General features: G+C 39.2%; 1 protein-coding gene across 1 annotated transcript; it reads right to left on the reverse strand.

The window, feature by feature from the left end:
* Nucleotides 1-21,946: 21,946 nt before the first annotated feature.
* Nucleotides 21,947-60,705, reverse strand: LOC126484175 (DNA replication complex GINS protein PSF3). The gene is made up of 4 exons (XM_050107584.1): nucleotides 60,521-60,705; nucleotides 59,527-59,671; nucleotides 48,418-48,547; nucleotides 21,947-22,887 (listed from the first exon to the last, which is right to left on the reverse strand). Exons 1-4 carry the CDS (start codon nucleotides 60,624-60,626, stop codon nucleotides 22,660-22,662), a joined length of 609 nt encoding a protein of 202 aa, XP_049963541.1. The 5' UTR covers nucleotides 60,627-60,705; the 3' UTR covers nucleotides 21,947-22,659.
* Between the last annotated feature and the right edge of the window lie 8,724 nt (nucleotides 60,706-69,429).

A 69,429-nucleotide genomic window follows, 5' to 3' on the forward strand; every position in this document is an offset into this window, starting at 1 on the left:
TGAGGAAAGCAAGATGCTACATGTGCCCAAGAAATGTGGACAAGAAAACCAAAATAGTGTGTGAAAAATGCTCCAAACATGTTTGCCCCAACCACAGATTTTCAGTGTGACAAAATTGTTTGTAATCATATCTCAAATATGTAAAAATGTTTATAATATTCAGTGATAAAAGTGCAATTCAAAATAAAATTTCCTTAAATTATAGTTTCGTTTTTCTTATTGGGGTACTCTGAGACCCCACTAGAGTATTAGTGTATGAGCATTTCACTAGAGTAGTTAAGGGTTAAAATATCTGGTAGTCCTTGGTAAGCTACAACCCACAGTATAGTTGAGTACCAGTATTGTTGTTTTGCATGAACATTGTAGAATGTTCGATTTATTTATTACAACAATCAATATTTCAAAATCATTTGTTCTAGTCAACAAAAAGAAGTGATGTTTTTCTGTGTGCACAATTGTAGCCATGAGGTCTCAAGGACAATGTTTTACGTAACATTGAGTATCTTGTGTTTTCTTCACATGAAGTGCTTGTTGGAACAGTTTCTTTTTATCCTGACGATTGTATGATATTTGATTGGGATTTATTCAAAACATATGAAGTATGTTGTATTACTAGGTATTGTTATGAGCAACAATTAGGAAAATAGACATAGCATTGAAGCTACAGTTGATGACAATGTCATTAGGTCTACCATAAATTATTATTTTAGGGAAATACTACTACTGCTATTATTATTTGTGAATATTTCAGTTCTGTTCATCATGTCAAAGAAACAGTATTTCAACATTGAGCGAGATGTAGATGCCATTTTAGAGATGCTGCTCAATGGAGAGGTGGCAGATTTCGATTTATCATCTGATGAAGAATCAGTTCCTGATGTAGAATCCTACTGTACTTCAAGAGAAAAGGAAGTGAGGGTGGGGGCTGGGAAAAAAAAAACAGGGGAGAAACCAATGATGAGTCAACTGCAAATAATGGAAGTGGTGTCTGCAGTGACAATGATAACAACGATAGTGATATTCAAGACAGTGATTCACTTACCAACAGTGAGCTCAGTGATGTAAAATACATTTTGTCAGAAAAAAAGGATCAAGTGGCGTCATCGTCCTCTCTCTATACTGGATTCATATTACGAATGGTAACAATGTATTGAAGAACAGGAAATACTTTCTCCTTCAACTTATTTCAGCAAGTACATTACCAATGATCTGTTCACTACTATGGCTGATATGACAAACCTATATGCCTTGCAGAGTGGAATAATTAGCAATTTCAAACAAACTACACCAGCGAAACTCCAAAACTTGTTTGGGCTCCATATAATTATGGGAACTCTAAAATTTCCTAGAGTCTGAATGTATTGGGACACAACATTGACAATGCAATTATTCTTGGACAGTATGCCCAGAAATAGAGCCTTCCAACTCAGAACAAATTTACATCTTGTTAACAACATGGCTATACCAGCAGACAATAAAGACAAGTTCTATAAAGTTCGGCCTATATATACTGCCATCCATAACAGATGTATGGAGTTATCTGTGGAGGAAGAGCTTGCTGTTGAAGAGGCAATGATCCCATTCACAGGGAAGTTGTCAGTAAAACAGTATGTGAAGGGAAAGCCTTCTCCGTGGGGTATCAAAATGTACATGTTATGTGGTAAGAGAGGACAAGCCTATGATTTTATTCTTTATCAGGGAGCATCGACTGAATTTCAGTCATCTTTGTTGAAGGAATTTGGCCAAGGTCCAACAGTAGTTTTACAATTAGGCCAGAGAATAAAAAACCAAATGGGGCATAAGTTATATATTTTCACAATTTCTTTTCTTCACACAAGCTTTTCCAAGCGTTGAAACAAGAAAAAATTTGTGCTGATGGAACTGTCAGAGTTAACCATTTTGCAATCCTCCTCTAATACCAGATAAGGAGGCAATGAAGAAGGAAGGAGGATTTTCAGAAGAAATTTGTAGCGCAGATGACATAACACTGGTAAAATGGGTTAACCACAAAACAGTTGTTCTAGGCTCTAATTTTATTGTAAAAGGAGAAATTGACAAAGTTGATCACTGGGACAAAAAAGAAAGTAAACATGTTACTATCGATCAACCAGATTGTAAAATGCTACAACCATGGCATGGGCGGAGTTGATCTTTTTGATCAATTGATGTCATACTACAGAATTTTTATAAAGTCAAAGAAATGGACACTCAGAGCTATTTTCCATGCCATAGATTTTGCTGTGGTAGAGAGCTGACTCGAATACAGGAAAAATGCCAATGCAGTTGGTCTACCAACGAAGAAAATAATGGATCTCCTACACTTCTGTATGAAGCTGGCTGATGTTCTAGTGTTAAGTGGGATGGATACCTCGAATAGAAAGCGAGGCCGACCATCTGCCACACCTCCAGATACATCTGTTCAAAGACAACGAGGAGAAACTAGGCCTCCTAAAGAGATTCAGTATGACGGAACACAACACTTGCCTCTTCATGAAAGTGGTGCACTGCCTACCAGGTGCAAATTTCCAGGATGCAAGGGACGTTCACAAATAAAATGTGAAAAATGTAATGTACATCTTTGTTTGTCAAAGGAAAAAAACTGTTTCCATTAATTTCATGTCAATTAGAACCACATAATAAACATAATTCCTGACTCATTTAATTTTTAATTAAAACTACGGTGAATTTTGCATGTATTTTGTGTGTAAATGATTTCAAATTTATGTGTAACGTTTAAATAAATGAGTTTTATCTGCTATGATTTCAGTGTTGATTGAGACCCAGGGTACACAAATGTGTACAAAATTGTTTTCAAAAAGGGTAACATATCCTTTTATAAATGTTGCTTCCTTCCTCCAGAAAAAAATCGGGTCTGAAAGGGTTAACTACTAAGCTTATGACTCGAGCAAAACTACTGTAGCTGTATCTTCATCCATTTGACCTAAAGTGTGTCTCATGTTACAATGGACCAACTTTGTTTCGATTTGGAGGTGCAGTCTAAAACTTTTATCTCCCCTTGAATCTTGAATCTCAAATTTCAGGTGCAGCTTAGATTCGAATAAATACGGTAAGTGCTTCTCGTGGGTTTTAATTTAGCAAAAACATGAAGGACAGGAACAGGCTTCAGGACAGTGAAAAATAATGTTGTAGACACAGTTTATGTAAGTACCTTATGTATATGCCTATTCTACTCCATATAACAATATTTACTAAGCCAGTGTAATTTTGAATCCCTGTTTAGATTGCCTGAGGATGCACCTAAGTTGATGTAAAACCAGTTGTGGTTTTACAGAAAGCTTTTAGTAATTCACTAATGGAGAGATGCTAAAGGAATGACATTCGTAAAAGTAATCATTAAAGGGAAAAAGGACTATAGCTAATATAACTTACATAAAAATTTATCATGGAGTCTGCTTCCCAGAGAGAGAGAGAGAGAGAGAGAGAGAGAGAGAGAGAGAGAGAGAGCCCCAAACGGTTTTTCAGTGTCTTTTCTTTACTGGTGTAGCTGAGCACACAACAGTGAAGTCATGGGAAGAAATATTGGCTACCAGTGATGTATCAAAGGAAGAACGGCTGTGGAAACCAGCACCAAACTTGGAAATAATAAAGTAAGTGCATCAAATAGTTATAATGACAAACGTGATTCCACAAACAATGTCATTTAGAAACATATGAGTCCAGTAATAATTACAAACAACAACAGCTGTGCACTGTAAATTTTTGGGCGCGTCGCATCCTAAACAAAGAAATGTGATTAAAAAATCAGTCGATTGGCCTCGAGTGTGCAAAAACGAACAAAAAGTGTCAATTTTTGCCGATAATCATGGACACCAGATTGCAGAAAAGGTAGCAGATACACAAACTAAAGCAAATATCCAAGCCTTTGTCAGACCAGAAGCAGGCATAGCAGAAGTGACAAAAACAGTGGTAAAATCGTGTGAAAACCTTAACCCAAGAGACTGTGTCGTAATTTGTGCAGGTGCAAATGATGTTGCCAGAGATAAAGGTAGTGAACTCATCACTGTTCTTGAAAGTGTGCTACCCAAATTAGGCAACACAAATGTAGCTGTTGTAAATCAACCACACGTATATTACCTACCTCCTTGGTCATGTGTTAATAATTTAATAGAAAGAGTAAACAGAGAGATAGATGCTGTATGCAAAAAGTTTCTGTATGTGAACTTGATAAATGTAAGCACATTAGACAGGTCCATGCACACCAGCCATGGCCTTCATTTAAATCACAGTGGGAAACTATTTTTGGTTGAAGAAATCTGTAGTCTAGCAAATTTGAGTCGCAATAGGCATAATATAGAAGCAGTCCAAAGTACTTTGGAGAAATGGGTCATAAAGAAAGATGCAATGTCTTATAAAAAGGGTGAAAGACATTTTTTAGGGAAGTAGACTGTATCACAAAAAATGTGATGCAGAATTAAACTGCAAATACACACTGAAGATTGTACACCAGAATGTACAATCACTAACAAACAAGTTGATGAAATAAATTTACTCCTCAATAGTGAATGGAAATATGTTTTAATGGAAATATGTTTCAGTATTATGTTTTTGTGAGCATTGGTTACAAAATGAGTATTTTCAGTACTTCAAAATATTGCATTTTAACCTTGCAAACTGCTGTTGTAGAATGGAGTCAAAACATGGGGAACTTGTATATATGTAAAAGAAAATGTAGATTATAAGAGTATAGCATCTGTTTGCAAACTTGGTTGTGAAAGAGACTTTGAAATCTTAGCTGTTGAGTTAATGTCTGAAAAAACTATTATTTTATGTGTGTATAGATCTCCTGTTAGCAATGTGTTTTTTTTTCTTTTTTTTTTTCCCAAAATAATTGGACCTTGCTTTAGGCAAACTTAAGACAACTGGGAAAACAGTGGTACTATGTGGTGATTTAAATACTGACTTTCTGAGCCATAGCCCTCACAGGGAAACATTTTTAAATATTATAAAAGCCTACAATCTTTTTCTGACTATTAGCTCTCCAACACATGTAACAAAAACTAGTATCACTCTCCTTGACCAGGTATGTGTAAACATAGCCAAGTGTACATCAGAAAACTTTGATACTGGGTATAGTGACCACCTTTTGCAATTACTGACCATACTTATAAATCACATTTTGACCAGTATAGAAAATGTTATCCATAAAAGGATTTATAGTAGGAAAAATATTGAATACTTCCAGTCCTAGTCAGCGTACAAACTTGGAGAGAAGTATATGATACCTCTATTACCAACGAAAAGATGGAAAATTTTTTGAACATTTTCAAGCATAACTTTGAAATAGCTTTTACACAAAGGAAAGTGATTTCCAAAAGCACGAATAGATTCAAAAACTGGATTACATCAGGCATTAGAGTATCTTATAAAAGGAAGTGGGAACTTTTTCTGCAGTCAGAAACTCACAGCAGTCCAGAATTGATTAATTATTTCAAAAAATACAAGCTAGTTTAGAAACATGTCATAAAAGAGGCAAAAATTAAGGAAAATGACAAATATATTATGAAGTCATCCCATAAAATTAAGTCCATGTGGAAAGCGGTGCAGGATCTTGTGGGGAAGAACACAACTCACAAAAATATTGTGATATCACATGATGGCAGGAATGTCACTGACCCTAGGGCAGTTACAAAGTTTCAATTCTTACTATGCAACTGTTGCTGGAAAATTAGTCAAGGAAAAAATTGGAAAACCACCTAATACAACATGGAAAGAACTTCCATCTATTGAAATAAATGATATATCTATGTTCCTCAGTCCAGTAAGCCCCAACAGAGTGTAACTACGACTTTGTCCTATTATACATATAAATAATATTTTTTCCATCTGATTTTTCGATAAACTTGTGTAATTGATGTTCTGATTTCATTTCTTTTTTTGTTTCATGTCATTATGATAAGAAAACTGTAAATAAGTTTCAATGTGAATATTAATGTTTATGTCAAATGTCAAGCAATAATAATAGAATTGAAATGTAACAAATGTTGAAACTATTGTAAGATGTTTAAAATAGTAACTGTGCATCTGGTCCATACGTAGGCAATGTGATAAGATAGGTAGAATGCAAAACCTCGGGTGAATACCCGGTCTGTCAGGGAGCGGTAAAAGGTGGATGGCAGGCGGGCGCGGGAAAATGCGGACGGGCACTGCACGGCACAACTGGCACAGTAGTTGTTGGAGCTTGGCATTGGTTTGAGCAACACCATCTGGAGCGAGGAGGCTCTCCTGGAAGACATAGCTTCACTGAGCCTCGGGTATGCCGTTCCAACACCCACACAGCATGGCAAAATTCCATAGGCACTAAATGGAAAAGTATTGCTACGCTAAGAAGAATTAAAGTGCCGATACGTCAAGAGCCATAGCTGTGGTTGTATGTGTGCTCTGTGCCTCGTCATCTCGCTGCCCGCCAACCGCCGCATCGATATTAGCAGGTTGAAACTTTTAGTAGTGTATTCGTATGGATCCGAGAGTGAAATGTGCAATAATAACCTACATTTTACCAGAACTTTCCCATCATTTAATTATCCTCACAACTAACCTAGACAGGGTCCTTTCCAAATGTTGTGAAATCCGAGTGTCCCAAAACGAAAATTAAAATGTGTGTTAATAATAATTATTTGCAGAACTAGCTATGTTAGAATGGTGTTTAAAGAAATGTGTTGTTAATTAACCAGTAAATGAATAACGAAAGTCTAACGAAGTTGAAAGATAACTTTAATATTGATAGAGTAATGAAGTTTATAATTTCGAGACAGATATAAAGGTATTTAAATGAGCAGTAAATAAGGTGAAAAGAGTAATAACTTATATACTGGAAACCTTGAACGCATAATAAATTCAGTAATCATTTTTTTAATACAGTGATCATAACAGTTTCAGGGTCTCCCCCCCCCCCCCTTTATTCATTTGAATTCTGAAGTGTTCTAAATTGGTTTGACCAGCAAAAGTTAAAGTCAATATAAAAGTCAAAATTTATCAGTGTTTTATCTTTATCAAAATTGACATTTTGTGTGTGGCACGAAAGTGATATTTCTAGGGTAACCTATGCCCGATTTTAATCAGATTAATAGACAGTATAAAGTTTCGCAGTATACATTATAGTGTAGTGTTATGTATTCATGGTTTTTCCATATCAATACAGAACGTAAAACTATCAGTTCAATAGATTTTCTGGTTATAAAATTCTACTATATTATGCAGTGATTCTACTTGTTGTTTTGCATGAATATATTCCAACTTGTACAGGGAAGAAACTCGGTTAATGCCTAATTAGGCTGGCGACCGTATTATTAACAAATTGGTAACATCTTCAGGGCCGCTTTTGGTCCATCTTGATGTGTAATTGCATTTCGAACTTACTTGACAGATCATTGTTATTACAGAGTGGATGTAAGTCTGATTTGCCACCATTCAGGTACATGCGGTCGATAACAATACGAAAATCCTTTCTCATAAGGTGAATCCCGCTCACTTACCATAGCACAGGCTTTAACGAGTAGTGTGTCGCACGCACACATTACAACTGGTTTCCCGGTGACAGGACATGCAGTTGTTGTCGGTCACAAATTAACGTGGATACCGAACAGTGGATGTTCAGTGGCATGAATTGCAATAATATTTAGTGAAGTAAATAACAGTGAATGTCAAGTACGGTAGTGAGGTGTAATTTGCATTCAGTATGGACAAGAACGTAGACACAGTAGATGTGCCGAGCGTAATGGAAGATGCGGCTGGCAATGACAGGAGTTTACGTGGCCAGATAACAGATGGCATTAGCGGAAGACAATTGGCGTACGTACAATACCATGAATATGTTAACGAACAGATTGAAATGTTGAGATCGCCTCGAACACAGCAAGGAATAAAACAGGAAGTAGAGGATGACTTTGTAGATGATAGTGGGTATGTAAACGAATCCACTGACATTTTTGATTCACCACAGATAAAGAAAGAACCGAAAGAGAACAAAACAGTGTGAAAATTTTAAGCATGAACGACTTATTTGAACGATTAACCAAACAAATTGCAGGACAGAATGATCAGCTTCAAACACACGTTGACGAGCAGCTTATAACACACGTTGATCAGCTCAGAACATATGTCGATGTTCAACTCAAAACACAGAATGGTCAGCTTAAAACACACGTTGACGAGCAGCTTAAAAAACAAAGTAATCAGCTCAGAACACACGTTGGTCAGCTTAAAGCACAGGTCGAAGAACAAGGAATTAAAATTAGTAAACAAATCGAACAGGTAGTACAAAAAGTGGGTAATTTAAGTTCAGCAATAAATACTATGAAATCTGAAATTGACACAATTAATAAAAATATGAATACTATGCAGGGGGAAATTGATGACATTAACAGTAGGTTTGATGTTGAAATTCTCAACATCCAAGAGAAGGTAGAGCCTCTAGTTGAAACAAAAGTAGACGAAAAAGTTTTCGGTCTTAAAACTGAGATAACAAACGAATGCCAACATGGAATATCACAGTTGAAAAAGGCAGTTTCAGATACTGAAAGAAATTTAGGCAAAAAAGTTACCGGATGTGTACAAAAGTGTGAACAAAATACATCGAAAATTCAAGGCAAAACTTTCCATCTCGAGAGTAAAATCAAAGATAGGCCTGGTGTTGCTTGTAATGGCACGCCACTTACGAAGCTGTTGGCATCCGTTGGATTTCATCAAAAATTGTGAGAGGATGTTTGCTGAACACTTGTCTGGTCAGGAGGAGATAAACGTAGTAATTAGCACCTTAGCAGGTGACGCTAAGTGCTGGGGAATTAACTTGAATACTGAACTAATGACGTTCGAAGAATTTAAACAAAAGTTTACGGAAGAATACTGGTCCAAACAAAAACAGGATCATTTGTGGCGCTAGTTTATCATGGCCAAACTTCTTGATAACAGGGGCAGGAATTCTTTGAAAGAATTCTACGAATATTGGTACCGAAAGTTGACACATTTAAGAGGGAGAAGATCCGATTCTGAAATCGTATGGGAGCTATAAAAAAAAGCTTCCAGAAGATTTGAAGAGATATGTGGGAAGCAATCATCGCAGCTTCCAAGCGTTTCTCGAAAGGGTCGAAGACGAAGACCACTGACGCGAAAGTCGTGCCAATTATCAGAATTTTAGTAACAGGAATAACCGCAATAATGACAAGAGGAATGACTGTGATGGTTTTTGCGTCAACATAATACAGAGAGGTAGAGGTAGAGGGGGTTATCCAGATCGCGGTAGAGGATACACCGCGCAAAATAATAACGACGCGGGAAACTGATTTCCGCGAACATTGCGGGCCAAACGGAAGCGGACAGAACATACTGGCCCCGATTTAAGAAACATTACCGGACTGACAGTAAATTTATGAGATAGCTTAGGGACAGGCGTGGAACGAAGCAGCGTGTTTCTCCTGTACATTCAATACTGAAGTACAGAATCATTTTCTGAGGAAATGTACACCAGACCAAAACAGATTTCAGGAAACAAAAGGCAATTATAAGAATAATGAAACAAGTGAGCAACAAGAAACCATGCAAGCCTTTCTTTAAAGATCTAAAGATCCTACTCCTTCCCTCCATTTACATACTGGAAGTGGTCATGAATGTCAAAAAAATTCATTCTCGCCATTTACTTCATTGCTAACACTGCTAACTGCACCTCTCTGTGTATCCACTGTTCCATGTACTATTTCCTTCGCCACAGAATTACCACTCGTAATGTATTCGCCAGCTCTTACGGCAATGTTCGTACCTAATTCTGCCGCCTTGCTAGCGGCTTCTCTCTGAACAGCTGATCTGCTAGGGTGGGCCGTTGCCCTCTGATGCTCCACTTGCCTGTTAACATGTAGCGCTCTACGCGGCGAAGATGAATCATCTGCGCACGCACCTGATGCGATATTGTACCTACTGGTAACGAAGTTTCAAAACAAAACCCAAATGTTGAGACTGAACACAGACAGAAAGAGCCACCTGATGACTCGGTGTAAGTTAAGACTTTGAACTCCAGAAACCTAGAAAGCGACCAGATATAAATGGTTCACAGGTCAGGAACGTATCTTGGGACGATGTCAGTTGACCAAGGTGCGTTGTGGAAAAAACAGGAAGGGGCATGATTTAGAGTCTGAGGCAGATTTATATCAGACTTTGAGAATGTCATGAACACCTTACATCATGAGTCTACTGGGTTCCCATCGGAATAAATTTTGTTAGGCAGCAGAAGTAAAAGTTTAATTGAGGAAAAATTAGAGTTTCCACCTTGTACAAGCTTGGGGTTGAGTCAAAAGAAAGAATTAGTCACAAAAAGGGCAAAGCAAAAATCTGAATCTAGGTCTAAAAGACATGATAAAAACCTGAAAGATTCAAAATTTAAAATTGGGGATTATGTTCTTTTAAAAACCCACGAAAAATCTAGTGAACTGAACCATGAAATTTCCAAATTTAAATATATTTATAATGGACCGTATATAATACAGAACATTCCACACGATAATGCTTACTACCTGATCTACCAAAAATCCATGAGACCTTTAGGTGTAAGAAACGTTGTGGACCTGAAACTGTGTGTTCCTAGGAGTGAGTGACCTAAGTACACTCAGAAAGCGATCTGCAGTAAATGTGCTGTATCTAACTATGAAATTATTTTATTCTAAATGTAACAAGTATTTGTAAATGTATGTATACCATTGTCAGTGTGCTTATGTACTTATGTAAGTTTCAGATTACCAAATGTATTATAAATGTAAAGGTGTATGGAAAAAAGGGCTGAAAAGAAAAAGCAAATGCCTCAAGCCAAATAAAAGATGGGACTGCCAAAAATCAAAGTGGGCAGTACATGAGTCGTGATATAAAGGGCTACCAATCACCAAAGAGGTCAGATAAACAGTCCAAGGAGAATTCTAAGTGTGGTACGGTGATGGGATAAAATGATGCGAAATGGACTGCCCAAATCTGAATGATAGGCAGCAAATATGTGTAGTGATTTTTCTAAATAGTATTGTGTGTTTATTAGTAAAAAAGGAAATGGACTGCCATTCAATGCAAGCAGCAACAAATGGTTTTATAGTGTATATAGGTATTCGTATATGCTTTGTATTTAAGTGTTTGTGTTCCAGATTTTGATTTTATTTCTCTGAGAAATTTAATAATGATAAGTAATTTGCTATTTAAATCATGTTGTGATAGGAGGTTGAACTGTGCCAAAGGCACTTAAGTAAATGATAGGTAAATGTTCTCAATATATTAAAAAGTATAGACCTATATATTGTGAGTGAAAGGAAGTTTTGTGATATAAAATTTTATGATGGTACATTCACACAAAGATTCAGAACCCTTGTATAAATATAAAGTTCAGTGTTCCCATCAAATTTGCACACAGAGGCATGTGTAACAACAACGACTCTGTCCTATTGTACATTTAAATAATATTTTTTCCATCTGATTATTCGATAAACTTGTGTAATTGATGTTCCGATTTCATTTCTTTTTTTGTTTCATGTCATTATGTTAAGCAAACTGTAAATAAGTTTCAATGTGAATATTAATGTTTAAGCAATAGTAATAGAATTGAAATGTAACTAATGTTGAAACTGTTGTAAGATGTTAAACATTGTAACTGTGTGTCTGGTCCATACGTAGATAGGTAGAATGCAAAACCTCGGGTGAATACCCGGTCTGTCAGGGAGCGGTAAAAGGTGGACGGCAGGCGGGCGTGGGAAAATGCGGACAGGCACTGCACGGCACAACGGGCACAGTAGTTGTTGGAGCTTGGCATTGGTTTGAGCAACACCATCTGGAGCGAGGAGGCTCTCCTGGAAGACATAGCTTCACTGAGCCTCGGGTATGCCGTTCCAACGCCCACACAGCATGGCAAAATTCCATAGGCACTAAATGGAAAAGTATTGCTACGCTAAGAAGAATTAAAGTGCCGATACGTCAAGAGCCATAGCTGTGGTTGTATGTGTGCTCTGTGCCTCGTCGTCTCGCTGCCCGCCAACCGCCGCATCGATATTAGCAGGTTGAAACTTTTAGTAGTGTATTCGTATGGATCCGAGAGTGAAATGTGCAATAATAACCTACATTTTACCAGAACTTTCCCATCATTTAATTATCCTCACAACTAACCTAGACAGGGTCCTTTCCAAATGTTGTGAAATCCGAGTGTCCCAAAACGAAAATTAAAATGTGTGTTAATAATAATTATTTGCAGAACTAGCTATGTTAGAATGGTGTTTAAAGAAATGTTTTGTTAATTAACCAGTAAATGAATAACGAAAGTCTAACGAAGTTGAAAGATAACTTTAATATTGATAGAGTAATGAAGTTTATAATTTCGAGACAGATATAAAGGTATTTAAATGAGCAGTAAATAAGATGAAAAGAGTAATAACTTATATACTGGAAACCTTGAACGCATAATAAATTCAGTAATCATTTTTTTAATACAGTGATCATAACAGTTTCAAGGTCTCCCCCCCCCCCCCCCCCCCCTTTATTCATTTGAATTCTGAAGTGTTCTAAATTGGTTTGACCAGCAAAAGTTAAAGTCAATATAAAAGTCAAAATTTATCTGTGTTTTATCTTTATCAAAATTGACATTTTGTGTGTGGCACGAAAGTGATATTTCTAGGGTAACCTATGCCCGATTTTAATCAGATTAATAGACAGTATAAGGTTTTGCAGTATACATTATAGTGTAGTGTTATGTATTCATGGTTTTTCCATATCAATACAGAACGTAAAACTGTCAGTTCAATAGATTTTCTGGTTATAAAATTATACTATATTATGCAGTGATTCTACTTGTTGTTTTGCATGAATATATTCCAACTTGTACAGGGAAGAAACTCGGTTAATGCCTAAGTAGGCTGGCGACCGTATTATTAACAAATTGGTAAATCTTCAGGGCTGCTTTTCGTCCATCTTGACTTGTAATTGCATTTCGAACTTACTTGATGGATCATTGTTATTACAGAGTGGGTGTAAGTCTGATTTGCCACCATTTAGGTACACGCGGTTGATAACTATACGAAAATCCTTTCTAATAAGGTGAACCTTGCTCGCTCACCATAGCACAGGCTTTAACGAGTCTTGTGTGTCACGTGGAGGTTACAAGAGCTCCTAAATACCATTAATTCACTGAAGAGTAAGTATTCAACTGGTATTGATGATATTCCAGATTATATTATAAAAATTACAGCAAGAGAAATATTTTCCCCTTTACTGGATATATGCAATTCATCCTTAGGTGGTGTCTTCCCTCAGCAACTGAAAATGGCAAAAGTAATACCCCTATACAACAAAGGTTATCATCAATGTTTAGGTAACCATAGGCCTGTGTCTCTATTGTCAGGGGTTTCGAAAATTATTGACAAAGTGTTCCTTTCAAAACTAATTACATTTTTCAACAAGAATAATAATATTTCTGGATGTCAACATGGCTTCAGACCACAGCGATCAATTGAAACAGCCACTTTCAATCTGATAAACCATGTCTTAAATGCAGTGGACAACCACAGAAATATCTCAGGTTTATTCTTGGACTTAACAAAAGCTTCTGATGTGATTGATCATTCTATACCCCTGGGGAAGCTTGAACAGTATGGTGTATGAGGTGTGCCAAATCATTGGATTAAATCATATTTGGAATATCACTCTCAGGTAACTGAAATTAAGTACATGGAAGGAAATGAACTCCAGGTACAGCTTTCAGAACCATGTGGACTAAGTCATGGTGTTCCACAGCGCTCGATTTTAGGTCCCTTTCTTTTTTTGGTCTACATTAATGATTTCCCATCAGACATTAGGGATTCTGAACCAGTACTGTTGGCAGATGACACCACTCTATTGATTGAAGGGAATAAAGAAGAAAATCTTACTGCACCTGCAAAAGATATTACAAAAGGAGTGTCTAAATGGTTTACCAGAAACAGGCTAATAGTTAGCCCCCTAAAAACAGTACTCATGAATTTCTACACTGATCAAAATAAAAATCCGGCTCAACATGTAATATGTATAGATAACCAAAATATTAGTGCTGTCAATGAAACTAAATTTCTTGAGATTTATATCCAGGAAAATCTTAAATGGAGCACTCATATCACATCCCTAAATTCAAAACTAGCAAAAATGAGCTATGTAGTAAGAATTCTCTGCAACAATACTAGTGCAGAAACAGTTTGGACTGTATATTTTTCTCCTGTACATTCAATACTGAAGTACAGAATCATTTTCTGGGGAAATATACACCAGATCGAAACAGATTTCAGGAAACAAAAGGCAATTATAAGAATAATGAAACAAGTGAGCAACAAGAAACCATGCAAGCCTTTCTTTAAAGATCTAAAGATCCTACTCCTTCCCTCCATTTACATACTGGAAGTGGTCGTGAATGTCAAAAAAAAAAAAAAGCGTACTGAGAAAATAAAACCTTTTTCCTCAAAACAAAAGTGTCCATGATTACAGTACCAGGTCAGACAGTGACAAACATGTTAATCATTGTAACACCACATTACGCCAAAAATGTGTATATCAGGCAGGAACAAAACTTTACAACAGATTACCAAAACATATAAAATCTCTTCCTGAACTACAAAGCTTTAAAAAGTCTGTGACAGCCTGCCTTCTGAAAAACTGCTATTATTCAATCTCACAGTATCTTATGCAAGACAAAATGTAATTTGTCTCTTTAATTGTTGAAATAAGTTATAAATATACAATATTTCAAAAATTTGTAATTATTAACTGTATAGATCCAATTTGTCATAAAAATTTAAATAATGTATGTTTGATGTTTGAAAAACCAATAGTTAGAAAGATTTTCCGTCCAATATCGTGTGTACAATGTATGTACTGAAAAAGAGATTTATATGGACAAATAAAAAAATAAATTAAGGTTGCATGTGCATAAGTCTGAGGTGATGGCTACCATGGAGAAGATTGGCAATGAGTCTGATGTGCAATCTGTGAATCTGACCAACACAGCTATTTCATACCAAATATTTGAAACAATATTGAAAATACAAGGAAGGCCTACTACCACAAATATGCATGGCAATAATGTAACTCACATACCTGGCATCGTCATTTAACTATCTTGTTGGAAACATAACTGTGGTTACACAAGCAATGTCCAATGACTCTGCTGTGCTAGCTAGCATTGTCAAAGTCTTTGGTCTTAACCAATGGAAAGACATTGTGCCTAAATGACATAAAGAGTGGCAACCCACTGATCCTTTGTGTGCAGTCTCATGTTGCTTCTGCTACAAATCCAATGTATGGATTTCATCCAAGGTAGCACACCACCACATTACGAACACACAGCGCATATTTTGACAAAACATTTAACAGTAGACGGATCGATCATGGTGGACCATTGCGATGGCTGTGCACTTATGGACTTTGACATCCAGTAATTTCTGGTTGTGGGAAAGTGTAGTGTGTGTACAACAGGAAAATTAACATCAGCAACACGAAGGATCAAATATGAGAAGTGATACCATCCATTACTTGTGAAATGTGTGTGTATGGTATTTACATGCTACTGTTAACTATTGGTCTGTGTGTGTTAAATATGATGCTGAACAAGTAGAGGCCACTATGTAAATTCCAAATTATGCCAACTTTCATTTAAACACACATTTCATGTGATGTAAGTAAGATATATTGGAATACATCTGGTAAATAATTGAGAACATATGTTGCAAGTGCTACTTTGAGATGAAAATGTTTATACAGGAGAATAATTGTTGGCAGCCCACAGCAAATCAGTCTCAGAAGAATAATGACACACACACACACACACACACACACACAAAATCACCACCACTCCCAGACAAAAATGACTGCAAGTGCAGAAGTGTGTGATTCTAACTTGAGAAATAGTTATGCGGTTAAGAAGGGAGTTTGTAAGAATTGTAACGCTGAAATAACAACACTAAAAGAACGAATTGCAAGCTTACAATTCATAGTCAGTGCTTTAAGAAGCGATATTGATTCACTCAAGAAAGAAAATTGGGATCTACGATTGAAGCCAACACCAAATGAAGTGATGCAAGTCAAAAGTAATAAATCGTCCGAGTGGATAAAAGTGTTGCATAAATATAGTTTTCCAACTGTAAAAAGAACAACAAACTCTGCTAAAACTATCACATTTTCTGATAAAAACAAATATCATATTTTGCAAATAAGTGACAGTGATAACGACTCTCCAAATGATCGTGAACTTGTAAAAATCAAATGAATTGTGTTTATGCAAAAAAATGCAAGCAACACACACAGATCATTAGGGAAGAAGTGTAATGTACTATTACTAACAGACAGTCATGTCAGAAATCTATCCAGCATGCTCCATGAGAAAAGTCGCGACATAGAAGTGACTAGTGTAACGTTGTAGACACTAACTCTCAGACGAAATTAATGCCGGAAAATGACTTTACCGTCTGTATAATGGGTTCAAATGACGTTGCAAAAAATTAAGCAGATGTTTGTGTGAAAATTTTGCAAAATATTTTTTTACAAGCTAACAAGTGCAGAAACACAGTAGTTGCCACACTGCCTCATAGGCACGATCTAATTTATAGGTCATGTGCAAACAAAGAAATTTGGAAAACAAACATTAAAATACGGAAACTGTGTTCTCAATACACTAAGTGCAATGTACTGGATATAAGCAAGCTGCATCGAAATCTGCACACTAAGCATGGAATATATTTGAACTATGAAGGGAAAAGATTTGTTTGTGATCGTGTTAGTGAAATAATTAAAGAAAGACTTCTAAGGAATAGAACAATCTATCAGCTTCCTGTACATCCCTACAACAACAGCGAGGGACACAACCTGCTACAGCAAGACAATCAGTATCAAGAAGTGGGAATTTTTACTGGCCACAGATGAAGACAGCACCTCCATAGTTCATGCCAGAAGTATTCTTCAGATTAAAACCAAAAGGAAGGCATAGAGAAATAAAGGTAAGTGATGAATTAGGTATGCTAAGCAGAAACCCCGAGTTTATAACTGTCCATCAAAATTTGCAGTCACTGTGAAACAAAATTAATGAGTTAGAAGTATTACTGTCAGATCAATTAAAAGAAGTACCTGTATTGTGTTTTCGTGAACATTGGCTAACTGATGAGATGTTAGCAATCACAAGTATATGGGGTTATGATATGACATCTCGTTTATGTACAAAAGTATCTACACATGGAGGAACATATATATCTGTGAAAGACAGTATCAGCTATTGCTGCCTAAAATCCCTCAAAAAATTAGGAAAAGAAGGTAATTTTGAAATTTATGCTGTAGATGATGATGATGATGATTGGGTTGTGGGGTGCTCAACTGTGTGGTTATCAGTGCCCATACAAATTCCCAACTTTTGCTCAGTCCAATCTCATTACTTGCATGAATGACGACAAAATGATGAAGACAACACAAACACCCAGTCATCTCGAGGCAGGTGAAAATCCCTGACCCCACCGGGAATTGAACCCGGGACCCCTGTGCTCGGGAAGTGAGAACACAACTGCGAGACCACGAGCTGCGGACTTCGTTTTTATTGAGGTTAGTTCTACAGCCAATCATAATTTGCCTGTACAGAAGTCCAAACTCAAACATAAAAATATTCCTTAACAAACTTGAAGGTGGTCTTGACAATATCGGGGACCTAAACAAAACAGTTATAATATGTGGAGGCTGTTACGACTCTAACAAAGTTTCAAAAGATAGAGATGATCTTATGGCTATTTGTGCAACATACAACCTGCTCCCAATTATAAATTCCCCTGCCAGAGTTACAAGTGTATCCGGAACCACTATTGATATGATACTGACAAACAAGGAAAGCCATGAATATGCAGCTAGAAACTTCAACACAGGTTCAGTGACCACTATGCACAGCTTCTTGAAGTCTCTTCAATGCTGAACTTATTTATACAAACAGAAACAATAAAAATAGGAAGAACCTTTAGCCATCAAAACATTGAATACTTTAGGAAGTTATTAAAGAAGGAAACATGGACTGAAATGTACAGATATCATCGATATGAGAAGTTCAGCATATTTATGGATACATTTACACATTATTTTAACATGTCATTTCCAGCTAAAAATCAGAAAATCAACAGAAAAAATTGCTGATCGACAACAGGTATAAAAATGTCATGTGCTGAAAAACGAAGATTATATGGCATCTCCAAGTCTTCCATAGTATCCAATGAAGTCCTTGCATATTTCAAGAATTATAAAATGATACTTAAAAAAGTGACCAAAAAAGCTAAAGTAATGGCAAATGACTGCTATATAAATAACTCCAATAACAAAATGAAAGCTGTATGGAATATAATGAAACAAAGAACTGACACTGTTTCTCCTCAAAATTCCAGTATTAAATTGAATTGTAACGGCAAAGAAATTAATGATCCTAAAGAAGTAGCAAATGTAAAGAAGTAGCAAATGTGTTCAATACTTATTTTAGCAATATATTAATCGTTGAAATTAAACCTAACCTTGCAACACAAACTGTCCAGTATCATCTGTATATACCAACATAAATCCTACTTCAATGTTTCTCTTTCCAACAACCCAGAAAGAAGTCCTGTAAGTTATCAAAATTTTAAAAGTGAATCATTCCATTGAAATAGATGGCATCCCAGACAGCATTGTTAAAAAATGTGGAGATCTCATTACTGAACCATTAGCTCACCTTTATAACAGTTCCTTTCAAACTGGAATTTTCCCATCACGCCTAAAAACAGCCAAGTTCAAACCACTATTCAAAAAAGGTAAAAAGGATGAAGTGGCTAAATACAGGTCCATTGCTCTACTATCTGTATTCTCAAAAATCATAGAAAAAAATTTTCAAAGAAGAGTAGTAGATTTTCTGGAAGAGCACAAAATACTATCCACAGCACAACATGGGTTCAAGAAGGCCGATCAACTGATACAGCAATTTTTGAACTACTAAGTGAAGCACTTCAGAAACTAGATAATGGCGAAAACATCATTGGAATATCTCTAGATCTCTATAAGGCTTTTTATATCATAGATCACACAAAACTACTGCTTAAGCTTGACAACAGGGGGATTAGAGAAACATAACAACTGGATAAAGTCATACTTAAGCAGTTGAAAACAAGTGGTTGAAATGCAACATCAAAATTTCATAAAACTCACTAACTCTATTCAAACCATGAAACCATTAAATACCATCCAGTTTGCTGATGATACAAATGTGCTAGTGAGTGGGAAAGAAATGGAAACGCTTTAGAAGTCTACAACAGACACTGAACAATATTGAAAACTGGTTCAGTCACAACAAATTGGTAATAAATGTATGTAAGGCAGTGGCACTAAATTTCTATAATATGAAAAAAGTAAGCAAACTGTTCAGACACAGATATCTGACAAAGACCTTCAGAATGTAGACAACATTAAGTTCCTGTGAGTATGGCTCCAAGATAACCTTAAATGGGGGACGCATATTGAAAAAGTCTGTAAGAAATTAAGAACTACAAGCTACTTACTGAGAATATTAGAGGGATGCTGCAACAAAGATTCTCTGAAAACTGTGTATTATGCCTATATATACTCACAACAGAAATATGGAATCATTTTCTGGGGTAACTCTTCTCTTAGCCAAAAGCACTATAGGCTACAAAAAATAATTATAAGAATAATGGAAGGTGCAAAATAGAACAAAACCAGTAGACCACTAATTAAAAAGCTAGAAATCCTCCCACTTCCATGTGTATATATTTATGAGATAACTGTGCTTGTGAAAAAATATTCAATGGAAAATCCCACTCTCTTCCAGAAAAATGAAAATATCTGCTCGTATCACCAGGAAAAAAGGAAACTTTCATTTAGAGCCCACCAACACTATCCTGAATGAAAAAGAAACCCTGAATTATGGGAAAGTTATTTATAATGAACTTCCCCACCACAAATTAAATCAATAAATGACATGGCAAATTTCAAGTCAACTGTTAAGGCATATTTGACTCATCACTGCTTCTATAGCCTCCACGAGTTCCTTGAGGAAGTTCACTAACGATTTGTGTCTTTGCCTTAGTGATGTATCATATACATGTTACTAGATCTTTAATGACTTACCATGTAAATGTAGCTGTAATACAAATATTAATCTGCCAATACAGTACATGCTCTTTCTGCTTTAAAATATCTACTCTTTATTTTTGTACAATATTTGCTCTGTATACTGTAACTCAGTCATCATTTAATGTAGAATTAATGAAGTTAATGCAAATTTAATATTATATTTTGTGATACATTGACTTGTCCTACATCAGAATGTACTATTTGTGTATTATATGATTACCAGGACCAATAAAACTCTAATCTACTCTACAATATCAACAAGTTTCATGTGCAAGGAGATATCTAACATTTGTATGGTAACAATTTTGAACCATCCTGTATACTGTAAATTTTTACACTGGAAAGGGACAAATTATGACAGTATCAAGTGTGCCCCCCCCCTCCCCCTCAGTATTAGCCCCCCCCCCCCAGTATTAGGGCTTACTGCAATTTCTCACTAACAATAAGTCATGCCCTGTCCATCTATGTAGACTATGGAGAAGGGTGATATTAGAGAGGGACAATGCAATGCTGAAATACAGCCACAAAACCATTCAACGTCTGTGAATCTTAATTAGGTGCTCATAAAACGACTTTACCTACACAGTTGTTAACACATTGTTGAAGACACTATTGGAAATGAGGGAAGCATCAGGGTTAACGGGCAAAGCAGTGTCATAGACAAAGGAAGGAGAAGATTAGAAATGAGACAGTACTAAGGAAAAATACGCTGTATGATACAGCAGCTACAGAACCACAGAAAGACTTCGCTATACAATGATATTACAGAAGTAATAAGCTCAACTGGGTGAAGGATGAGAGTGATAAGCTGATGTCACGAACACTGAAAATGTATGTATCACATTTATAATTATTAATGTTTGTTCTAGAAATTGGTAAACATCACCTTTTTTTATTGAAAAAAACTTCTTTGAGTCCAATTTCTATAACTGGTATTTGAAAATTTAAAGATCGTGTTGTAGAATATGCTTACGGAAAGGGGGTGTATGTCAATATATAGACAGAAGGCAATGAATTTGTTGCTAAAATTACACAATGGGCTACAGTGTAAGAAAAATAGAAAATACAAAATCTCATCTGATTCCTATGTACTAACAACATTATTTGGTTTGAATTTTGTAATTTGTCATTTTGTGGTTAAACAATTTCTGTGAACTCTTTTTCACATTGGTAACTTACTGACTGATAATTAAAAGTTTATTTTACTTTGAGCTGCAGAGAGCATGACTAAGGAAACCAATGACATATAAGAAAGTCCACTTTTTTAAAAAAAACTTATATATATATATATATAAAAAAAACAAAGATGATGTGACTTACCAAATGAAAGTGCTGGCAGGTCGACAGACACACAAACAAACACAAACATACACACAAAATTCAAGCTTTCGCAACAAACTGTTGCCTCATCAGGAAAGAGGGAAGAAGAGGGAAAGACGAAAGGATGTGGGTTTTAAGGGAGAGGGTAAGGAGTCATTCCAATCCCGGAGCAGAAAGACTTACCTTAGGGGGAAAAAAGGACGGGTATACACTTGCGCGCACACACACACACATATCCATCCACACATATACAGACACAAGCAGACATATTTAAATATGTGACATATTTAAATATGTCTGCTTGTGTCTGTATATGTGTGGATGGATATGTGTGTGTGTGCGAGTGTATACCCGTCCTTTTTTCCCCCTAAGGTAAGTCTTTCCGCTCCCGGGATTGGAATGACTCCTTACCCTCTCCCTTAAAACCCACATCCTTTCGTCTTTCCCTCTCCTTCCCTCTTTCCTGATCAGGCAACAGTTTGTTGCGAAAGCTTGAATTTTGTGTGTCTGGCGACCTGCCAGCACTTTCATTTGGTAAGTCACACCATCTTTGTTTTTTGATATATATTTCCTACGTGGAATGTTTCCCTCTATTATAACCATATATTATTAGTTCAGTTGCTTTTAAATGCTAACAGTACATGTTTACAACAAGCCCATTCATGGCAACAATATAAAAGTGAAGAAAGTGAGCACTAATGCTAAAATAAGGTATCCTAATTCTCCATTTGGAAATAACAGAATTTAAATAATCTGCAGAAAAAAGTTCTGATGAGGCACAGATATGTACCTTAGCTTTCAACAGATGTCTTCTTTTCAGGCAGGTGCAGTGATGAAAGTACATAAATTAAGCCTAAAATGAAGTTTGGCCGTACAATTGAACCATCCAAAATCATGCACAGTTGATGACCAAAACTATTAAATTTATGACAGTCAATTTAGATTACATATCGCAGTTTACTAAAGTAAAAACTGCTCAAATACTTACATTAACTAACACTACAGAAGTTATTTTGTCTAAAAATAGCTAAAAAGTTGCACATCCATCTCTAGTTTTTGTTTTCTTACCTTAATCAATTACTAATTAAATATTGGTTTTATTTACATGGACAACATAGTACAAGGAGTAATACACAACTAAGGATATTGGGAGCACTGCCCCCAGCTGATGCTATAACATACTAGTGGGATGACGGAAACAGCCTTCTATATCTGGTTCTCCATCGCAAGGCGTCTTTTCTTGTGCTGCACAACCATTGTTGAGGCAACAAGGCCTCCAGCCCCAGACGTCAGCCACGCCTCCAGTTGACAATGAGCTTTCTGCCCCGAATGGAGCAGACCTCGCTCGAGAGTGTCGAGGCGGAGAATTCTTCCCGGCTCCGCTTCCATATTCTGTGCCCAGTCTGTCACCTGGCGCAGGCGCTCTCGAAATGTCTGTGGAAAGACAAACTTTTCTAAGCACAGATCTGAAATTAATCCACTTAAGAGTAGTTGGTAACATAAGATGCAACAAATGTATCAAATCTGTTCAAAAGAAATGTGCTCTCTTTATAGACAACAACTTCTAAACATTTAAGGAAATTATTAACTGAAATCTTATCAGGATATGCTCAAATATTTGTGTAATGTTTTTCCATGCATTTTTTCACTTCAGATATAGATGTTCCAGAGGTTTTTGCTCGTGTGTTAAACCATGAACGATCAAACTTTCAGATGAATCCTCCTCCTGAGCAAACAGCATGGATGCATGCACGCACACCGGCAGGGTTACATTCTCTGGGTGACAGCAGTGTTTAACGCTGCAGCTCTACTGAGGCAAGTGGAGGGAGAGTTGGGGAGGAATTGTTGGAGCCTGACAGGGGGAGGCAGCAGGTGAATGGGATAGGAATGTGGCACCAGTGAGCTTGTTCTGACTACTCGTGGGGAGTTCGTACAGTGCACAATAATGAGGGAGATAAAACAGTAAAAGGGAGACTGCAGAGGGGAGGGTGTGGGAACAGAATGAGAGAGATTACAGTTCACGTGCAGGGTTGGAGGTGGTGCAGGGGAAGGAGCTAGTGGAGTGGAGATTGAGGCCAAGAGGATTGCAGGATTTAACGACGTGTTACAATGAAAATTCTCGTTAACATAATTCACAGAACTTGGTGTTTGGGGAAAGATGACTGGAGGGATCCAGATGGCATGGATTGTGGAGCAGTCATTGATATCAAAGATGTCTGCAGCAGTGAGTCTCATCATGGGGTGGAGAACTCTGCTATTGGCCACAGTTTGGCATAGCCATTCACTTGGGTTTATAGCTGATTACCTTTAATCCTTCTGTTATTTATGTCCCAACAAGTAGTTGTGACAAACAATTGCATGCCAACACTTTTCCTCAAGGCCAAATATTTAGTAAGCATAGCTGTGTCGGGTCTGGCAGTAGCATAGTAGTGTTATAGAATGCATGTTTGTGCTGTAACTATAAATCAGAGTCTGTGTATGTCTTTCAAATCATCATTGTATCCATACACCTCACACATGAGTAAATGGTCCATTGTTTGGATTTCATAACACTCACATTCAGAGCTTTCTGACATGGCCCACTCCTTCAGTAGTTGCTTGCATCTGCCAACACCTATTCTTAGGCGATTCAAAGTTGTTCACAGTTTCCTTGAGAGGTTCAGTCCTTCAATCTTCTTGTTGGGGTCATATACCAAATTGCAGTTTTGTGTGCACTTGCAGTCCATAGTTCCTTCCAGGTTGTTTTTGAGTTGAAGCCTTGAATCTCTTCGCTGATTTTCCTGTAAGCTGTCTTGGATTTAGGCCTGTTTGTGGCTGTTAGGTCTTCGTAGATAGGGAGGTCCGGGTTGTCTAGGATTTTTTGTTGTGTTCTTAGCGCTAGCTGTGATTGCCTGATTTCAGTGCACTCTATGATGGCTAGGACTTGAAGTCAAGCACAGGGGGTGGCCCTGAGTGTTCCCAAGATTATTTGCATTGTCTCCCTCAGCTGGACATCCACTAGCTACATGTGCATTTCGCATCCACACTGGTGAGCAGTATTCAGCTACACTGTAGACTAGAGCTAGTGCTGATGTCCTCGAAGTGCTCACTCCCCATCCCTACATCATTCCAGCCAATTTCGAAAGGATAGCATTGCGGGATTTTAGTTTCTGTTTTTCTCTTCTAGGTGTGCATTGTATGTTAAGAGTGCAATCTAGTTTCATACCCAAGTATTTAGGCTTAGTCTCATGTCTGATCTGCTGTCCATTCATATAAAGCTGTAATTTTCTATGTGATTCTCTGTTGTTAATGTCCATTTTTGTGTTGATTGTTTTGCTGGGGGCTAGGTGTACGTGCCACTTGGAGTAATATGTGTTCAGGACTTCCAGGTCTGCATTCATTGTTTCGTCAAGATCGCTGAAATTTTTACTTTGATACACGATGGCTAGTTCATCAGCGTATGCAAATTTACGTGATATGGTTTCTGACATGTCAGCTATATACAGGTTGAAGAGAACGGGTTCTAGTGCTGAGCCCTGTGGCAGACCATTATTCAGAACCATGCTCTTGCTGTTTGTGCCATGAAGTGAGACTTTGATTTTGCTGTGTGTTGACATGTTCTTGAGTAGTGTGTAGGTCTGTTTGCATTTTATGATTCTAGTCAGCTTGAACAATAGCTTTTGCTTCTTTCCAGATCTTGGGGAGAGCACCCGTACTGATACATTCTGTGCAGAGTTTGGCAAGCCACCTTCTTCCTAGAGTTCCCAGTTCAAGAATTCTGGTAGGATCTCATCAGGTCCAGCTGCTTTTTCTTTCTTCATTATCTTCAGAGCCCGTGTAATCTCTTCTGTCTCCACTTCTTTCAGAATGTCCATGTTGGTTGGATTATTGACTAATAAATTGTTCAGGTTTCTGGAAACCTCTTTCTCTTTATATGCCTTTTCATAATATTGTTACATTCCACCCTGGATTTTAGGTTTTTTAAAGTTGTATAATCTGTAACTACTGATACAAAATATGTAGGATGAGGTATGGGTATTCCAAAGTGAAAACTTCGAGACAAATTTTCTGAAGGAAGGGGGAGGTGTTACACCCCAGGACAGTATCCCCTGCGGACACTAAAAATTTGTCCAAGTTCTACATTGGCAGCTCTCGGAAGGCAAACTACCCATGTCAATGACCCATAGACTGCTGACTATGGGGAAACCCCGAGTGAGCTGCGGCAAACATGGAAGCTATTGCAGCACTGGGGAATGACTGAGCACCCAAGTCTGCAAGCAAAGCATAATGACATCATGGATCTTGAGAGATATTGTCATACTAGTGACAAAGCAGAGTGTTGTAAGCAAGGCTACATTCAATGCAACAATAAATATTCAGGTGCTGACCCAGCAGAAGAGAGCCTCTGAAACATGAAGTTGCAAAAGTCTGAAGTCACTAGGAGAGCTGACAGTGAGGGAAACCAGAAAACATTATGTCATAGCCATCCACACCGCTGCAGAGTGCATGGGAAGTGCCAATGTAAGTATCCCACCCTTCTCATTGCTAAGTGCCGATTGCTGACTGCCCTGTGCATAGCCTCAGCCCTCATGAGAGTTGTAGCTATCCTGTGAGAGAGAAGGCTCAGTGTGGCTAGCTGCCAACTTCTGATGCAATACCAATGGCGCATGGGGGCCACTATCACCCTACAAGCCTGCCAGAGGCTTGACCTGTGTGACCTGGATGCTGTCTGTCATCTGCCTTTGAGAGTGGGAGCTTTGCTGCTGCTCGTCTCATTCCTGGGGCAGACACCAATGCTACCGGCTCCTGTCTCCTTAACGAGAGCCGAGATCTGCAAGTGGACCTGGCTCGAGCTGCAAATCTTCAATGTCAAAGAGAGTACTTTCAAGATCAATATGCAGAGCTGGAGGCTGCCGGATTTTGCAGGTTGGCAGTGGCCCATGATGTAATAGCCAGCACTTACGCTTTGCTGAGTTGGCAAACTGCGAGCTGAGTGTAAGCTGGCGTTCCACTGCTGACAAGGCACTGCTCTGCCAGCCCGGCTGCGGTGCGACACTTTGAACGACAATCCTGTATTACTGCCTAATAGATATGTTTTTGGCAATGTTTTCTTGGTGCTCTCGAGTGCAGCTAGGTCCTCATCAACGCATCCTGCACGGCTCCTGACGACTGTAGGAGTCTGAAATCGGACTCCTATAAAACAGTTTGTTTGATATTGTAACTAAAGTAGTGTGTGTTTAGCACAATTTTTGTCTTCTGATAAGGAAAAACTACGTGAATTTCATGTCTATGTGAGCATTTACTGATACCTATAGACCAATGTAAGTCATCACTACATGTGCAGGGGCAACAGCAAGAAAATTACTGTGTGTGTGTGTGTGTGTGTGTGTGTGTGTGTGTGTGTGTGTGTGTGTGTGTGTGTGTGTTTTAAAGATGATGTAAAGTTTGACATCATGAGTTAGCAGTAGGCAAATTGTCTTAGTTCAACAAGTTTTGGGGTACTTTCTGAATTGATTAGAAAATGGTTTCACTAGGGTGAATCTAATGAGGAAGCTAACAGGGGTCACAAGGAAGCTAACAGGGAATCTAATGAAGCCCTCTCCTGGAGCTGCAGAACATTTAGTGGGAGTAGATAATGGGGCAGGGGATGAGAATGTGTGTCCTTCAGACCACAATTAATAGATGCTAGACAATAACTAGAGAGGCTATGGAGGGAGATTGTGGAGGAGTTGGAATTGACAGTTGGCAATAAGGCCATTAGGAAGAGAATGTACTCCAATAGTTTGATTTGATTTGAACGTTGAAAACAGATTTAGCCACCTGTCAAGATTGATGAGAAAAGAGGCTTGCAATAATTCTAGGAGCGCGTAAGATGCAGTAGACATCCAATGTTGTTAGTAAGCCTCAGTAAGATAGAAACATAAAGAAGAGGATTCCGTATTAGGTAGCAGTTGTGGTGCAGTGGAAGATCATAACTGCAGGACGTATTAGGTAAGAGTACCAAGTCATCCACATTTTTAAATAGATGTTGGATTCAATGAGGTGGCAAAAGAGTTAACAGATTTGTAGTAGGAGGCACTGGGAACAGTGGCAGGAAATGTGCTTATGATATAGGCGGTGACTTGGAGGCAAGATTGCTACTCAAACTCTGACCATTAGTGTTTGTTTTAAACAGCTCTTGTGGCATTACAATCAACTATTGACAGTGTTGTGGCACACATTAATTTGAGACCTGAGAGGGCACTGATGGCTGCTGGCAAGGCACACATTTAAGTGATGTTAGTTGAGTGTGTCCATAGGTCAGTTTACGTTAGACATGGGTTACACCTGAATAGAACTGGGAAGGGTTGGTTGGTGAAGCTTGTAAATGACAGTATAGTAAGGGGATCTGGGACCACTCGGCCAAATTATAGTGATAACATATAGAAGGGATAGATCAATTTAAAATGAAGGCAGGAAGATTCCTTTAAACACTACTCTTCCGGGGACACCACCTTGACAAAGCACTGTCCGTGTGGTTGGAGAGGCTTGCATATTTGCATGAAGCTGAGGGCTATGCCGAAGGTTGAGGACCTACTGCCGGAAAGGCCTTAGCTGATGGATCAGACTAAGAGTGTCCCACAACATCCTGTCTTCCTTATCCACTCCTAGTCCTTCCCCAATTCCCTTCCCCAACCCAGTGTATGACGCGATGTGCCAAGGGGTGCGTGGCACATGGAAAGATGTGTCTCAAACAGAGCCACAGGGATACCGGTCAACCTCCCTGAGTAAGTAGCCTTACACCGTGCGGTGTTTCTGTAGTGTGAACTGTGTAGATCCACAAATCTCGTGGGACCGAGATGAACACGACTGATGAAAACAAACTGAGGGGAAAACTGAGACTTTACACACCCAATCATCAGGGTCAGGACCGATGGAATGCACTCCCACTACTGAATCAGGGTCTAGACCTGAGCAAGAAGTGGGAACTGTAACTGAGAAGTTGGACCAGATCAAGATTAAAGCCTTGTATGGGGCCCAGAGGAGGAAACTTCTCAGGGAACAAAAACAGAAGAAAGACACGTATTGGAAAGATCTTTGATGTGCAGCAACATGTACGCTGCTTATTTTTGTGTTACAAAGGCATAAATTCGAATTCCACCAAACACCGCATGTTACTTTCCGAAGCATAGAAATCGAGATTGGGACACACTTTTGTAAGCCAGTCATAGCTCATGTCATGTGATCTCGCCAGCTGATGACAGCGTAGGACACATGACGTAGTCAGCCAATAGCAAGCTCACTCTTAAGTATCGCAAACAGACAAATAAGAAAAGTTAATGGTTTTAATTAATACACATAGTGTTGCTACAAGAAAAACAAAGCTTTGACATATAATATTGGTCTCTAAGATTAACAAACTGCAAGAGACGCTAAGGTTCCACATATAATGTTGATATTAAGATACATCACACAAATGTTCCAATAAAATTTTTAATAACGATGTAAATGTCTGATCTTCTGGGCTCGAAATTCTTCTAGATGGTCGTTCTCAAAGAGTTGATATTTAAATGAGAGTCAAGCGCTCTGTGATGTAAGAAATTCATCGTACATTCTCGCACATAGTTCACCTTGCGTAAAAGGAAATTTACTCTGAAAGTAAAGCTTTTCAAACCACCATCCACAATATTTTCCCGTGACCCGTTAGAAATTGGTTCATTTCAGCAGTTGCTAGAAGACAGAAAATGTGCAGCGTTCAAGGTAGAACAGCAAGTTGCAGCTAAGGAGCTTGCTCAGGTGTAGAGACTGGCCTGCTTAGCCATAACAGGCAGAATTAGCAACACACTAACCACTGGGATGGAAAACATGCTGGACATGCCTCCATTACACCTTTGGGTCAAGATGGAGGGAGCAGCTGGTGCATACAGACTCAAAACTGGTAAAAACTGGATCTCATGGGGATATCCAGACTAACATACTAAAATAGTGAGTAAAGTAAATATATAAATGGTTGGGGAAATGCCAGCTGACTATATAATAACTCCCAGCTGCTTCAACAAGCCTTACAATATAATACTTGGAACCAGGGAGCAGTGGGGAAAAAAACAGTTCGACACCATACAGGGGACATTGTTTGGTTCACTGATCGGTCGAAATCAGACCAAGGCACTGGGACCGGGGTGTACAGGGGTTCAGCCAAGACTGGAGGGCATCAGCTCTTTAGGAAAATGGGCCTCGGTATTCAAGATGAAATTACTGCAATCAGGGTGTGTGTGGAGGAGAGGTGCTACAAGGACTGTAGCATCTACATCTATTCAGACAGCCAGGCAGCCCTGAAATCATTGGCAACTCCTGCAACAAGACTTAAGCATGTTGCAGAGTGTCACAGGGTTCTGGTGGAGCTAGGGCAGCAATATGGTAAGCCCAGTGTGGCTCCTTGGCCACTCAGGGATCGGTGGCAATGAACAAGCCGACAGATTGGCCAGGATGGGGGCAAAGACTCCATTCATTGGACTGGAACCTGTCCTGACAATCACCAAGGCTATGATCAAACTAGAACTACAGAACAGGCTCAGAAGACAGCACGCAGAATACTCGACCAAGGTCTATAAACAAAAACATGGCACAGTAATGACGCCAAAGCTGTGTTTTAAAAGAAGCTCTGTAATCCTGGGCTTGAACAGGAAAGAGATTAAACTCATGGCAGGACTGATGACTGGCCATGGGAATTTCAAAAAACACCGACATACAATGGGTATAACAGAAGAAGACCCTAAATGTAGGATCTGTGATGAGAGTGAAGAAACTGCATCACACCTAATCTTCGAATGCACTGCACTGGAGAGCAAGAGAGACAGAATTTTCGGGACAACTAGACCTGAAGAAATTGTATTTAACAAAGAACTGGTAAAGGGGCTCCTTGCACTATTTAAGGGCATTGGTTGGCTTTACTAGTTATGCAGGGAGCGATACTGCACAACTAACTCTGTTTCAGTGCGGGCAGTGGTGGGTTAGACCAAAGCTGTTTTAGCTTGCCTGCTAAAATCAAATCAAATCATTCCTTTAACAATGGAAGATAGTTCAGTAAACGAAGAATGCAGATCGGAAAGCACAGTATGTGTATTTAATAAAACTGTTAGGGGAATTAAAGCAAAGTATCTGAATTGCTAACAGATCGTAACAGTGACATTGTTTATAACTCATAAGGGAATTCTCCAATTTCATTTGTCAAAACCCATCTTGAAATATTTTTTTTTACACGGGAAAAATACACCATAAGAAATGCAGTTACATCTGTAACTGTTGTATAGTCTACAAACCATTGTGAAGTGCACAGCATATGATAAATCCCATTGTAGCAGTTATAAAAGTTTTTTCCTGTTCCATTTACATATGGAACACAGAAAGAATGACTTCTTAAATGTGTCTGTGTACGTTGTAATTAGTATGATCTTGCCTCTGCGATCTCTACAGGAGCAATGTATACAAGATTGCAAGAGTAAAAGCAGTCTTGGTTGCAAAGTTATTTAATAACTATATTGTGTGTATTTTGTATAAATGGTCCTATTCTGTGAGTTAGCTGGAGTGTTTAAGGTCCTCTTTCCAGTTTATATGTTTTTATGATGAATGGGCTACATCTTCAGTACCCTTTACACAATTTGATGATGCCCCAAAAGGGTGAAACGTAATACTGATATTAAATAACTTTGTGACCAAGAATGTTCTTTCTGAAACAATTCAAAATCAGTTGCTGTACCACTCTGTCACAATGGAATGGAAAAGATTTTAGTAGGTTGGAAATCATCACTTTAAGTTGGTTCTAACAACTTTGCAAGTATGTTTCCACAGGATGGTTTGCACGTATCTTCAGGTGTCCACCAGTCCAGTTCTTTCAGCATATTCGTAGCACTCTCCTACGGGTCAAACAAACTTGTGACCAAAATGAAAAACACCCTAGTATTCTGTGACTATGACATCAATGAGTCACAGTTGGAATTGGCCAACGCTTACAAATACCTGTCCATATCAGTTTGTAGGGATACGAAATGAAATGATCACATAGGCTCAGCCATATGTAAATCGTGGCAGACTGCAGTTCACCGACAGAAAACCAAGGAAAAGCAACCACTGTTCAAGGAGACAGCATACAAAACACTCAGGCCTCATACACAGAGCAGTATTCTGGGTTGGGTCTCATGACCATTTTGTATGCTGTCTCCTTTACAGACTGACTGCATTTCCCTAGTATTCTACCACTGAACTGCAGTCTGCCACCTGATTTACTTACGATTGGGTGTACGTAATCATTTCATTTCATATTCCTGCAAATTGTAACACCCAGGTATTTGTACCATGTTGGCCAATTCCAATAGTGAGTCACTGATATTGCAGTCATACGATACTATGTATTTCACATTTATGAAAATTTAAAACCAGTTGTCAGTCTTTGCACCACTTTGACATCTTATCAAGATCGAAACAAATATTTGTGCAGCTTCTTTCAGACAATACTCCATTATCAATAACTGTATCTTCAGTGAAAACCCTGGGGTTATAGTCAATATTGCCAGTTAGATCATTAATACAACACATGAACAGCAAGTGTCCCAACACACTTCAACACATGAACAGCAAGTGTCCCAACACACTTCCCTGGGGCACATCCACAGTTACTTTTACATGAGTTGATTATTTGACATCTGAGGTAACTTGCTGTGTCCTCTCTACTTTTGATAAGAAGCAGGGTGTGATACTGAGTAAAAAGCTTTTTGGAAGTTGAGATATTCTGCATGTAACTGACTGCCTTCATCTATGGCCTTCAGTACACCACGTGGGAAAAGTGCGAGTTGGGTTTCACGTGATCATTGTTTTTGGTATCCATACTAGTTGGAGGAGGTCATTCTGTTCGAGATTCCTCATTATGTTTGAGGTCAGAATATGTTCCAAGATTCTACAACAAATCGAAGGCAAGGATATTGGGCAGTAGTTTTGTTTATTGCTTCTGATTCCCTTCTTCTAGATGTGTGTGACCTAAGCTTCCTGGGCACCAGTTTTTGTTCAAGGTATCTACTATAGATTAAAATTAAAAGAGGGACTCACTAACAGCATCTGACAGGGATTCAATTGTCAAATTTTAATCAGCTAAAATGTACTGAAAGTGCTTTTAAAAAAATGTTGACGCTTGGCCACATGCTGAACTGCTTTTAACTGCAATTAATGCAGTCATTCCTGCCTAGTGTGTGAATCAGCGAATGAGCAGAAGCAACCATGACAAGAGAGCATTACTTTACATTTCATATATTTCCCATCAGTTCAATTAGGAATTAAATTTGTTGAGGTGGAACAGTACCCACTTACGACAGTTCTTGTAGCACAATTCTTACATAATTTTTGAATTTCCCACGTTTTTCTCTAATGGAATTGTTTTTTGTTCTAGCTGAATCATTTAAGCACTTCACTGTAGTTACTAGTCTTATTTTGACAAAGTCTGGATGGTGCATGAAATGGTGCCAGCTGCTGTTCTGAATACCAGGCACACCGATCAAGTTCTCGTAACATGGTAATTGTTGTTGTTGTGGTCTTCAGTCCTGAGACTGGTTTGATGCAGCTCTCCATGCTACTCTATCCTGTGCAAGCTCTTCATCTCCCAGTACCTACTGCAACCTACATCCTTCTGAATCTGCTTAGTGTATTCATCTCTTGGTCTCCCTCTACAATTTTTACCCTCCACGCTGCCCTCCAATACTAAATTGGTGATCCCTTGATGTCTCAGAACATGTCATACCAACCAATCCCTTCTTCTAGTCAAGTTGTGCCACAAGCTCCTCTTCTTCCTAATTCTATTCAATACCTCCTCATTAGTTATGTGATCTACGCGTCTAATCTTCAGCATTCTTCTGTAGCACCACATTTCGAAAGCTTCTATTCTCTTCTTGTCCAAACTATTTGTCGTTCATGTTTCACTTCCATACATGGCTACACTCCATACAAATATTTTCAGAAATGACTTCCTGACACTTAAATCTATACTCGATGTTAACAAATTTCTCTTCTTCAGAAACGCTTTCCTTGCCATTGCCAGTCTACATTTTATATCCTCTCTACTTCGACCATCATCAGTTATTTTGCTCCCCAAATAGCAAAACTCCTTTACTACTTTAAGTGTCTCATTTCCTAATCTAATTCTCTCAGCATCACCCGACTTAATTCAACTACATTCCATTATCCTCGTTTTGCTTTTGTTGATGTTCATCTTATATCCTCCTTTCAAGACACTGTCCATTCCATTCAACTGCTCTAGCTGTCTCGGACAGATTTACAATGTCATCGGCGAACCTCAAAGTTTTTATTTCTTCTCCATGGATTTTAATGCCTACTCCGAATTTTTCTTTTGTTTCCTTTACTGCTTGCTCAATATGCAGATTGAACAACATCGGGGAGAGGCTACAACCCTGTCTTACTCCCTTCCTAACCACTGCTTCCCTTTCATGTCCCTTGACTCTTATAACTGCCATTTGGTTTCTGTACAAATTGTAAATAGCCTTTCGCTCCCTGTATTTTACCCCTGCCACCTTTAGAATTTGAAAGAGAGTATTCCAGTCAACATTGTCAAAAGCTTTCTCTAAGTCTACAAATGCTAAAAACGTAGGTTTGCCTTTCCTTAATCTTTCTTCTAAGATAAGTCGTAAGGTCAGTATTGCCTCACGTGTTCCAGTGTTTCTACGGAATCCAAACTGATCTTCCCCGAGGTTGGCTTCTACTCTACTGAAGACATTGTAATTCTGTCAGAGACAGCAAAGGACTTGGAAGAGCAGTTGAACGGAATGGACAGTGTCTTGAAAGGAGGACATAAGATGAACATCAACAAAAGCAAAACGAGGATAATGGAATGTAGTCGAATTAAGTCGGGTGATGCTGAGTGAATTAGATTAGGAAATGAGACACTTAAAGTAGTAAAGGAGTTTTGCTATTTGGGGAGCAAAATAACTGATGATGGTCGAAGTAGAGAGGATATAAAATGTAGACTGGCAATGGCAAGGAAAGCGTTTCTGAAGAAGAGAAATTTGTTAACATCGAGTATAGATTTAAGTGTCAGGAAGTCATTTCTGAAAATATTTGTATGGAGTGTAGCCATGTATGGAAGTGAAACATGAACGACAAATAGTTTGGACAAGAAGAGAATAGAAGCTTTCGAAATGTGGTGCTACAGAAGAATGCTGAAGATTAGACGCGTAGATCACATAACTAATGAGGAGGTATTGAATAGAATTAGGAAGAAGAGGAGCTTGTGGCACAACTTGACCAGAAGAAGGGATTGGTTGGTATGACATGTTTTGAGACATCAAGGGATCACCAATTTAGTATTGGAGGGCAGCGTGGAGGGTAAAAATCGTAGAGGGAGACCAAGAGATGAATACACTAAGCAGATTCAGAAGGATGTAGGTTGCAGTAAGTGCTGGGAGATGAAGAGGCTTGCACATGATAGAATAGCATGGAGAGCTGCATCAAACCAGTCTCAGGACTGAAGACCACAACAACAACCTATAACTTCCTAATCACAGTCTTTTCATTGCATACTCCTGAAAGATAGATGTCTTGTTAGTGTACAGACCAAGGGTCAAACAATAGCAGTGATTCATTTTCTCGACCTGGTAAGCAGATGCCTGAAATGAAATACTGAAAATTTAATTTTTCAAATTTTTGCTACATTGACTACATTTTTTCAGTAATCAGTGCATTAAAAGAAAGATGCTAGTTCACTTTGAATCTGCAGACATAAAGATGTGGAAACAGAAGTTGTTTCACGAAACCTAACTTATCAGCAGTTGCAGTGACAAGAGCTACGAAAACTCTACACAGTAACAGATTGGTTAATGGTATTTCCTCTATTTGTTTACTCAAAGTAAACCTTGTAATTTTATGACTTAATATACTGTGTGATTAACGAGCTTGGGGAGGCCTGAAATCACCAATGTGAATTTAATTTGTGATTTACAGGGTCTAAGTCTCACAGACCTCCACTGGCAACAGTCAACTGCCTCTGTAGTTCTGAATTTTTCAGAAGTTTTCTTTCGCTCTTTTCTGCATTTCATTGAAGTGCGTGGCCCTTTCTCTGTGGAACAATTTTTGCTTTCATTTGTGCAATTCACATTCAGATTTCACATAGAGGAACCTTTTGCATTTATTCCCTCAATCCAATAGATTTGACCAAATGTCAGAGTTCAGCGGAGAGGATCCGCTTGTATGTGTAGGAAACATGCAGCAGTCCCCAGCAGTTAGGGAGCCTAAGTCAGTTGCAAATTCTAATAGAATGAAGAAGGAGGTTTTGCTGCTAGGCAATTCACATGGCAGAAGTGTGGGCCAGCAGTTGCAGGAAGTGTTGGGGAATGTGGTACTCGCCAGCATTATGAAGCCTAGTGCAAGGATGGCTCAGGTGTCTGTTAACACAGGGGAGTTATGGAGGAATTTTATGAAAGAGTATCAGGTCATGATCCTGGGTGGAGCTGGGAATAGTCTTGATAGGGGATAAGGAGTATGATGTAGGTGGTGACTTGGTAAAGATAGCTATTCAAACTGGTGGCACTAATGTGCACTTCATGCAACTGTTTCAGTGTCATGACCGACCTCTCTTAATGCAGCTGTTGGGCGCATTAACATGGGGCTGGAGGAGCCACTAATGGCGGAGGGCATGGCTCACATTGCAGTGGTGCCAGTTGAGCCTATCAATAGAGCTGAGTTTCACTAGTCTTGGCCTGCACCTCAATAGGTATGAGAAGGGGAGGCTGGCAAAGCTTATAGGTGACAGCGTAGTGGGTGGTGGCGGTATCACTCATAGCAAAATTCCTGTGGGAGTTCGTGTTAGAACTGCAGTCAACTGATAGGTATACCTGTTTAAATGAAGTCTCTCTAACAAAGGGATCACCTTCAAAGGAGGTTAGGTATCCAGGTAGTGAAGGAATTAGCATATTTCATCCAAATACAAGGGGTATTAGAGATAAAGTAAAAAATGGTATTTCAGTCTGTGGAGTTATCACAGCACTGCACTGAACAGGTATTTGAATGGTGTGCAGGGGGAGTTGAATTTAATGAAACTAAACTTCTAATTGTTATTTATAGGTCCCCTAACTCTGATTTGAGAGCATTTCTGCTCACGCTAGAGGGGGTTCTTGGTTCACTTTATAGGATGTACCAAAAATTAGTTATATGTGGTGACTTCAATATTAATTTTGTATGTGATTGTGCAAGAAAAAGGGTGTTGGAAGATCTCCTAAATTCACTAGATCTGATGCAGACTGTCTTTTTTTCCAACCAGGATGCAGGGGAATAGTAGCACAGCCATAGACAATATTTTTATTCAGTCTTCATTACTAGATGGGCATTCTATTAGTAAAAGGATGAATGGCCTTTCAGACCATGATGCACAAAATTTTAATACTGAAAGGTTTTTGTACTCAGACAAATGTTGTATATAATTACAATCTATGTGGAAAAGCTTGTCCAATAGCAAAAGAGAGTTTTTTTAAACCTCATTAAGGAACAAGAAAGGCAGGATGTTTACAGTGCCGACAACATAGATGACAAACATAATGCTTTCCTTAACACATTTCTCATGCTCTTTGAAAGTTGGTTTCCATTAGAACAGTCTAAATAGGCTACCACCAGTAAAAGACAGCCCTGGTGACTGAGTACTGGGGTAAGGATATCATGTAGAATTACATCAAAAGGTTAGAAAGTCACCATCAAGGTACAGTGCCCATTACAAACAGTACTGTAGGGCACCTAAAAATGTTGTTCAGAAAGCAAAGAGTATGTGGGACACAAATAGAATAGCTAATTCACAGGATAAAACTAAAACATATGATCCGTTGTGAAGGAAGTGTCTGGTCAGCAGCACAAGGTCGATGATATAAATTCAGTTCATAGTAAAAATGTTTCTGTTACTGGTAAGTCAGATATACGTACAGTATTTACCAATCACTTCCTGAGCGCTGCTGATGAATTAAATAAAAACTTAGCTCCTACAGGGAATCATATCTTTCTTGGAAAATGCCTTTCCGAGAGTGATATCTGAAATATTTCTCTGTGAAACAATGGAAAATCCAGGATGGATAGCATCTCCGCTATATGGTGAGTAGCAATTTTCATTCTCATAATATTGATACTCCTCTGTGATACTAACAAAGGGGGAGATTGAATCAATAATTAAATCACTGGAAACTAAGGACTCTCATGGATATGCTGGAGTACCTAGCAGAATACTAAAGTACTGTGCTGCACATGTTAGCTATGTATGTCGTTTTTCCTTTAAGAATGGTCCATTATCTGAACGATTAAAAGTACTCAGTAGTAGAGTCCCTACATAAAAAGGGATAATGTAGACAATTTTAGACCTATTTCTATGCCATCTTTGTTTGCAAACGGTATTGAAAAGGCTATGGTATGTAAGGATAATTTATCAATTTATTTCACATAATTTGCTAAAAAATGTACAATTTGTTTTAGAAGTGGTTTAACAACTGAAAATTATATACTCTCTTTTCTCCGTGAGGTACTGTATGGATTAAACAAAAGGTTTCGAACACTAGGCATCTTTTTTGATTTGACTAAGGCATTTGATTGTGTTGATCACAAAATATTGATCCAGAAATTGGACATTATAGAATCCGTGAGGTACTGTATGGATTAAACAAAAGGTTTCGAACACTGGGCATCCTTTTTGATTTGACTAAGGCATTTGATTGTGTTGATCACAAAATATTGATCCAGAAATTGGACATTATAGAATACGGGGAGGAGCTCACAATTAGTTCACCTCGTACATTAATAACAGGCACCAAAAGGTCACTCCCCACAGTGCTGAGAATGACTATGATGTGGGGTCTGAGTGGGGCATAGTGAGGGGGGGGGGGGGGGGGGGGGAGAGGTGCCACAGGGGTCAATGCTGAGGCTATGCCTGTTCATTATTTATATAAATGATATGCTGCATAGTATTACAGGTGATTCTAAAATGTTGGCACTGTTTCAAACAGTGCAGTTCAAGCAACAAGTTCAAGGCTTGTCAGAAATAATAAACTAACACTAAATTGCAGTAAGACTCAGTTTGTATAGTTTCTAACACACAATTCAACAAAACCTGACATTTTAATTTTACAGAATGGCATATGATTAGTAAAACTGAACAGTTCAAACTTCTAGTCGTTCAGATAGATAGTAAACTATCATGGAAAGCCCATGTTCACAATCTTGTTCAAAGACTTAATGCTGCCACTTTTACCATTCGAACGGTATCTGAAATAAGTGAAATTCAACACTAAAAGTAGTCTACTTTCCTTATTTTCATTTGCTTGTAACGTATGGTATTATATTTTGGGGTAATACTTCCTATTCTCAAGGATATTGTTGGCTCAGAAGTGGGCGGTTTGGGCAATAAGTGTTGTAAGTTCACAAACCTCTTGTCGACCCGACATTGGGCTCTCAATATATATATATATTCTTTCGTGTCAGTTTTTGGTAACAATTGCAACTTATTCCTAAGAATTTGCAGCTTTCACTTGGTTAATACTGGGCAGAAGTCCACTCAGCATTTGGATCACACTTCCTTGACTATTGTGCATAATGGCATGCAGTATACTGCCGCATCCATTTTCAATAAGCTACCACAAGAATTCAAAAATCTTAGCAGTAATCCACAAACATTCAAATCAAAATTGAAGAGTTTTCTGATGGGTCACTACTCCTATCTTGTCGAGGACTTCCTTGAAATTTAAGCTGATTCCTGTGTTACATGGTTGATTGCATTTACATACACTTATGGCTTGTAATTTTTTTGGATTCATAAGCATTTTAGTTTATCTCTTATTACTTTTATGTTGTAATTTCATGTACTGACATGTTCAAAGAAATTGGAGATTTGCTCTCAATTTGGCCCTATGAAATTAGACATGTAAAATAAATAAATAAAAAATCCTTTTAACAAAAAATTCACAGCCTTTTCCTTATTGTTAAAAGCATTTGCAGTGCATATTTCTCTGTGCTAGAAAGGTTTTCGTGTTTTGATTCTGACTGGCACAATTATCATTGCTTGGACAACAGTTCCCAGTGACATTAACCAGCAAATCACGGATATACGTCTTCATAAAAATTAGGTGATGCCAATCGCATACCACTTTCTTCATATTGTATCTCCGCAAGATTGAGAATGTTAACTGAATTGGATTCCACTGTGACCCACACAAAACCAGTTTCTCTTAACCGGAATATATGGGGAAAAAACAACAATATTAATTCAGATTTATCTGCACTGTTAACATTTACTGATACTGTGAAAGGAACTGATAACAAATGAGTTGCAAAGTCCACTAAATCTTAGTTGTGAACAAGTGTATCAAAACTATCAACAGAAACTGAATATCATTTTACAGATTATGATCAGAATATGTTGTGTATCTGTTTAATGATGTGCCATCAGACAAAACTGCACACCAAAAGTGTTGCCCAAGCACTGTCTGCTTCATCTCCACTAAGGATTTTTCCACACATCTGGTGGGCAATGAAATTGGCAACTTTCAATATTTTACATGTGCGCGTGCCCCCCCCCCCCCCCCCCCCCCCCCCCACACACATACACTTGAATAATACATTTGTTTGAATTTCACACAAGGAAAAAAATTTCAGGGCAGATTTTGACGTATCAAATAGGACCATTTTCTTGTCAGGGTATCTGTGTTCCCCTCCAAAGGAAGCCTTGATATCGTCTTGGCACGGGGTCTGTAGAGGCTTATACGGAATACTTTTCCCCCCTTGAAAATTCAAACTCTCCTACACATACCAGCCATGCCATATATGCAAAATATAATGTATCATTCAAAAGATTAGACATGTTAAAACATTGGCATGACCAGATATTTGAAGATTGTGCAGAACATTTTGACCTTTCATGGGAAAAAACTTTTCAGTACAGGCCTCCACAGACTTCCCAGTTAGATTACACGGTATTCCTCTCTAAACTTGACACTTTGGCTAGGCTCAGTTGTTAAGAAATACACGAGGTTGATTTTGTGTGGGGTAGAAGGGGCACTAGCCTGGAATGCAGTACCAGTTGCAGGTTGCTTATCTGACAACTTCCAGGAGCAACAAAAATAAAGCAGACTGTTAGCATGAACTCTTTTTCAGTTAACAAATCACAAGTACACTGAAATACAACATCCTAACTACGTACTAAAGAAAAATGAAACTGTATGAAAACAAATAAAATCTTTTCCCACTTCCGGCCTGAATTGGCTCTACTACTGCCATATGGATGGCACCAGAGGTCAGAAGTGCCAAAATGATTATACATCAAGCTATCTTTTTTTCTTTCCTTTTTTTTTTAAAAAAAAAAGTCAAGATGGCATTAATGTTCACAGGCAATGATTGGTAAAATTTAATGTGGAACATTCAAAGGTGTACCATACACTCCTGGAAATGGAAAAAAGAACACATTGACACCGGTGTGTCAGACCCACCATACTTGCTCCGGACACTGCGAGAGGGCTGTACAAGCAATGATCACACGCACGGCACAGCGGACACACCAGGAACCGCGGTGTTGGCAGTCGAATGGCGCTAGCTGCGCAGCATTTGTGCACCGCCGCCGTCAGTGTCAGCCAGTTTGCCGTGGCATACGGAGCTCCATCGCAGTCTTTAACACTGGTAGCATGCCGTGACAGCGTGGACGTGAACCGTATGTGCAGTTGACGGACTTTGAGCGAGGGCGTATAGTGGGCATGCGGGAGGCCGGGTGGACGTACCGCCGAATTGCTCAACACGTGGGGCGTGAGGTCTCCACAGTACACCGATGTTGTCGCCAGTGGTCGGCGGAAGGTGCACGTGCCCGTCGACCTGGGACCGGACCGCAGCGACGCACGGATGCACGCCAAGACCGTAGGATCTTACGCAGTGCCGTAGGGGACCGCACCGCCACTTCCAAGCAAATTAGGGACACTGTTGCTCCTGGGGTATCGGCGAGGACCATTCGCAACCGTCTCCATGAAGCTGGGCTACGGTCCCGCACACCGTTAGGCCGTCTTCCGCTCACTCCCCAACATCGTGCAGCCCGCCTCCAGTGGTGTCGCGACAGGCGTGAATGGAGGGACGAATGGAGATGTGTCGTCTTCAGCGATGAGAGTCGCTTCTGCCTTGGTGCCAATGATGGTCGTATGCGTGTTTGGCGCCGTGCAGGTGAGCGCCACAATCAGGACTGCATACGACCGAGGCACACAGGGCCAACACCCGGCATCATGGTGTGGGGAGCGATCTCCTACACTGGCCGTACACCACTGGTGATCGTCGAGGGGACACTGAATAGTGCACGGTACATCCAAACCGTCATCAAACCCATCGTTCTACCATTCCTAGACCGGCAAGGGAACTTGCTGTTCCAACAGGACAATGCACGTCCGCATGTATCCCGTGCCACCCAACGTGCTCTAGAAGGTGTAAGTCAACTACCCTGGCCAGCAAGATCTCCGGATCTGTCCCCCATTGAGCATGTTTGGGACTGGATGAAGCGTCGTCTCACGCGGTCTGCACGTCCAGCACGAACGCTGGTCCAACTGAGGCGCCAGGTGGAAATGGCATGGCAAGCCGTTCCACAGGACTACATCCAGCATCTCTACGATCGTCTCCATGGGAGAATAGCAGCCTGCATTGCTGCGAAAGGTGGATATACACTGTACTAGTGCCGACATTGTGCATGCTCTGTTGCCTGTGTCTATGTGCCTGTGGTTCTGTCAGTGTGATCATGTGATGTATCTGACCCCAGGAATGTGTCAATAAAGTTTCCCCTTCCTGGGTCAATGAATTCACGGTGTTCTTATTTCAATTTCCAGGAGTGTATTTTTAGCCATGAAAAGTCTCTCAAAGTACAAGTAGTATCTACTATGGCCTATAGTAAGCACTAAAATTTCTTCAGCTATTAAAATATTCACATTGGATCAACTGTAAATAGAAAAGCAGAAACTATAATGAAGAATCTACAACCTAAACTGCATCCTATCACTTTGACTTCAATTATACTTTCGTAAGATATACACTGTGATGTTCCACTAAGGTCTCTGTCATCTTACTATACTACCCAGGACTGTACAGACATCATACAGTAAGACAATCATCTGCAGCTTTGAAATATTTCCTTTAAGCAAGAGTGCTAAAATATAGATAGTAGTTGCTGAGGGTAGCAAACAGATGTAATAACATAAGATGATGTACAGATACTCGTGTTGAATCCATGAGCATTAGAAGTAGCATTCACTTCCACAGATCATACAACATGTAAGCCATTCTACTAAGTTGATTAACAGTTAAAAAGTTTGTTTCATTAACAGTATAATTATTTAATCATTTGCTGCATGTTTTGTGTTTATATTAAAATGGGACCATTCATATTCTGTAAAATAAAGCTTGTATGTACACTACTAGCAATTAAAATTGCTACACCAAGAAGAAATGCAGATGATAATCGGGTATTCATTGGACAAATATATTATACTAGAACTGACATGTGATTACATTTTCACGCAATTTGGGTGAATAGATACTGAGAAATCAGTACCCAGAACAACCACCTCTAGCTGTAATAACAGCCTTGATATGCCTGGGCATTGAGTCAAACAGAGCTTGGATGGCGTGTACAGGTACAGCTGCCCATGCAGCTTCAACACGATACCACAGTTCATCAAGAGGAGTGACCGGCGTATTGTGACGAGCCAGTTGCTTGGCCACCACCGACCAGACGTTTTCAATTGGTGAGAGATATGGAGAATGTACTGGCCGGGGCAGCAGTCCAACATTTTCTGTATCCAGAAAGGCCCGTAAAGGACCTGCAACATGCGGTCGTGCATTATCCTGCTGAAATGTACGGTTTCGCAGGGATCGAATGAAAGGTAGAGCCACGGGTCATTACACATCTGAAATGAACGTCCACTGTTCAAAGTGCTGTCAATGCGAACAAGAGGTGTCCAAGACATGTAACCAATGGCACCCCATACCATCACGCCGGGTGATACACCAGTATGGCGCTGACGAATACATGCTTCCAATGTGTGTTCACCGTGATGTCGCCAAACACGGATGCGACCATCATGATGCTGTAAACAGAACCTGCATTCATCCGAAAAAATGACATTTTGTCATTCGTGCACTGAAGTTCGTCGTTGAGTACTGTAAACAGAACCTGCATTCATCCGAAAAAATGACATTTTGTCATTCGTGCACCGAAGTTCGTCGTTGAGTACACCATCGCAGGCACTCCTGTCTGTGATGCAGCGTCAAGGGTAACTGCAGCCATGGTCTCCGAGCTGATAGTCCATGCTGCTGCAAATGTTGTCGAACTGTTCATGCAGATGGTTATTGTCTCGCAAACGTCCCCATATCTGTTGAGTCATGGATCGAGACGAGGCTGCAAGATCCGTTACGGCCATGCGGATAAGATGCCTGTCATCTTGACTGCTAGTGATATGAGGCCATTGGGCTCGAGCACGGCATTCCGTATTACCCTCCTGAACCCACCAATTCCATGTTCTGCTAACAGTCATAGGATCTCGACCAACACGATCAGCAATGTCGCAATACGATAAACCGCAATCACGATAGGCTACAATCCGACCTTTATCAAAGTCGGAAATGTGATGGTATGCATTTCTCCTTACACAAGGTATCACAACAACGTTTCACCAGGCAACGCCAATCAACTGCTGTTTGTGTATGAGAAACTGGTTGGAAATTTTCCTCATGTCAGCACGTTGTGTGAATGCTCTTAAAAGCTAATCATTCGCATATCACAGCATCTTCTTCCTGTCGGTTAAATTTCGCGTCTGTAGTACGTCATCTTCGTGGTGTAGCAATTTTAATGGTCAATGGTGTATTATGCTGAGCTAATAATTTCTTATGTACAAGTGCCCACAACCATTTTGTGGAACACTTATTATGCCTCTACTGCTTGTGATAACATTTTGTTTTGGTACAGATGATCTGAAGACAGTCTTGAAAGCGATAATTCTATTGTTAAAAAATTACAGTTGTATATGCCAACACTAACTCTGTGGAGGATTGGATGCACAGAACATTTATCTTGTTGGTGTGATGTGAATCTATCTTGTAGCGTTTATTAACATTACATTACAATGGCATTTCATTTTTACCACACAGAAGAGACTCAATGGAAGAACTATTACAATTATTGATCTGAACAACAGCCAAGATGAAGCCCTCGCCAACTCCAACTGTACTACCTGGTCTAAATCCACACTTCTCTATTCATCCCTTCGCCCAAAGTATCTCCCGTGTCTTTTTCAGCCTTCCTTCTTCCCCTTTTCTACTTACATCTTACATTATTACCCAATTATCTCCTATCTACACCCACAGGTTTCATTTTTTATTTCATGTTGTTGTTGTGGTCTTCAGTCTAGAGACTGGTTTGATGCAGCTCTCCATGCTGCTCTATCCTGTGGGAGGTTCTTCATCTCCCAGTACCTACTGCAACCTACATCCTTCTGAATCTGTTTAATGTATTCATCTCTTGGTCTCCCTCTACGAATTTTACCCTCCACACTGCCCTCCAATACTAAATTGGTGATCCCTTGATGCCTCAGAATATGCTCTACCAACTGATCCCTTCTTCTAGTCAAGTTGTGCCCCAAATTTCTCTTCTCCTCAATTCTATTCAATACCTCCTCATTAGTTATGTGATCTACCCATCTAATCTTCAGCATTCGTCTGCAGCACCACATTTCAAAAGCTTCTATTCTCTTCTTGTTTAAACTATTTATCATCCATGTTTCACTTCCATACATGGCTACACTCCATACAAATACTTTCAGAAATGACTTCCTGACACTTAAATCTATACTCGATGTTAACAAATTTCTCTTCTTCAGAAACGCTTTCCTTGCCATTGCCAGTCTACATTTTATATCCTCTCTAGTTCGACCATCATCAGTTATTTTACTCCCTAAATAGCAAAACTCCTTTACTACTTTAAGCGCCTCATTTCCTAATCTAATTGCCACAGCATCACTCGATTTAATTCGACTACATTCCATTATCCTCGTTTTGCTTTTGTTGATGTTTATCTTACATCCTCCTTTCAAGACACTGTCCATTCCGTTCAGCTACTATTCCAGGTCCTTTGCTGTCTCTGACAGAATTACAATGTCATCAGCGAACCTCAAAGTTTTTGTTTCTTCTCCATGGATTTTAATTCCTACTCCGAATTTTCTTTTGTTTCCTTTACTGCTTGCTCAATATACATATTGAATAACATCGGGGAGAGGCTACAACCCTGTCTCACTCCCTTTCCAACCACTGCTTCCCTGTCATGCCCCTCGACTCTCGTAACTGTCATCTGGTTTCTGTACAAATTGTAAATAGCCTTTCACTCCCTGTATTTAACCCCTGCCACCTTCAGAATTTGAAAGAGTATTCCAGTCAACATTGTCAAAAGCTTTCTCTAAGTCTACAAATGCCTTTCCTTAATCTATTTTCTAAGATAAGTCGTAGGGTCAGTATTTGTTCCAACATTTCTACAGAATCCAAACTGATCTTCCCTGAGGTCGGCTTCTACCAGTTTTTCCATTCGTCTGTAAAGAAGTCGTGCTAGTATTTTGCAGCTGTGGCTTATTAAACTGATAGTTCGGTAATTTTCACATCTGTCAACACTTACTTTCTTTGGGATAGGAATTATTATATTCTTCTTGAAGTCTGATGGTATTTCGCCTGTCTCATACATCTTGCTCAATAGATGGTAGAATTTTGTTAGGCCTGGCTCTCCCACGGCTGTCAGTAGTTCTAATGGAATGTTGTCTACTCTTTCAGTGCTCTGTCAAACTCTTCACGCAGTATCATATCTCCTATTTCAACTTTGTCTACATTCTCTTCCATTTCTATAATATTGTCCTGAAGTACATCGCCCTTGTATAGACCTTCTATATACTCCTTCCACCTTTCTGCTTTCCCTTCTTTGCTTAGAACTGGGTTTCCATCTGAGCTATAGATATTCATGCAAGTAGTTTTCTTTTCTCCAAGGGTCTCTTTAATTTTCCTGTAGGCAGTATATATCTTACCACTAGTGATATGCGCCTCTACAGCCTTACATCTGTCCTCTAGCCATCCCCGCTTAGCCATTTTGCACTTCCTATCGATCTCATTTTTGAGACGTTTGTATTCCTTTTTGCCTCCTGTTTCATTTACTGCATTTTTGTATTTTCTCCTTTCATCAATTAAATTCAATATCTCTTCTGTTACTCAAGGATTTCTATTAGCCCTTGTCTTTTTACCTACTTGATCCTCTGCTACCTTCACTGTTTCGTCCCTCAAAGATACCCATTCTTCTTCTACTGTATTTCTTTCCCCATTCTTGTCAATCGTTCCCTAACGTTCTCCCTGAAGCTCTCTACAGTCTCTGGTTCTTTCAGTTTATCCAGGTCCCATCTTCTCAAATTCCAACCTTTTTGCATTTCTTCAGTTTTAATCTACAGTTCATAACCAATAGATTGTGGTCAGAGTCCACATCCGCCTTGGAAATGTCTTACAATTTAAAACCTGGTTCCTGAATCTCTGTCTTACCATTAAATAATCTATCTGAGACCTTCCAGTATCTCCAGGCTTCTTCCATGTATACAACCTTCTCATATGATTCTTGAACCAAGTGTTAGCTATGTTTAAGTTATGGTCTGTGCATAATTCTACCAGGTGGCTTCTTCTTTCATTCCTTACTCCCATTCCATACTCACCTACTATGTTTCCTTCTCTTACTTTTCCTACTATTGAGTTCCAGTCACCCTTGACTATTAAATTTTCATCTTCCTTCACTATCTGAATAATTTCTTTTATCTCATCATACATTTCATCAACATCTTCATCATCTGCGGAGCTAGTTGGCATAAAAACGTGTACTACTGTGGTAGGTGTGGGCTTCAAATCTATCTTGGCCACAATAATGTGTTCACTATGCTGTTTGTAGTAGCTTACCCGCATTCCTATTTTCCTATTTATTATTAAACCTACTCCTGCATTACCCCTATTTAGTTTTGTACTTATAACCCTGTATTCACCTGACCAGAAGTCTTGTTCCTCCTGCCACTGAACTCCACTAATTCCCACTATATCTAACTTTAACCTATCCATTTCCCTTTTTAAATTTTCTAACCTACCTGCCCGATTAAGGGATGTGACATTCCACACTCCGATCCGTAAAACGCGTTTTCTTTCTCCTGATAACAATATCCTCCTGAGTAGTCCCCACCCGGAGATCTCAATGGGGGACTATTTTACCTCCGGAATATTTTACCCAAGAGGACGCCATCATCATTTAACCATCCAGTAAAGCTGCATGCCCTCGGGAAAAATGACGGCTGTAGTTTCCCCTTGCTTTCAGCCGTTCGCAGTACCAGCATAGCAAGGCCGTTTTGGTTAGTGTTCCAAGGCCAGATCAGCCAATCATCCAGACTGTTGCCCCTGCAACTACTGTAAAGGCTGCTGCCCCTCTTCAGGAACCACATGTTTGTCTGGCCTCTCAACAGATACACCTCTGTTGTGGTTGCACCTACGGTATGGCTATCTGTATCGCTGAGGCACACAAGCCTCCCCATCAACAGCAAGGGCCATGGTTCACGGTTCTTTTTCTTCACATATTTCAATTTTCTCCATTTTATTTCCAAATCCTTCCAATTTTATCTTTTGTTTCAACTTAAACTTTTTCATTCCTTTTGTGGGACCTAAACAATTTAACCACTGTCACATCAAATTCTTTATGTACCTGATAATACCTGATAATCTACCTGATTCAAGTTGCTCAGTGATTCTTTTTTCTTTTCACCAATGGTGCTTTTAACTCCCCCGTCAATCCATATTTTCTCCCTTCTTCTGACGATGGAAGATTTTATTCAACAGTGGATATTTCAGACATAAAAATATCTTTCAGAGTAAATGTAAATATCAGTTTCTTAAAGAATTTTGAAAATGGTGTACCTTTACAAGAATTTCCCTGATCTCTGGACCCTCACGGTGTCCCAGAAGTGATATGTAGATGCCAAACTCGTAAAAATATGCACCAAACTTGTAGAGATCTACTACACAAGAATCTGCCTTGAGAATTTCCCTGAAACAAAATATTATGACAGTTACAAACAACACAATGACAGAGCAGACTACAAATAATAAGAATGAACCAACACATTCAAGTCATAACACAGTGCTAGTTTGGTAAATAGTGCTACATAGTAAAATCTGGAGAACTATGTGATACTTTACTAATGGGCTGTTGTGAAAGACAGCAAACACAACCACTATGTAATCAGTTGCTGGTAAATTTTAAACGGAAGTATCTGTCAACTTAGGATACTCCCACAAAAGCTCAGGTAGCGTTTTAACAAAACTTGAACATTTATTCCCAGTTTACAAAGTTCCAGAACTAATAACCACATTACCAAAAGTTCGCACTTCTCGTGTTTTTATGTGAAATACCAACTAAATAGAGTTCCCTCGCTGATTGGATAGTGGAGGTTCAGCTGTCTCAGCATAAAGGCTCTCCACGGGGCTGGTGTAAAAAGCTCCAGATGCTAAATGCAATCCATGGTGGTTGACAGAGTCTAGATGCCAAAGAATAGATGGCTGTTCAGAGGAGTAACCTATGCTTCCAATGTCCAATTCAAGCACACTAAGGTGCGACACAGGCGGAGGAGGACGACGACTCGGTCCGCTTCCAAGGAGGGACCACTCAGAACACGGAGTGTTGAGGGATCGCACATTGCGAGTCAAAAGATATGAAATGTGGGAAGACCAGCACAGTTTTCTGTCAAACATAAGTCTCAAGAATTTGGCAATGTCAGCGAACGGAAGGTAGACAGGGCCTAGATGTAGGGATGGCGGATAAAACTCTGTATGATGCCAAAAATTTTAACAGATGGTCTTGCTGGGAGAAAATCTGAAGCCGGTTTCGCTGTTCCATGAGTGGAAGCAATCGAGAGATCCTTGAAGATGTTGTTCAAGAAGGCTGGTCCATTGAGAGCTGTAGTAGATTGTAAAATCATCGACAAGGAGGGAGCCCGAGACATCGGGAAGGAGATAATGGATAATTGGATTTATGACCATGGCAAACAGTACAATACTTAGCACGAAGCCCTGGGGCATCTCATTTTCTTGGGTGAAAGTACGGGAGAGAGTAGTGATCATCCACACCTTAAATGCTTAAGTGTGCGCTCTGTCATAAATTCAAGGATGAAAAGGGATAGCCGACCTCAAAAGCCCCAAGAGAACAGTGTGCTGAAGATGTCTGTCCTCCAACAGGTATAGTATACCCTCTCCAGACCAAGCGTTATAGCTACCGTTTGGCATTTCCTGAGAAAACTGTTTATCATGTAAGTGGAGAGAGTAACAAGATGATCAACTGTGGAACAATGCTTTTGGAAACCGCATTTGGCAGGTGTTAAAAGGTTTCGGGACTCCAGCCACCAGCCTAAACGGCACTTTACCATACACTCCAAAACCTTACATACACTACTCATGAGAGAGATGGTGCGATAGCTAGAGGGGAGATGTTTATCTCTTTCCAGTTTTCGGAACAGGAATGAAGATAGCATCCCGCCATCTTCTGAGAAAGGTACTGTAGGTCCAAATTCGATTATGAAGACAAAGGAGATAACACAGACTACGGTATGATAAATGAAGCAACATTTGGATGTTGATGCTGTCTCGTCCTGGAGTAGAAGATGGAGAGTGTGTGTTGGAGTTCCTGCTTAGAAAAAAATTGTACTACAGCTTTAGCAATTTTGAGATGAGAAAGCAAGAGGTTGCACTTCCGCTGCTCGTTTCCTCGGGAGAAAGGCTGGTGGGTAATTTGAAGAGCTCAAAATCTCAGCAAAGTGCTCACCCAATGAGTTAGAAATTGCGACCGGGTTCACTTAAGTACCTCGCATGACTGTTAACCCAGAGGTCAGGGAGAAACTAGACATGCCGGACAACTGTTGAATTCAACTCCAAACTACAGATGAGGGAGTGAAGGTGTTAAAGGAGCTGGTAAAGAAGTCCCAGCTTGCCTTCACCCTATTGCAGATGATGCAATGGCATCGTGCACATAACTGCTTATAGTGGGAACAGTTGGCCAACATAGGATGATGGCGAAAAACACAAAGAGCACACCTCCTCTCATGTATTGTGTCATGGCATGCCTCATTTCACCAAGGAACTGGGGGGGGGGGGGGGGGCAATAGGTCAAGGGGGAGGTACAAGGTAGTGAATGTTCTGCAACTGTAAGGATAACTTCCGCAACATGAGTGACATGATCGTCGATGCTAGGAAACTGATGGATCAAATGCTGCTATAGAGGAGAAAAGTGCCCAATCGGCTTGAAACTACCAGTGTCTTGGGTGCATAGATGGCAGTTGTGGCTGTATTCGAAGGACACTCGAATGTGTATCAGCAAGAGCAAACCATTCAAAGTGCCGAGCTAGCAGAACAGTACGAACCAAAAGGTCCAAATGAGAGTAGGTTGACGTGGAGGCATACAAAAAAGTAGGTTACCCTGTGTTGAGGCAAACAAAATCCACTTGGTGGAAGAGATTGATCAATAGGGAGCCTCTCAGACAAGGACATGGAGATCCTCAAAGCAGGTAGTGGGCGTTCAAGTCCCCAACCAACAAATAGGAGAGTGGGAGCTGACCAAGGAGATGAAGGAGATGGGCTCTTGCCATTGGTGTGGGCGTGGAATGTAAATGGTAGAGAGAGGTGTATCCACAAAGGAAAAGACATACAGTGGCAGCTTGGGAGGAACTGTTGAAGGGTCTTGGGTGATAATGGGTAGTATCATGAAGAAGAATCATATCCCCCAAGTGTTGGAGTGGCATCAACAGAGTGGAGATCAAACCGGACTGACTGGAAATGAGGGAAGACAAAGCGATAATGCAGACATAGCTTTGTTTCCTACAAACAGAAGACAACTGGGATCGTAAGAGGATTGACAATTCATCCCGATTGGAGCGAATTCCGCAGATATTCCAATGGATAGACACAGGGTGGCCAGAAAAGGGAAAAATATCACCATGGTTGCCATCAACTCAACGACCGCTGAGAGTTGGCAGCCGACGGCATGGAAAGGCATTCAGCCAAAGGCAGAAGATCTGATCCATGGATTGTTTGGGGACAGCTCCTGCCGCCAGTAATCGGCTGGTTGATCAGCCACCAGCGGTGTGTCTCGGCGACACGGAAGACGGCTGAGGACGGCTACCGCTGGGTGGCACTGTAGAAGACACATGCCGTGGCGGAGAAGGAGAGGAACTTCCTTATGAGCCTTCTTGGAAGCAGGACATTGAGATGGAAGAGGAGTTGATGGATGTGAGGCCTGGGTACGTAAAAAATCTTCACAATAGGTGCTTTTTTGGAAGTTCGGACGTCCGATTTTGAGGTCTGTGATTTAGCAAAAGCTGATGAAGGTTGAGCCTTAGAGTGAGCTGGTGATAGTGGGGAGGTGGAACGGGCGATCTTTGAGATGGCCGATATGACGACCGTGGCACTAAAGGTGAGATTGCAAGTCTGCGTGGCTACCTCCTTAGTAGAGCGAGGAAAGGCAGGGACAGTGCCTGTATTTACCCACTGGGAGCACAGTGGGCTTTCTACTGGCAAATAACTTACCTTTTCCTTCAATTGGATTTCCTGAATAATGCGTTCATCTCTAAAAATAGGGGAATATCTAGAAGCAGCATGGTCGCCCATATAGTTGAAGAAACAAGTAGATGGAGGTGGACAATCACTCTCATGGGCATCGCTCCTACAGGTAATGCATTTGGCCATATTGGAACACAACTGGCTGGTATGATTAAACAACTGGCACCGATAGAAACGTGTAGGGTTGGGGTTGTAAGGTCAAACTGAAATTATCTCATATCCCACTTTAATGTTTGATGGAAGCTGAACTCTGTCAAACGTCAAGAAGTGAGTGCGGATCGCTACCAATTCCTTTTCAACCCTTTTCATGACTCGATGTACGGCCAGTACGCCCTGATCAGAAAGGTAATGTTGAATGTCCTCATTGGATAATCCATCAAGCGATCTTGTACAAACCACCCCGCGCGATGAATTTCAGGTATGGTGCGCTTCTACCCAGGCAAAGAAGGTGTGTAGCAGTGTAATTCGAAGCAATTTATGTTCCTGGAGTGCACTATCTGTTTCTAACTACAAGGTGTCATTTCGTAACCAGGAACAAGACTTTCAAGACCTACAGTTGCGTCAACATCCTTCTGAATAATGAAAGATTTGACTGCGAAGAAGTCTTGACCTTCATCAGATGGAGAAACAACTAGGAACTTTGGCACTGAAAGAAGAATTGTCCATGGCTGAGACTCATCTAGCTTTCTCTTGTGGGCAGAAATTGTAGAATTAGAAGAAACCATTGTGAAAGTATCCACCATGATTACTGGCATCTCCGGCTGTGCTCTCCTTCCAAGTGAGGACCCTCTCTGAGGGCACTCCCGCCTTAGGTGATTGTCCACATCTCAGGTCACACCTCCCGAGAAATGGCACATTCGGAAGGTACTAGCTCAGGTAATCATCGCTCCCTGGACGTGGCCTTTACCAAGGGGTACGTACGTGTCCTACTTCTCTACCCAAGGCGGGGAATTACACGTTACCCCATCACCTGGTTACACATGGGAACATGTGGGTCAGCCTTCAGGCACGCACAGGGAGGAAAGAACGAGAAAGGGAGGAACAAAGAAAAGGAAAGAAGAGAAGAATTGACAAATGCCGCAGCGGAGAAGAAGGTAAAGAAAAGAGTCCAGGAAAAGAGAACAAAGTAAGGATAGAGGCTTTCCAGTAGAGAGATAAAAGAAGAGAAACCCCGTCTTACAGTCCCAAGTGTCCATCTCTGGACGCAGGCACAAAACATATTCCCGAAGAGAGGAATGGGGAAGGGGTGGGGTGGGGAGGAAGGATTGGGGACATAGAGGGATGTGGAAAGGGAAGGTATGCAGCCCGGAAAGGAATGAGAGCTGCACTAGCTTGGGGCCCCGTGCTTGCCACGCATGTATCCACAAAAGAGTTTTGGACCCTATGAGGAGCTGAGGGAATGTAGCTGTCATTTACAAGTACAATGTTTTCGTCTTCAGGTCATTTACGAGTGAAAATTTATTTTCTTGGGTATTACTTGCATTAAGTAACTAAGTACAGGGTTATTCTAAGTGATGAACCCATTTTCAAAACTTCGTATTAATACAAGTACAAATCCAAAATGAGTAAGTTTTATACTAATGAAAAGAGGAAGTTTCAAAGTTTTTTGTCATTATCTTTGATATAAATTTAATAATTTGTAATTAGGTTTTAATATTTATTTAATAATTAGAAATGTGATAAATTTTATAAGTGTTCAATGCGGCCACCATTGGCTGCACGGCAAACATTGATGCTGTAGCCAAACTTGCCTCAAACACACAAAAGTGTATCTGCTGTTACTGAGTGCATGGCAGCATGGCTGTAGATCATTCAGAGTGGTTGGTAGAGGCGGAACTTAAACAGCTTCATTCACATAACCCATAAGACATAATCGCAGGGTGTGAGATCAGGAGATCTCAGTGGCCAGAGGTGCAGAGACAAGTCCTCAAGAGCCCTGCGACCAATGCAGTGCTGAGGAAGGGAGTCATTCAAAACGCCTCGTACATCATGGTGCCAATGGGGTGGAGCTCCAGCCTGTTGGAAAATGAAGACCTTAAGGTAGAACGTCGCTAAAAATTTCATGCTGTAGGAATGCGTCATCCTCCATTATTGGTAGCACATAACCACAAAATGTGAGATGCTTTTCTTTTTCATTGGGGCTGAGAGCCTGCACAAGCTCTAAGTGGTAGGGCTTGTACAGCAAATGCTGTCTCAGAACTTTCCATACAGTTGGTTGGGGTATTCCAAGTTCTTGACTGGCTCTATTGGGACTGCGCACAAAACTTTCTTGAATCTGTCGGACATCATCCTCTGACACATGCGGTAGGCCTGTGCTTTTTCCTTAAACTTTGAAACTTTCTCTTTTTATTGGTATAAAGCTTGTTCATTTTGGATCTGTACTTGAATGCATACGAATTTTTGAAAATGGGTTCATCATTTAGAATAACCCTGTAAACTGTGCTTCATCAAATAATACTGATAATAAAAGTTTTTTTTAACAACTTGTGGGTCTAAATTAATAGGGACGAAGTGCTGAGCAGTTAGCAATGATTTATTGGGAAAAGTACAAATTCCAAACATAAGGTGACAGGCTGTATACCAAAATTACAAGCTTTGTATGAACAAAACCATGTAACCTTTTGGCGAAGCATCTAATTTGTCTTCTGAACAAAAACTTGAAAATATTCCATACATTAAATCACGAAGTAGGATCATCAGTAGATATTAAAGTGGTTCCAGCAGGAGTTGATCATATCTCAGAAACTGTCAATACCAGGATTAAACTGTTTGTTTTCGACGAACCAAAATTTTTTTTTTACTGCAATAATAAGTTCCTTATGACAGATCCTTTACAGTGGTATGAAAATGAAGATTTCACCAATGATCTGCACCCAGTATGCTGTTACAGCTTCTCCACTGACAACATAATACTTTTATACTGGCATGTCCATCTCTCGTGACGTCTAGTCATCAATTCTGCATTACGTGGGGGTGGGGCAGATACTTTTGATCAGCCATGCTGAGACTGGTTTCAGTGACCATGAGGTAGTTGTAGCAATAATGATTTCCAAAATACAAAAGTTAATTAAAACAAGTAGAAATATTTACATGTTCAGTAAACTAAATAAAGAGGCAGTAGTGTCATACATCTCAAACAGGAACTCAAAACTTTTGCTTTTTGGCAGGAGTGTGTATATCAACTGCAGCTCAAGTGTAAAAGAGTAGTTGATTATGCACTGGATCAATTTGTATAGAGTGTTTATAAATAAATGATGCAGTTTTAAAAGTTAATACTAAATCAATTTATTATTTTATACGAGCAAACCTGACAGTACAAGCAGCAGCAACTGTCCAAGGTTTTCATGGGCCACGCACTGTTCGCTTGTCATGCTTACTACGTAATCGTTTCCGAGACGGCATTGCGACAGAAAATGGTATTGTGTGGTTACAGTGCAACATGAGTTTCATGCATGGTTTAGGAAGGACCCACGCCCAGAATAACAAAGGTAGGTGACACCAACAGTTCATAGGAACCAGATGCCTTTGTATGTGGAAGAGTTCTCCTTGACCTCATGTGTCAGATGCAAATGTTGAAAGAGTGCACGAGGCATTTCACCACAGTCCTTCCAAGTCACTTAGTAAAGCAAACTGGGATTAGTACATACCCTAACACCAGCAGACAAAGTGAAAAGGGATGACTTTCTTGAAGGACTGCAGTTCAAATGGAGGATGCTGGTTTTGTGTAAAGATTCACCTGCTGCAATGAAGCCACATCCTGTGTAAGTCACACGATGAACACACACAATGTCCATAGCTGGAACGAGAACAAGCACATGCACTGGTAGAACATCCCTGTGACTTTCGACAAATGATCATTTTCCATTCAGTGTCACACAAGAAAGTGCCAATTTATCTATGAACAACAAATGGTGATGGGTACCTCATTTTGAGACACGTTGGAAATCTGGCTGTTACCCGAGCCAGACACCAGTTATGAAGATTACATTTTGCAACTGGCAGTGCTCCACCCCGATTTCAGAGGAATGTACAAGAATTTCTCAATCGTGTTCACCACCGATGCTGGATTGGATGTACTGCAGCAGCAGACAACAACCTTCTCCCCTGGTCACCCCATTTGCCAGATTTAATACCCTGAGATTTCTTCCAATCGGAGCTTGAGAAAGTTTACATGCTGCCAATGCCCGTATCCCTTCAGGAAGTGTGTGGCTGGATAAATCACGCACTGCACACCACAATGGAGAATATGCTACACTGAATATGAGAAGAGTTTGATTACTATGTAGATCTGTGACAGAGGGTGAACATACTGAAGGATTGTGATTAATGCATCAAGAACTTGTGACAGTTGCCACTCCTTATGCTGTAAGGTTTGTCTATATAAAGCACTAAATTGAATTACTTTTAGTTTTTAAAACCACACTGTTCATGTATAAACATCCTGTATATGGTGGAATAGATCATGATGGGAGGGACTCTCCATGATGTTTTTCTTTCGTATTCATTAGTGTTCTGACTGGTGAATGCAGCCCTCCCACCCTTTCCCATAAATTCCTCTGTCAACCTCTTCATCTTAGAGAAGCATGTGCACACTACATACACAATTATTAGTTGGATATTTTCCAATCTCTGTCTTCCCCATCAGTTTTTACCTTCTACAGCTTACCCTAGCACCATGGAAGTTATTCCCTGACATGTTAACACATCACATCATCCTGTCCCTTCTTGTCAGTATTCTCCATATGTTGAAAAGAACATATGGAAAATCTCCAGTTCCATAGATAACCTCCTCATTTTTTATCTTACCACTCCACATAATTTTCAAAATGTTTCGATTCTCTTGTATTTGAGCTTTCCCAAAGTCCACATTTTACTACCACACAGTGCTCTGCTCCAAACGCACATTCTTAGAAATTTTTTGCTACTAGTAAACCTTCTTTGATGAGCAATGCCCCCTTTGCCTCTGTTTTCTCTGTCCCCCTTGTTTTGTCTATCATGTGTTAGCTTTCTTCCAAAGTAGCAGAATACCGGTCTTTTTACAAAACATTATTGAGAAGATCTAACAATAGAAACTGCAGGTAGGCATATGAACAATATTAGGAAAAGGATAGATTTCTACACACTAGAGAGATGACACACTGAGTTGCAGTTAGGCACAACAAAAAGACTATTACACATTTATTTTTCAGTCAAAGCCTTTTTCAGAAAAGAAAACACACACACCACACACACACACACACACGTGCAAGCAAGCACACGCCAAATATACTCCAGCCGACTGCAGTACGATTCTACTGACGCTAACATACATTTAATGTGGGACCACAAGGGCAACGTAAGTGAAACTAGCACTCATACGGAAGTGTAAAGAGAGTTATTTTTTATTTGCTCCATTTGTGAGTGGGACAGGAATGAGAATGACTAGCAGTGGTACGAGGTACCCTCTGCCACGCACCGTATGGTGGCTTACGGAGTATGTATGTACAAACATAAGTACTTATTAGACTGTTCATTCCATTTAACAGGTCCTGCAAACCTTCCTCTCTTCCACTTAGGACAGCAACAAGATCAGCAAAACTTATCATTGATAGCTTACACCTTGAATTTTAATCCCACATTTCTTTCACTTCTGCCACTGTATAGATTGAATGCCAATTGCGAATGACTGCTTCCCTCCATTACAAGTGTTTCAATCTGAGTGCTAGAATCTGAGCATTCCATTCTTAACATTCCCTCTTGGTTCTTATAGATATTGTGCATTGTCCATCTTTCCCTATAGCTTACTCCTATTATACTCAAAATTTCGAACATCTTGCACCACTTTACATTGTTAATCTTGTTTTACAGGTTGACAAATCATGTTAATGTTTCTTAATTTTCTTTGACAGTCTTTCTTCTATCATTAAGCCCAATGTCAGAACTGCATTTCCAGTGTCTTTACTGTTCCTGAAGTCATAGTGATCATCACCCAACAGACCCTCAATTTTCTTTTCCATTCTTCTGTGTATTATTCTTGTCAGCAACTTAGATGCATGAGCTGTTAAGTTGACTGTGAGATAGTTATCACACTTATCTGTCATTGCTATCTTCAGGATTGTGTTGATATTTTCAGCAAGTCTGATACTAATCTCCAGTTTCATAGATTCTGCACACCAACTTGAGTAGTCATTTGGTTCCCAGTTCCTCCAATGATTTTAGAAATTCTGGAGGAATGTTATCTACTTCGTCCCTCTTATTTGATCACAATTCTTCCACATCTCTGTTAAACTCTGACTCTAATATCGGATCCCCTAAGTCTTCCATATTGATTCCCCATTTCTTCGTCTATCATGTCATCACACTTTAGCATCATTCTCACAATGAGCTAGATACTTTTAAATTGCTATAAAGTGACCCCAAAGTCATGTTTGGGTTGCTTATTAGGCTTGCTGGAAGCAATCATACTTGTACAGTAATTGAATTGTGTACCTGAGTAATTGAAATACGAAGAAAAGAAATTGAAAAGGTAAGTTTGTATCAAAGGTCAATCATGACACAGCTGCTTAAATGTAAATGCACAGTAATCAGTTAACTCAAATGAACAAGCAAAATTAAGTTGTACTGTAAGGATACTGAGAGTAGAAGTCATTGATGGAACTCACTCCAACATAAGAAAAAACATGTCTGCAACAACAGTATTGGATGGCATATACACTACTTTTTCAAAGCAAATATGACCATTATTCCAAAATAGGCAGCAAAGTTAGGTTACTGGCAGCACTGGATTTTTGACCGCACAGCCATTCCGACTGTTTGTAATTTTATAATTATTTCTATGCATGGCAGAACTGAGATTTTTTTCCTTGTTTTTTTTTTTTTACTCTTATCATAAACTGAAACTAGCAAAAATATTGTGATGAGAGACAGCTGTACCATTTACAATGTGTGTTCAATCATCGATCATAACAGTGGCTCATATTTTGCTATTACTTTGCTTCTATCATTATTACTAATTGTTGCTATCACCACAATCATTTGACTCTTTTTGCCGAGTATTAATAAAGGTAAATAAATAATCACAATTCAATTTACACTGAGCTATCTCCTTCCTACAACACATAATCCATTTTTGATTTAAAAGACACCTAACTTATAACTTCAACCTGCATAACACTTCACTTCATAACGAATGTTGCTATCCCAGAAAACAGGGCATACTGCTGTACCCCATTCTCATCATGTAAATGTTATTGAGCTAGGAATGCAACAACTGTGTTCCCACCACATGCGATTCCTTGAGCAGGATACCTGCCTGAGAACCAAAGAAATCACCCTTAAAACATAGGGCTGAACCAGGGGATTTGAGATAATTTTAATTTGTTTCTAGGATTTATTCTAACCAGCACAAAACTGTGTGTATCTGAATAAACTGTGTCATACCTGTATGCTTCCTTATACACTTTTGGAATGTCCACTGATACAATCTTCTGTCTTTGATGGCCAAGGGCACGTGCCAACCAATATGGTAGTTCCATATTAGTACCAGCATTAATATGCTCACTTTCGGAACCCTGATCGAGGAAACCTAGTAAATAAAACAATTTGCTTGATTATCTTGTTGCATTAATTACTGTTTTTTTTTTAGTGTTAAGTGTAGTCCAGACTGGAAACATCTCATCAGACTCATTTCACTTTTATGAGTAATGTATTTCAGGTGGTTATGTCGCTGTTGCTATGGTCTTTAGTCTCAAGATCGGTTGATTCAGCTCTCCACATGAGGCAATTAACACTTATTATAGCGCTTCAGCAATACATCTGTCTTCTTCATATGCACTGAGTGTAGTATCCAATTATCTGCTGATTATAACAGTTCAACATGGAGATTACTGATTATCTTGTTCAACCGCACTAAAGTTATTTGGAAGCAATTCTTTTCTGTAACAATATAGTCGTACATATGAATTAACAAGCATTTTAGTTGATTACCTCTCAGTAGTAGAATGACATTTCTCCCATAATATGCGACAATATGTAATTCTCAAGCAATCACGAGTTGGTTTCAATAAATTTTAATCGAAAGATGTAGTTGTAACATTTATAGTTATGCCAACGATAATGTTTACTCATAAAAGGAAACAGCGTCTGGTGCGAAAATTTCGCAATCTGCAGTATACCTACGATGGGGAAAAAACTAAATATTATAAGGACACAACCAGCTTCCACGCAAAATCCATATAATCTGAAAGCGAACTGGGTAGTGTTATTTAAAGCCAAACACACATTTTAAAAGGTCACCACCTGAATGAGATTTCTTTTTAATGCTATAGGCGGTCCTGTTTTTCATTTAGCGTTATCGGACCAGTTTGTGTATTACAACAGCACGAAAATCGAATAATGGCATATAAAAATCGTACCCTTTATACAGACCACTTACCTAAGCGCAACACTTGCACTTCGAATTTACATGGAACACGTTCCTGTGTTGCCATTATATCATCTATCGAAAAATAATCCGGAAAGAAGCTTCTTTCGAAAAACATTTTTCCAACAGCTGACAGATTCAACCCATCAAAGAATAACAACAAACAAAAGTGACAGGGATTTTCCCGCCACTTTCAAGTTTCAAAGTATTTCGCACAGATAATCCTACGGATTCAGCGATATTATCACAGCTTACTGCTGCACACAAAGCGAGATCCCCAGCGATGGGATCGACTTTTAGAAACCAATGTGTGGTGATGTAGATTAAGGGCCCAGGTGTCACACATTGCAGCCATTCACCCTTGTGGGCCCTCGTTGGGGAGTAATTGACGAAAAAAATTTCGGAATTTTGCGTGATGGTCAATAGCGTAAAAAGACGCATTACATAGTCCATCTGTAGGTGTAATGGCTAGGATAATAGCTCCAAGCTCCACAGGCAAGGGGGAGGTTGCTAGTGATACACAAAGGGGAATCAGCCAGATGAATGGAATGTAGTCTGGAGTTCGTTGGAAATTTCCTATTCACAAAATAATACCCTAATGAGCGCACTTTTGTTGGTAGATGCAGGTGGTGTATATTCCTCCAGATGTCATGCCAAGAGTGACGGACGTATTTTTGTTCTATGATGTTCTTGGTCTGAAAGTTCATTAAGTGTTGGTATATTTTCTTGACTTTGATGACATCTTTCTCGGGTGTTCCCATGTCTAATGTAGCTATATTCTACAAAGAAATATTTGAGGTGGTAAAGTTCATTTGGGATGTGGTGAACGTCTATTGCGACGTCCTGGCTGGCCGGCGCTGTTTCATTTAACAGAAATGCTGCAACACTATTGACTGACCGCTTCTACAGTTTATATGTTTTACAGACATACAATGCTTGTGCTTTATTATACACATCTGTAAGTTTCAATACACTGTTCTCAGTCGGTAGTGTCAACGTTTGGTACTTGATTTTGAAGATGTGGCCGCAGCTGACGAAGTGGCCAAAAGCTTCCAAAATCCCGTTCGCCACTTCCCTCCGCATTTGCAGGGCTTGCGACACGTAATTTAATTTAGAGTATAAATAGATGTTTACGAGAGCCACTCTTTGTATCTCATCAAGAGTACGGAGATCGTGCTGACGTGTAAAAGCACGGATAGTATTGAGGATTCTTCTGTAATTATCTGCAATGGTCTGCCGAATATTCCTTGTATATTCCACCTAAGACATGTCATGGTGACAGTTTCCTTTATTGGTCAACATATGGGAACTCCTAATCCACTTCCAATATTCATTATACCAGACTTATTTCTATTCAGTTTCGCACCAGATACTTGTTCATATTTATTATGTCAAATGCTTTCTCTATCTCGTCCACTTGGGGCGCTGCTATTGCTGTGTGTAACAAAAATGAAACAGTGTGTTGAGATTCTTATATCAGACTGTATTGTTACCATTGAGTGTAAATATCTTTGGAATAATCATTGGAAGGCGCAGAGTGAGAATTCTGTCAGCAACATGGCAACATCTCATTCGATTCAAGTCACGTGATCTTTAAATGGAGCATCATAGCTTGTATAGCACTTAGCATATTTTAAGCGTTATTACTTTGCTGCTACAGATGGATCAGCTTCAGAAGTACTGTGAAACTTTTGTATATGCATTTTACTGTTATCTTAACAGTTTGATACCAGGAACTGAAATTAGCTTATGGATATGAGGAGCAAAGGTACTGTGCTTTTTCGGCATTGTGTTATAGCTCAAATTCCACGTTATTTACGTTTTTTCGGTAAGGGAATAAAAAATGACAGCCAACAATATTTTTTAGGTTTTCTGTTCTAATTAATAGTGTCACAATTACACTGTAGAGGGCGCAACAGTGCCACAAACAAACAACAGTTTGGAACTATAAATCTGTTACAGTAAGTATGGTAAGCGATTTACCCTTCTGCTTGTCCATTATTGTTTTCAATTTTGTTTTATTTATCATACTGATTTTTACAGACAAGTAAAATATCTATAACATCTTTTCGCCATCTAATCAGAAAAGCAAAACCATACACTATGCACAAAAAAAAAAAAAAAAAAAAAAATGCAAGACCAATGCTAGATTTTTGGAGTGATAAAAAGATAAGAGCTAAGAACTTCTTTTTTTTACATTTTCTATTGCGCTGATTCATATTGTCGAATCTGTTATGATTAATACAGTGCAATGACACTGTATATGAAACTGCCTCATGCAGAAATACTTAGACACTCACAAGGTTGGTTGATTAATTTGGGGGAGGGGACCAATCAGCGAGACATCAGTCCCATTGGATTAGTGAAGGAATGGGAGTGAAGTTTGCTGTACCCTTTCAAAGAAACCATCCCAGAATTTGCTTGAAGCGATTTAGGGAAATAACAGAAAACCTAGATCGGGATGGCTGGACATGAGTTTGAACAGTTGTCCTCCTCAATGTGATTCTAGTGTGCTAACCATTATGCTAACTCGCTCGTTCACACACAAGGGTTTAAGAACTTGCATAAATTGGAGGAAATTAATCAGACTGTCATGTATAAATTTTGTCTGCATACAAACACTGCACCAATATGTGTACACTGACTGACTGACAGTTTAGTCAAGCACATGTGCAAATTTGTCTAACTCGTGTCTCATAAACACATACCCCTAAAATTGCAGAAATTATCTCTACAATACAAGACTTTATACATTTTTCAATGTATAAAGTGTCTCATATCAATATGACATTTAGAATTATACCTTTGTTGTACATATCTATGAAGAGCAACTGGCCCTCTTTTCAAATACTTCTCTTTAGCAACGGCAGTACTGCACTATAGCTGTTTCTGAAACTGAAATATGTAGAAATGTATATAAAACAAAGCGAATACTTGAAATATTACAATTTCGCTAATACTGAAATTTGTAGACAGCCAGCATCGTCCCAAAATCATGTGATTAGTGTGGTTTGATGTTAAGAACATGCACAGTAGGCTTTGTTCACTCTGTATGTATATTCTGTGGAAGCCTGGAACTTAAACTCATTGGATGTTAGCAATTTTAATTGTTTTATTTTTTGCTTCTTGATAGCTTTTTCGCCTCTTTAGCATTGTTTGCTTGCAATAAAAATAAAATTGTTCTGAATGAATCGAAGAAATAGAATTCTCTCTCGCTCTGGAATGAACATTTGATATATATATTTAATCACCATCATTTAATAAAAATTACAGTTAATAGCACATAAGAAAAATGCAAAAGTAATTCTTGTATCAGTTTTAATATCGTGTGAGAAAACAAATGTGTAGCCAGGCCAAACTTGAGAAAGGAAATTCATTCCTGCACGAAATAGAATTCAAGTTGTATGACTTACACATATATCCTCACACTATGTTAAACAGTTGTGAACTTCACTAACATATTAAAACTCTGCCTTCAACACACCTGAAACTTGCATATATGCTTTTCACAAACAGTACAAAGCTACTTCAGTAGATATCTCAGAACTCAATTTGACCCTTAAAGCTGGTGTTTACAAAAAAAATTATAATCATATGCCAGACTTAATATATTCATCTCCTGAATAGGTGCAGCAGTATCGCAGACATTTTGTAATAGATCTTTACTTCTGCATGCTTACTCTGCAAACCATAGTGAAGTACGTAGAAGGAGGTACCTAGCACTGAACTACACATTAGGGTCTCTTCCCATTTCAATAGATTATAGAGTGCTAGAAGAATGACTCCTTAAATTCTATGTGGATGATAAAATTAGGTCTAATCTTGTCTTCTCAGTGCCTATAGGTGCGATATATTTCTAGATTATTTAATACTGGTTCTTAAAACTTTGTGTCATGTAATAATACTATTTCTTCAACACTACAGCGAAACTGCAAGGAAAGTCTGTATTCCATTAATTCATTCGAAATCTGGAGACAAAACCAGTAACCAAAGAATTTGCACTACACGTAACATATAAGAGACGATTTACTACTTTCATAACTAAAATTTCACGGAATAATTGGCGTCTATGTGCTAGCGTCTGCCAGTTCATGAGTCAAACAAATCTGTGACCATATATCTCAGAAAGAATTTCATTGTTGGGGGTTGGTTGAAGTTCTGCAGAAGAGGATGGATAAATGCCGATCAGTAATAACTGTACTATCTGGAAGTAGATTTCTGATCTTAGAGCACGGAACTTCAGCATGCCTATAGATTCTTGTCGCCTGTTTAGCACGCTATGTTGTAGATAGGCAAAAAATTTCCACCTACCTGTATATGATAAATAATTCCTTACTTAAAAATTTATATCAACATATGATGTTATGGACTGATGTGGAATCACACCCCCAAAGTATCTTCATTTTGTGTTCTCATAACATTTTGTGCCAGCCATGTTGTAATCAGGCAAGAAACTAAATCGAGCGTCTTTGGCCAACACATACAACCAGCTAAAGTTCGAGATCCAGGTAATATAGAGATCGCTGAGGCTGTTTCACACCAGCTGTTAGTAGAGCAGCAAGTGACATCAGTGTCAAATAGCAGTGTGTTTACAAAGAGAGGTTATAAGATACTGTCCATATCGGAAGTAAGGAACTAACAATTATGAAGTCTATTAATGGCCTAAGCAAAAATGTCACTAGTCAATTTTGTATGGTGAATTGCTGATAATTTCAATTCAATTTATTTATCATCCTTGTATTATATGGACAAATACTTGTATGATGAGAAAAGTTTCACCACATGAGCAACAGGTGATGATGTTAAGATTCCTGGCTGCAGGGGGAAGTTGCAAGGATCTAGAATTTTCTACCGAAATTTCGAAACAAGTGTTGAGTGAAATCATACTCAACACAAGCAAAGCTATTTACACTGCCCTAAAGGAGGATTCCTTGAAGTCAAATAAAGTAGCTCAATCCTGTAATATATCAATATTGTTACAATGTACAGATCATATTCTTACTGTTTTAGATGTGTTTGGAATTCAGTATATTCTAAGAAATTATTGGTGTGGCCAGTGAGCTATACTTTGGTACGTTCCTGAGTCGGAATTTTCAATTTCCTGTCTTAAACCTACCAGCAACCTGTAACAAACTTTTATACCAGAAAATAAAACTCAATTCTGAGATCTAGATATGGATTCATAGTCTCAAAAGTATCACTTCTAGTGTTGTGGTAGTGAATTCTCCAGTTCACCTCTAATTCACTCTTGTTATGAACTACATATCATATAGGGGTTTCGTTACAGTGTTGAGCTCTTTGTAGTAAACAGTCCACAACGAATTTCCCTGTTTGCCATAAGGTCAGCCACTCATACTTTCTCTATTAAAGAGTTATAAACAAGTGCCTTCTTATCTTGATTGCTTTATTCTTGACTCTTAATTTTCCAAAAATATGTATTACTTCTATACATGTCAAAAAATTCAGTAATGAACTCTCTAGAGTATTGATGTGTATCTGCCACATTAAGTTCACTGCGCACACGCCGACGAGAAACATTAGATGGAACAAATAGCTGATTCAGTAACATTTTTTGGACCAAATTTTCAGCTATCTCCTGTCCACTTGCTACAATTTTTCTGTGCAGATGTGGTTAATGTCTGCAGATTTGAGCAGTTGTGTTCTAACTTTCAACTCCAATTTCCATGTTTGAGCACATTTCATATCTTCCCAAATCTCCCAGGCACATGCTACGATCTGTCTGTGTAAATGTGAAGCGCTCAGACAAATCATTGTGGGTGGACTACCTTTACACAGATAATAGTACATGAAACAGCTTTACAAAATTATGTGTTGATTAGTAATATAATCTTATGGACAACATTAAACCAAACATATAACAATGGTAAGAATACACTTAATTAGAGTAATAAATATTTCTGCATGAATACAGTTTATTTTTTAAAATAAGAAACTAAGTTCACTACAGCTAAGGAAATAAGCTGTTCTCCTATGATTGCTAATGATTCAAGTATCCTGAACTCCATAAAAACTCTTACTAATTAAAATTTTTTGAAGTTTTTTCCTAAATACATCTAATTCTTTTTGTTTCCTTTGGCAATTCAATAAGCATGATTTTTTGGATGATAAAAGAGAACTTATTTGATATGTGGCTTTCGTGTATAGTTCTCTATGAAAATCGTCACTGTTTCTTGTTTTATAGTTGTCTGACTCTGAAAGTTCGTGGTGTAGATTTTTATAATGTTGTATGTGGTAGGAACATGATTTTTAGTTCCTTGAAATTTTTTTTTGCGTTTCTCTACATGTCACCACTTCGATTGTTCTTGTTGCTCTGTTTTGAAGTATAAATGGGTGTTTAGCGAGACTGGTATTCCCCTGAACCATGATGACATATCTTAATGTGATATGCATAAGTACAAGTAGGAACGTAACATTGCAGCAGTTCTATAGGAATTTTTAAGCATTCTAAGAACATAACAGTACTGACTTCATTTTTTAATACTATTATATGAAACAACATTTCAAAATATAAATATTAATTTGCTAGCGAATATATATATATATATATATATATATATATATATATATATATATATATATATATATATATAACGGCTGAAAGCAAGGGGAAACTACAGCCGTAAATATTCCCGAGGCCATGCAGCTTTACTGTATTATTAAATGATGATGGCGTCCTCTTGGGTAAAATATTCCGGAGGTAAAATAGTCCCCCATTCGGATCTCCGGGCGGGGACTACTCAAGAGGATGTCGTTATCAGGAGAAAGAAAACTGGCGTTCTACGGATCGGAGCGTGGAATGTCAGATTCCTTAATCGGGCAGGTAGGTTAGAAAATTTAAAAAAGGGAAACGGATAGGTTAAAGTTAGATATAGTGGGAATTAGTGAAGTTCGGTGGCAGGAGGAACAAGACTTTTGGCCAGGTGATTACAGGGTTATAAATACAAAATCAAATAGGGGTAATGCAGGAGTAGGTTTAATAATGAATAAAAAAATAGGAGTGCGGGTTAGCTACTACAAACAACACAGTGAACGCATTATTGTGGCCAAGATAGACACAAAGCCCATGCCTACTACAGTAGTACAAGTTTATATGCCAACTAGCTCTGCAGATGATGAAGAAGTTGATGAAATGTATGACGAGATAAAAGAAATTATTCAGGTAGTGAAGGGAGACGAAAATTTAATAGTCATGGGTGACTGGAATTCGTCAGTAGGAAAAGGGAGAGAAGGAAACATAGTAGGTGAATACGGATTGGGGGGGAAGAAATGAAAGAGGAAGCTGCCTTGTAGAATTTTGCACAGAGCATAACTTAATCATAGCTAACACCTGGTTCAAGAATCATAAAAGAAGGTTGTATACCTGGAAGAATCCTGGAGATACTAAAAGGTATCAGATAGATTATATAATGGTAAGACAGAGATTTAGGACCCAGGTTTTAAATTGCAAGACATTTCCAGGGGCAGATGTGGATTCTGACCACAACCTATTAGTTATGAACTGCAGATTGAAACTGAAGAAACTGCAAAAAGGTGGGAATTTAAGGAGATGGGACCTGGATAAACTGAAAGAACCAGAGGTTGTAGAGAGTTTCAGGGAGAGCATAAGGGAACAATTGACAGGAATGGGGGGAAAAATACAGTAGAAGAAGAATGGGTAGCTCTGAGGCATGAAGTAGTGAAGGCAGCAGAGGATCAAGTAGGTAAAAAGACGAGGGCTAATAGAAATCCTTGGGTAACAGAAGAAATATTCAATTTAATTGATGAAAGAAAATATAAAAATGCAGTAAATGAAGCAGGCAAAAAGGAATACAAACGTCTCAAAAATGAGATCAACAGGAAGTGCAAAATGGCTAAGCAGGGATGGCTAGAGGACAAATGTAAGGATGTAGAGGCTTGTCTCACTAGGGGTAAGATAGATACTGCCTACAGGAAAATTAAAGAGACCTTTGGAGAGAAGAGAACCACTTGTATGAATATCAAGAGCTGAGATGGCAACTCAGTTCTAAGAAACGAAGGGAAGGCAGAAAGGTGGAAGGAGTATATAGAGGGTTTATACAAGGGCGATGTACTTGAGGACAATATTATGGAAATGGAAGAGGATGTAGATGAAGATGAAATGGGAGATAAGATACTGCGTGAAGAGTTTGACAGAGCACTGAAAGACCTGAGTCGAAACAAGGCCCCGGGAGTAGACAACATTCCATTAGAACTACTGATGGCCTTGGGAGAGCCGGTCATGACAAAACTCTACCATCTGGTGAGCAAGATGTATGAGACAGGCGAAATACCCACAGACTTCAAGAAGAATATAATAATTCCAATCCCAAATAAAGCAGGTGTTGACAGATGTGAAAATTACCGAACTATCAGTTTAATAAGTCACAGCTGCAAAATACTAACGCGAATTCTTTACAGACGAATGGAATAACTGGTAGAAGCGGACCTCGGGGAAGATCAGTTTGGATTCCATAGAAATGTTGGAACACGTGAGGCAATACTAACCTTACGACTTATCTTAGAAGAAAGATAAAGAAAAGGCAAACCTACGTTTCTAGCATTTGCAGACTTAGAGAAACCTTTTGACAACGTTAACTGGAATACTCTCTTTCAAATTCTGAAGGTGGCAGGGGTAAAATACAGGGAGCGAAAGGCTATTTACAATTTGTACAGAAACCAGATGGCAGTTATAAGAGTCAAGGGGCATGAAAGGGAAGCAGTGGTTGGGAAAGGAGTGAGACAGGATTGTAGCCTCTCCCCGATGTTATTCAATCTGTATAATGACCAAGCAGTCATCATCATCATCTTGGACAGTTTCCAGCCACTGGCTGGGTCTGTCGGGAACACAAGCCTCTCCATCGTGTTCTGTCTTTCCACCATTCCCCCTCTTCCACCTTCGTCCA

The sequence above is a fragment of the Schistocerca serialis genome, chromosome 6 (genome assembly GCF_023864345.2).
Source record: "Schistocerca serialis cubense isolate TAMUIC-IGC-003099 chromosome 6, iqSchSeri2.2, whole genome shotgun sequence".
NCBI lineage: Eukaryota > Metazoa > Arthropoda > Insecta > Orthoptera > Acrididae > Schistocerca > Schistocerca serialis.

What these genes read in the sequence shown, in the direction of transcription:
- LOC126484175 (XM_050107584.1), bottom strand. Translation starts at nt 60,626, where the DNA reads ATGTTTTTCGAAAGAAGCTTCTTTCCGGATTATTTTTCGATAGATGAT. An exon ending in GTGTATAAGGAAGCATACAG is followed by an intron (nt 48,548 to 59,526) that starts GTATGACACAGT and finishes ATTTTGTTTCAG; the next exon opens with GGAAATTCTCAAGGCAGATT. An exon ending in TCAGGGAAATTCTTGTAAAG is followed by an intron (nt 22,888 to 48,417) that starts GTACACCATTTT and finishes GTCTTTCCACAG; the next exon opens with ACATTTCGAGAGCGCCTGCG.